This window comes from Motacilla alba, chromosome 4, assembly GCF_015832195.1.
Source record: "Motacilla alba alba isolate MOTALB_02 chromosome 4, Motacilla_alba_V1.0_pri, whole genome shotgun sequence".
Lineage (NCBI taxonomy): Eukaryota > Metazoa > Chordata > Aves > Passeriformes > Motacillidae > Motacilla > Motacilla alba.
The window spans coordinates 24848021-24908968 of record NC_052019.1 but is presented as its reverse complement, the minus strand read 5'-3'; the positions used below and the strand labels follow the sequence as shown (position 1 = coordinate 24908968).

Genomic DNA, 60948 nt, shown 5'->3' with positions numbered 1-60948 from the left:
ACAGAGCTGACATGTGAGATGTGATTTTACATTTAGGTACTTACAGTCTTTACCAAATTAAACCCATGAATTATTTTTATTTTTCCATTTGTCAGCATGTTATCACTTCCCATTTTATAACTGATATTCTACACTGTGAAGATTCAACAATATATTCACTTTTTTTTTCTATAGACTTCACCAATATGAAACTTTCATCTGCAAATTTTAGTGTTTCTTCTCTTTGAAACCATTAGTTCAGTGAGTAATCTGTTTAATACAAAAATCTCAAGAGCAGATTTGTAAGAACTCAACTTTGAATTTAACATACAAAGCTGGCAGCAGTCTCAAGCAGTTTCTGAAAGATGGCCTTGTTTTCCTACTTACCCCAGAACTATGCATCTTCTTTAACAAATTCCTGAGAGACCTAGAATGGTTTTGAAAGATGGTGAATTATGAAGCTCTGTTCTTCTATTGATAGACTCATTAAATATGACTGAAGAAGATGGAGACGTGGTTTTCCATTGCAGAAGCCACTCTGGTTTTTTCCTCCTAAGTAATAGTAGTGATGTGAATGCTACAGTTTTGCTTAACTTTGGTTAATTTGATTCTGAAATGATGTCTAGCAGGTCTGAAGAGACATGATTAACTCATTTCTTCATCTTGGTGTTTTGTTTTTTTTTAAGATGGCCTTCTTATTTCAAGCATCAGGAAATGTTTTTAACTGAGAATTTAAATACTGTTCTTAGGTTAGCTGTGCCAGTACCAAGCGGAGGAGAAGTATCTGCAGGCCTTAGTAACTAACTCACTATCTTTTAGTGGATTGTCCTGTATCAACATCTCCTCCTTCTGACACCCAGCTAGGTGATTTCCCCAGCTCTTCTTTGATATTTTCTTTTCTATTTTGCAGTTTTAAAATTAATTTATTTCTTCTTTTATTTTCCTTAGGAATACAGACAATCTGAGTTGATTTCTTTCCCTTCATGTTTTCTTCTGATGGTGAAAGATTTTTTGTTATTTTCTGTTCCCTGTTTGCTTTTCAAAACTTTTATACCTATTTCTCATCTAGTATTTTACTTAATTATGGTATAATTTCTTCTCTAGTTTTTACAGGGATGGATTTCTATTATTTACATTAAAGTACAAGAAAAATTCAGATTTGGGACTACCTGAAACCAGCTTGTCCAGATGTCATCCTTAGTTTTGTGTCATTTGAGAAATATCAGTGGCGCTGCTTTTCTTTTATTTTTTAACAGTACTTCTATATGCCTTAGTGTTCTCAACCCCAAAATCAAATGAAAAATTCTATTTTCTCACTATTCATGCTACATGTTATTTTTTTATATTAGCTGTAATCTTCCACCTCTTTCACTGTTAGCAAGCTGCTGGATCTACACAGGGGTGAAATTAAGTTTTTAAGTAGATGTTCCAAACTGCTCATGTAGAAAGAAGATGTCTTGGAATCTTGTAAGTATGTTTAAACTTCTTATGTCAAATTTTCACAGTAGTTACTTTAATTGCATATATTTCAGTGACAGAGTGGAATTTTACAGAATGGTAAAGAGCTTTAATGAGTCCACAAACATCAGAATGCAAAGGCATAAGCATTCATTGCATATTTTGCAAAATGCACTCAATTTGACAGATAAATTTATAATAAACCTAAGGACCGTGACCATTTTCAGGGAAGAGGGACTTCCCAGAGAGGAAGGGACTTGGGGGTGAGATGTGCTCATTGTCTTGCTGAGAGGGACAGCAATCCTGGTTCTTGGAGCTAGTGCCACCAGCTGCAGCAGAGGAGCTGCTTCTGCACTTACTCTGTAATAAATGCATATGCTCTGAGCTCATGCCTTTGCCATCATGCTAGGATGCTGCCTGCTGTGTTAATCCACCAGTAAAGAGACCTCAGGTCATGCAATAATATGTGCCTTTACCGTCTGCCAGTACCCCCAGGACTGGCTATTAATTTTCAAGTTGTTGAATTTTCATTTAATGTACTGCAGCTCTCTGAAGCATGGTGAGCTTCTTTAACCGTTAAAGCAGTAAGCTGTATATATAAAATAATAACCAGATGATGATGTGTAAAGAAGACATAACACTGCCTTTCATAGGAAGAACCACTGGATGGGGGATTATCTACATTTCTGTACAGTGACAACTTGGCTCAAAGGAGGATGATGATGATGGCTGTAAAACGGTTTGCTACTTCCACCGAGAACTCGGTGCACAGGTTATTCCGTAAGTGCCCTATAGAGAGCTGCCAGCAAGGGCATCGGCGGGGCCAGGGATTTGGGTTGGTGACAGCCTGAAGCCGAGAGGAGAAATATGCGTTATCTAAGCGCTGGTCCCGCCGGGACGTGCCCACTCGCCCGCACGGCCGGGCAAAGCCTGCGAGCGCGGAACCCGTGGTCTCTGCCGCGGCCGCGGTGCTTTTCTGCCTCCCGTTCGGGTGTGTTTGTGCGGGGCTGCTGGGAGGCTTGTCTGGCTACTTTCCCGCCTACATCTTCGGAGAGAGACCGGGAGGAGGGAGCAGCCGAGAGGAGACAAGAATGAAAAAAGAAGAAAACCCCCATACCCTTGCGTTTTGCATGCCCTGGCGCATCTCACAGCGCAGCACGGCGCATCGGCCGCCCCCCGCCCGTCCCCCCGGGGCGCTCCGCGGCCGCGCAGAGCCGCCTGCAGCCGCCGAGCCTGCGCCGCTCGCGGCTCCGCGGCGCGCAATTCCCGCGGCCGCCCTTGCGCGCCCGGCACGCCGCCCGCCTCCAGCACGGCCTCAGAGACTGCGGCTGGAGGGGTGTGCTCCCTCTCCTGGGCACGAACGAGGGGATGGCGGATGCCCCCTTCCCCGCGGCTAGGGCCGCCCCCCTCAAAATCTCGACCGTGCCGGACGTAGAGACGCGCAGTCCCCCCGGGTGCCCGTGCACATCCCCCGGCGCTTCCGCTCCCGGCTGCGGGTCTCCGCTAGGCAGGGAGGACCGGACCGGCTGCCTCTCGGAGAGTCGCCCTCTGAGTAGCTTCAAAATTAGAAATTTTTAAATGCATATATGTAGCTTTAAACATGTATTTAACATTTGATACATTTAGCCTATTTATATTTACATGTATATGTACATACGTAAGGTCTATTTCATTTCCCTCTTTGGAGAAAAATATCAAATCAATGCCACCCTTTTTCCCAGGCATGTTTCCCTTCTAGTAAAGGAGGCTCCACCTCTGCTAGGGATTGATTCGTCCAGCAGTTTTTAGGATAATTTATGAAGCAACCTGATGAGCCTATTGGGCGAGTTGCTCAGTCCTTGCAGAGTGGGTTTCTACCTGTTTGGGTGTTTTATTTTATTTTATTTTTTTTTCCCCTTCCCTTCCCTCCCCTCCCTCTCCCTGCCGTGTGCCGGGGGGTGGTGGGATCGGTAGGGTCGCAATTTCCCAGGCTCTCCGGAGAAAACTCGGGCAAGGGAGAGCGCCTTCACGCTCATGGATGCATGGGGGGGCCCCGCGCCCCGCTGGATCCGCCGCCGCGGGGCCCGGCTGCTGCTGCTGCTGCTGACCGTGCGCCTGGGCAGCGGGTGAGTACGGCGGGGAGCCGCACCTGCCCCGCCGCGACTCGGCACCTGCGAATCGCACCCCAGGCTGGGCTGGGGCTCCGCGCGGGGGCAGGGGCAGGGGCAGGAGCGGGAGAGGCGGCGTGTTGCGCCGCCAAACTTCAACCAGAAAAGGTGTCGATGCTGCCGCTGTGGCTCCCGCCGGCGGCTGCGGCGGGAGCCGGCACCGGCAAAGTAAAACTTCAGCCGCATCCCACTTGATCGCTGGGCGGGTTGGTAAGTCCAGGCTCGGCTCGGTGCTGGGGACAGTGCCCCCATGCCGAGGGAGGCCCGGCGCGCCCAGCTCCCCGCGTCCCCGCCGGCGGCTGCGGGGAGAGGGGCCCGGAGCGCGGCTGGCGCTGCCGCCCCTGCGGCTGCTGCTGCGGGGCACCCATCGCGGCAGCGGGACCTGTGCCGGGGCTCCCGCACGGCACCGGCTCCTGCCGCCGCAGCGCTCGGGAGAGGGATCGGGCTCACGCGTGGGATGGAGCAGGGCAGCTGCTCAAGTCCCAGAAGTTGGAAACGTGCGTTTTAAGAGAGAGTTAGAAAATTGAGCTGGAGACCTCTGGAGAAATAACAGTTTGGTACAGCTGTGTACATGTGTTATTAGTACCCATAACAACGAAAAGCAGTGTGGTAATTCAACTCCATTAATGGTGCGGAGCTAATGTGAGCCATTCCACAGGTTACACTCATAAAAATCACAAAGCAGCACTTTAGGTATAAATAAAGGGTATTTGACTGTTGCTCAGTGTGTGTTTCTTTTAAATGAAAGATGAAGTTATCATTCCAGAGGATATAAAAATGTCTCGTGTAAAGGCTGGCGCAAAAAAAAAAAAATGAAAAAAGGGAAAAAATGTATTAAAGATTTTTTTAAGTCCATCATACTCTAGACCCTTTCCCCACACTGAATGATGTGTGAGGTATGTTGATCTCATCACATCTCTCATCTTCAGAAGGCTGCTGTGTTATCCTAGTAGAAAAAACACTGATTATACTTTTCTTTACCTGTGTCTTTTAAAACCTTGATAAATTATGGAAATGTTTTCCAAAGGCATTGATGAAAATGATACCAGTGCAGCTGTGCATCTTCAGAATGTTTCTTAATGATCGTAGTGTACCTCAGGTGTGAAAGAAATTATCAAGTGGTTTGAGAGAAAAGAATATGCATGCTAATTTATCAGTTCAAAGACTTTGTTACAAAGGGGGAGAACTAGCTAAAAAAGATATTTTTTGCTTTGCTTGTCAGACTGTGGTTGGGATTATAAAACTAGGTGTAGAATACTATGGATGCATCTCATTAACATTATCATTTATAAATAAGTTGTTATGAAGTGAGAAAAAGAGGTAACTTACATGCATTGTTTTGTTCTGTGTTCCAGGACATCTCTGATAAAAGGGAACTTTTGGTATGAATATCCATGTATCTGAATCAACTGTTTTCAACCTTGACTTTTTTTTCAGAGGCTACATGGAAAAATGGTGTTTGAAAGATATCCCCCCTCTCCTTTTTTTTTCTTTTAAGTGACCTCAGATGGACATGTGTTGCAGATCATGATTCTCTGGTATGTAGTGCATTGCAATTCAAGGGTGCTTGCGGGGATCTTAGGACCTTTGGCACTCTTTAAAGTCTGCTAGATAGCAGGATGGAAATACTATTTTTCTGCTTCTTTGGATGCCTCTCTATAGTTTCAGCCCAAGATTTTCCTTGAAGCTCAGACTAAAACACAGGATAATGCTTTTTCTCAGGAGTAGACCAGGCTGCACCAGCTCTGCCAGTTTTTCTAAAACTATCTTACAGGAGCCAGTCTGCTTTTTCAACACATGTTTTTTAAAGGATGCAAATTGCATCACTTTTAGTCTGCATGTATACACAAAGTACTTTGTGCTGAGTATGAATAAAGTGGCTTCAGCTGCAACAAATGGAGCTAAAGCCTAAGCAACGGCACTGGAAGTTGAGCCCAACCAAGTATCTTTTCAGATACTCCCCCAAAAGCTGTTCCATGACATTACACCAAACTTCCCACACCAAAGTGTGGGAACTCTTTCCCATAAAACAATTGTTTACCTCCAGTTCTTCACCTTCAGAACTAACAGATCAGAATGGCCAATGCACTTGATGGAATTTCATGGGTCAGTATTTTGAAGGACTACTTTTGTCAATCGCAGATATCTCTTGTGTAGCAGAAATTGGGCCGTGAGCCTTTCTACAAGATGTGTGCAGGGAAAGAGTACTTACCCAGCAGTCACTGCCGTCCTAAATGTTTGACAAACCCATTATTCTTGTTGAATTCAAATAAACAGATAATTGATAGGCAGAGCATAAGAACTGACAATATAATTAATGTTATTTTCTTAGTTCCACCCATACAGGTACACCATAACTGTAACTTTTCTTCTAATTTGTACTTCTTTAAATGGTATGTGCTGGTCAGCATGCCTAAAAGTATATTTTAAGCTTAACTTAATTTTGGCTGTATCTTCCCTTTCATTTTGTAATCTGATGTTTTAAAAGCAATTATAAATGCTCTATTGAAATGCAACTGTCAGCAGGTAAAAATGTCAAGTGATATTTTCTTTTCAAAGTATCTGTTAGGGAAATATATAATACAGCCTACGTTTTCCTCTCATATAAATTCCTGGATCAGAGTTAAGCTTGTCATAACAATGTTGGTTTCTTAGTGCTTGATAATAGTGATTTACTGTTTCATTTGAACATCTGTGATGTTTATTCATTATTATCCTCACTCTTATGTGCTTTGTTCATGATGTGACAACAAAGAACTTGTTATTCAGCAGTCCCAGTGGTTTAAAATACAGTTTTATTTTATTGAAAGTTTGTTAATATTTTCTTCTGTTGGTATAAAGTTTAAAGAGACCTAAATATTGAGAAATACTTATATTCTTTGCACATAATCTTCTTACAGTGGTTTCAAGGAAACCTTCAAACTATGTCAATCTGTTAAATAAAGAAAAGGCTCTCAGCAAATTGAAACAAATTTTCATTTACTTTTAGCTACCTGTTTGTTAAATATGCCTAATGTTAAAAAAGACACCTTTGCTGCAAATTCAAGCCTTTTTGAGCTGGATAGAAAAGTTTACAGGTGAGCACTTGTTGAGCTTGTTCAGCTTCTTTTTCTGAATACAGAAGTCTGTCTACAGAGTAGATTACAAGGGGTTCAGGAGAATAGGTGTTTTTTCTTTGAAGCTCTAGATGAATTGTCTTAATCTGGGTCAAAGAGAACACCTAGTAGGTAGGACCACTTAAATGGACTAGGTATGTGCACTGTTTGATAGTGAGTTGCTTTGGTTTGGGCTATCATACACATATATAAACTAAAAGAGTCATATGTGTTGAATTCACAGAAAACAAAAAGTGGTCATCTCAAACCCCTTTTGTAGTACCATTTTTGATAGAAGAGAGTAGCACTTTTTGAATTACCTGCATCACTCTTTCTTGCACTGCCTCCTAAATTGATCATGTGCATGAGTAAAATAACAATATCATAACTTAGTTGGTAAAGAGCAGCAGAGACAAGTACTAATTACAAATGACTGTAACACACTGACAGGAACCTTTCAAAGGCTGGTGGATGACAATGACGCTAACTTTTATTTCCTAACAATTCCTCTGAATAGTAATAATTTTAACAGAGTGATTCAGATGTAACTGTATTAATCTGGAGATGACACAGAAGTACCAATTTGGCATTTTTACACATTCAAATATTATTTAAGACTGAAAATAGTGGGGTAAGTTTGGTGGTCTACAGGCCTATGTAAAAAATTGATTATATATAATGGAATTCTATATATTCTAAAATGGTAAATCGTGGAGCAACACTGAACTAATAGAGGTAACTAGAGAGATTAGGATGGTCATCAGGAGTTCATCAGAACAGAACTTATTTCAAAGAAGAGGGCAGTTTAAGTGATATGGATATGATGGAAATAAATAGTTTGTAAAATATGCTTTAATTGGGGATTTTCCAATCAGTAGGATCTGTTGAGATAATCTGGTCTTACATAAGAATGTATAAGAGGCTAAACAAAACTGGAGAATTTACCCTGGCGTCTCTATCAGGTTTGCTCCTTTAGTTTAACTAAGTCCCTGTGCACAGGCTTGATGAGGAGGAATCTGATGAAATATTATACAGTGTTTCTAGTCTGAGCTTTCTCTGGCTTCCAGCCAGTGGATCTTCTGTTCTCGGTGTAACCTGCTACACCTGTCTCAGCCCCTGGATTCCCATGTCCATCTCTTTGTAGACCAGTGGCTACAGCTGCTCTTCAGGAGCAGAGTGTGGTCTGCCTCCATCTGCTCTTCAACAAGATAACCAGTCATCAAAGCTCCTCCTTGTTCTGATTGCCTCTACCAAGTTTTGCCCTGACAAGAACTCAGAGCATCTCAAGTGAATCCCAAAAATTCTTAAAGGAATCAGCATTTTGGTCAGAAAACATCCTGGTGCATTTCTCTTTCCAGCCTAGTCTTTCATAATATGTTGTAGAAACTTCCTCACCTCAGGACAACAGGAAGCTCCAGTATGGTTAGATTCCAAGGAGTTGTTGCAGGATGAATGATCTAGTCCAAAATGAAAGTTTTATACAAATGTGCCATGATTGGAGACACTCTATGCAGAGTGGAAATGTTCACTGAATTGGGTTTAGCCATGCTGGAGTCATATAAACTAATCATTGAAGCACATCCCTTGTACCTGTAGTTTAAGAGACAGCTTGATAGCTGCTTACATTCTCCTCTCACATTTATAAGTTAACTGAGATACCTACATTTCTTCAAAAAATATTTAATTATTTGCTTGACCACTTTTAAGTGCTTTCCATTTTTTTTGTCTAAAGAAGAGATACACTCAGAACATTGCTTCACTGCTACTTCATACTGCTCAGATACTGTCTCACAGGATTAGCTCCAATATTGTTCAGGTGTAACTCATGTTCTTTTTGCCTTGGTTGTCAAATCCTTTTCTGTGTCACTACATTCATATCTGGTAAGGTGTGAATGGCTAATTCTGTGTTTCTAAATTTATATGCAGCAATTTTTCTTTGTTTTAAGGAAGACAGACAGAGTGGATAGGAAAAATCTGAGGTAGGACAAAAGGGATACATCCCCTTTGGATTAAATTATTTGATGTCTCAAATAGATTGTTAGTCCTTTTCTTTAATGCGGTTTTCTTCTTGTTTAAGGCAGTGTACCATGAGGGATTAAGTGTTATTATTGGTAGTAGTAATGTAGTATTTTTGTCCAATTTTTCTCTCTAAATAAAGTTTGACTGGATAGAATTTATATTAGTAAAAATTGTAGCATCAAGTGTCTCTTTAGGTGGTAAACAGTCATTGTAAATCACAATTTTTTTTAAATTTCATTGTCCAGTGTTTAATTTGCATGCAGAATAAATTATGTAGATTTTTCTTAAAATAAAGGGTCCTCAGTGTTTTCTCTGGAGGAGAGGAGTTCTTTATATCATCACCATCCAGCCATTGGATATGGATTGGGTTGTGTCAGACCTGCTGCAGGTGACTTTTGGACCTGTACCTTAGGTTCTTGCTTTGCCAGTGAGGGCCATGCAACTGGTGGCCTGTGGGTTGTGTGCAGCAGGAGACAACTCTGACTACCATAAATTTTAGTCACCATCTAACAAGAGGTGTAATTCTTCTGTTTTAAAGATATGTGTAATGTAATACACAGCATCAGAGAAGACAATTTTGTGCATAGAGAGAGACAGCAAGCTTTTGATTACATGGTTTAGGTATTTCCATTAGGCCTTACAGAATATATTCACCTTTCTATACAATTATTCATTAACTTAACTGACCTTTGGATTAGTCCATAATTGCCTAATTTTACACTAAAATTTCAGTAGAGCCTATTAATTGTATTTCTAGGGGGTACATGTTGTCATTGCTTAGTTATTGTAGTTGCATGACTTTTTCTGTAATTTCAAGCTGAATTTACTTGTGTGCTGCAATTACAGTGTGCAATTAAATGCAATTCTCTGGTTCTGTTGCTGTGTCAGTCCATGCATATTTCTTTGGCTCTTGTTGGAGGAGGATGGCACCTGCTCACATGTGTAGGAGAATTTGGAACAATTTCAAATAAGTTTGGTTTTGTGAAGGGTTGTAGTAGATTTCTTGTCACCTGAAGATTTTGTAGGAAATATGTGATGAATTGTGTGAGAGCAAATGTTCAAATGGATGTGCTGAAATACCATCAGCTTAAATGACTGGAAATGCCGTATAAAGGATTGCTCATTTGATATATTTTTTTAAATGCTGGTGATATTTTAAGGTAGAAAATTGACTTTGCAATTTGGTGAATTTTATAGTTAGTGTGGAATGGCATTTAATTAGGTTAACATCTTTTTTTTGAGGTTATGGTTCTCAGCATTCATTTATCAAAGGTTTATTTTAAGTCTAGTTTCACTGTGGAAAGTGTATCTTGGATCAAAGCGCTTAGCCCATCAACAGTGTATCTGCTCATTTTGAATTTGATGGCAATTAACCTTTCATTAGTCAAGTGTTGATAATGTGTGAACGGTGTGCTGACGTGTGACACATGGATTTATGTGTTCCTGTCTTTGTGTCTTTGTGTAATGATCAGTCTGAAACTTCCAGGAGATCTGGTACTGCCATGGTTAGTATGTGTTTCACATATCCAGAGAAGTTATCAACACTAGGTTCTTCCTTAGCAGTTTGGGGATATTTTGACCTTTATTTAATACCTGTTGTCGCTCTTCAGTTATATCTACTTAGGTTTTATAATTTACTTTGTTATCCTCTTACCTTCTGTCCAAGTCTTCATTTGTTTGCTGCTGCTTTGTCTAGATGAACAATGCACTATGGTTGTTCACATTCTGGTTATTTGATTGCATGATATGACCAAAACCCTCAAAGAAGGTAAAACTTACCAACTGAGAAAGCAAGATTGCACCTCAAGTCCTGTGTTCAGTTCTGGGCCCCTCATTATGAGAAAAAAGATTGAGGTGGTAGAGTGTGTCCAAAGAAGGGCAATGGAGCTGGTGAAAGATCTAGAGTTCAAGTCCTGTGAGGAGTAGCTGAAGAAGCTGGGGTTGTTTAGCCTGGAGAAAAGGAGGCTCAGGGGGCCCCTTATCACTGCCGGAAAGGAGGTTGTAAAATGGGGGTCAACCTCTTCTCTCAGGCAGCTAGAGACAGGACAAGAGGAAATGGCCTCAGACTGTGCCAGGGGAGGTTCAGGTTGCACATTGGGATGAATTTGTTCCCAGAAAGGGGTGTTAAGCATTGGAAGGGCTGCGCTGGGTGGTGGTAGAGTCACTCCCTGGAAGTGTTTAAGAAACAACTCTGTGGTACTTGATGCAATGGTCTAGTTGACAAGGTGATGATCGGTCAAAGGTTGGACTTGATGGTCTCAGAGGTCTTTTCCAAATGAAATGGTTCCATGATTCTGTGAAAAGACATCATACAACATGTTCTTCAAGTTTGTAGTCAGAAAGTGAAATTATTGCTGCAAGGAAAGAGAAGTGAGAACTATGTCCTATTTCCTGCTTTGTCTGGGGTGGAGCAAGAACTGCTCAGAGCATCAGGAATAATGATTTTAGCATAATGTTTCTTGAGGACATTTTTTTTCCATCTTGAAATAGTACTTTTTTACCAAGTTCATATGTTTGCAGGCAGGGCTGTTCTGAGGGAGCAGGAGAGCCTGGGGTAAGGGGTTGACAGGAACATTATAAAATCCATCAAGGATGAGTGCTAAAGTCTTGCAGCTGAATGGAAAGTCTCCCTCAGCAGGACTGGAGGTAGCTAGCTGGGGAGCAGCTCTTCCAAAAGGACCTGGACTTGCTGTTGGAGAGCATGGCACCTTGGCATCAGGGAGGACTAGCAGCCTCCTGTGCTGTGGGGTCAGGTACACATTCAGGAAGTTGAGGAAATTGACTGTCTCACTCTGCTCATCACTTGTGAACACTGCATGTAGATACTGCATCTCGTTCAGGGTTTAAACTGGAGGGAGCTCAGGAGAGGATACCAAGCTGGTCAAGCAGGAGCACCTGTCCTAAGACGCAAGGCTGATTTGACTGGAGAAAAGATGACTTTGTGTGGATTCAGCATCAGTTCCCAGCATTTACTGGGAGACAATCCAGAAAACAGGGGTAGGCACTTCCTAGTGGTTCATGGAAAGAAAATGAGAAACAATGGTGATGAATTACAACAGGGAAATCTCAACTAGATATAAAGAAAAAAATCGTTAGGAAGATAATTGAACAGCCGACCAAGATGTCCAGTGAAGGTTTGGGATGTCTTTCCATGGAATTTTATATACCAGCTGGATTAGGCAAGCACCCTGGTCTAAATTCAGAATCAGCCCTTTGACTAGAAGTAAACTTCTCAAGATCCCTTCTAAATTTTATGTGAAAACTAATAATTTGTCTGGAAAATTGCAGAAATCAGCTTATATTTTTTATTTTGTTTTGCTACTTGTGCAAATTGCTTGCTCTCTATTGTGTAGCACAAAAAGAGATTTGTAGAAACAGGTAGTTTTCTGCCTCAGGTCTACAAAACTGAGTATTTTTGTCATCACATAGGGAGATAATGACATGGTCAAAGTAAGATTGCTGTACTAATCAAGCTGAATATGTCTGAGAATCTAGCAGCTCTGAAGTGGAGCAGAGAATTACCTGTACTTGGCTAGACAGATGTGAGAAAAATTGTCAATTGATTTCTGGACTGCAGCTTGATAGGAGTAGAGGCGACAGTTACAATGGTCTGACCATATCAGGGTTTGGATGAACTTTCAAGGAGAGAAGATAAACTTTGTATTATGAGAGAAGACTGATGGATAAAGGATATCTGAGATGCTTTGAGTCTTTATGACAATTTTGTGAGATCTATAAAATCCATTTGAATTAATAGCATTTGACCAGTGTAATTTCAAACAGTATGCAGTATTATGTGAGAATTGACTTGGAGAAGAGCAATTTGTGTGGATCTCCGAACAAAATTGTTCTCCCAGATGATAGCTTTAATAGTATCTGTTGTTCTTCTTGTTAAAAATCCACCTTTCCATAAATATTCTTTGCAGTCAGATTGTGCCTTTATTCAGTGCTCAGAGTTAAGTCTGGTTTTATTGCTCAGTAATTTTGAATTAGTTTTTAATATATAAGTATCACAAAGATGTTGAAGATTTTATGAGAAATGTGATAATACTTTTAAGTGAAGGTATCACTGCAATTAAAATTAGTTGGACTGAAGTTATTGTGTGTTGGAGAAAATACCCTTCAGAGATGTGCTTTAAAGATGTAATGACTCAAAAGATCTTAATCACCCAAGACTTGTGATATATATGAAGATATCACAAGGTTTATAGTCCAAACACTCAGATACATAGGCAACACTTTGTTGCAGGCAGTGAACAACAGAGGTGCATGTTTTTATTCTGTTGTTGCTATAATTGTTCATTTTTTTGCAACAAAAATTGAATTATTTAATACCAAGTGAACTTCCCTGTGTAGCTTATACTTCTAATTTAGTGTTGAAATGTTTCTGTGTAGGAATTCCTAGTATTTTTTCCACACTTTTCCGTGATAATTAATGTCCAAGTTAATCCCTTCACTAAACACCAAGGAAGAAGAAGGGAAAGAAAAGGCAGGGCAGGAAATTATAAACAGCCAGACAAATATTAAATAAAACAAAGAGCACCAGGCACTGTGTATTCAGAAGAAGAATCAGCCTAACAGTATGTGGTCCGTGTACTGGAAAAAAGATATAAGGAATAAGTAAAACATACTTCAGTGGGAGAGAGAAATACATTTTGACACACAAAAGAATATGCCCAAGTCTGGCAAGGAAGAAAGGGAGGAAAATTGATGAAAATGTTGGAGGTGGAATGGATGGGGGAAAAGAGATTTTTGTCAAGAGAATGTCTAAACCAGTTTAGATAAGGATAAAGAGGAAGGACTGTAATATCAGTGGCTCTATATCCCACAGGATTACAAGGAGTAAGTAATGCTTTTTGGACACCCATTTTCAGTGGCTGTATTTTTTTGCTTGCAGTTACTTTTATTTTCCCAGAAAATTTCTGTGACACATAAAGCATATCAGTGAAGATGCTGGTGATGAAATGCAAGAGTTCACTTCCACAGAATTGTAACAGAACTGATGACTATGAAGTCAGCCATAAAGTCTGCAAGATAAGTCTTGAGAGATGTTTAAACCATCCACTACTGACAGCTAGCAGTGATAGTGAGCTTTCAAGAAAGTATTTTCTGGAAAAATGGAATTGAGTTCTATTTTATGAGTCATGACTATGTGGTCCTAATTATTTTTACTATTTGAGAGTTGTATTTGCATACCTGAGGGAGTGCTGGTAAATTCTCAGCTTCTGAGGATACTAAAAGTCTATCTGACATCCATGTTTTATCTTAAGAAGATTCAAGAACATATGCAAATATATAATTTAAATTTCTGACATGAGAGTAATTACTCATTCGTTCCACATTGAAGTTGCATTTTTCTCTGTATTTAAGGAACTTTTCTCTGCTTCAGGCATTTCTTAAACTTATCATCCTGCCAGAGTTCAGATTTTCATCTCCACCTGGTCCTGTGCCTTGGTCATTCCCATGACACGACTAAGTACTTGCATTTTTGTCTTCTGAACTAGAATCATCACCAGTCTCTGTACAAATGTCTGACTCTGGAGATAGGTGTGTCAGTGACCATGTTTAGCTTTTCAGCAGGGCTTTAGGTCTTTTTTCATGTGGGGAATTTGGATAGGTCAGGTGACCTCTGACCTCACATTGAAATGAAATACACTTTACCACATACAAGCATATGGTGCTTGGTGTTCTGGAGCAAGCTAGTGTCTGATTAGAAGATCTGTTGGAAAACTTGCCTGGGAACCTTACTTGTCTTGACTGACTTGTTATGAAGGCCAGTCTGGTTAAATGCACTATTTTGACAAACCTGTGAAGCAGTATTATTGCTAACAAAGTAATCTGTCATGTTTACACTTCAAGAAACATTTTTTGGTTTTTGTTGGGGTTTTTTTGGGTTTTTGTTTGTTTGTTTGTTTGGTTTTGGGTTTTTTTTAAGTAATACAAAATGAAGGTTAAATTGCATTATATTTAGACAAAGGATGTATCCCGGGAAGCACAGCCAATGAGTAACAGCTGTCTTATGGCATGTTTCATCATTTAGGTAAGTGTCACTGTGTCCTACCCCTGTGTTGGTAAAACTCCTGAAGCAACTGAAGATCCTCAGGTAGATGAAGCAGCACAACTAACCTTACTGTTTTCATTCATATGTAAGACAACAAGGAAGGAAGTGTATTTGTTTTAGCTCTGTCAGCATAGAAATGATCTGAAACACTCTGCTCCTTATTAAATAATCATCAGAGTATTTCTTGTACAGATGGATCACTATCTCCAAATAGACAAGGCCCCTATGAAGGTTGTCTCAACCTCACGGATACCAAGAGCTTGATTGAGTTGCTTGTGCACACACCTAAAGCTTCAGCAGAGATAACTCAGGTTCCTTGACAAGTCTCTTCTTTTCCAGAGGTCTACAGGTTCCCTTTAAATCAATCCATCTTGGAAGACTGGACATCCTTCCATCTGTTGGATAGGAATAGGAGCTTGGGAATGGACAACTAAATTGATGCATAGCTATATTTAAATACTCTCACTTATGCCATACATGTACTTCTGTGTGTAATACTTAGACATGCATGATGCAAATAGTGGTCAGAACACTTTCACTATATTCATTTTTCTTCCAGTTCATAACTTGACAGTTCCAGTGCATAACTTGACAGATGTTAATTGCAACACAAAGGTCACTTGACTGATTTTTCTCATATTTAAAGGAGAACAAAAACCTATGATATTAATGTCTGAAAAGAAGCATGTTGCCTGATGTTGAAAAGACTTATTTAGTCCTTAGTCACTTGTGCCCAGAGATTTATTAGTCATGGTAATGTCTCCAATTAGTTGAAGGACAGAGAGCATAATGGGGGCACTTTTTGCCTAATTGCTGGTAGCTGTGTACATGCAGTTTACTGAGTTGAGTTTATGAGGGTAGATGAAGTGTTACAACAACAAGCATCTTAAGAGGTGAGGTCTCTTTCTTATTTATAAAATCATTAAAATCAGAATTAGCACCTGCATTTATAGATGTAAAGTAGCACTATGCCATGGAACAGAAATGTTTTAATATTTGATCATGTATTTTTGCTCTAAATCATAGTCTCTCCAGACTTTCTGAAAAAGATGGTGAGTGAACTTAGCTGAAACAAATGTATTTTACAGTAAATGGAGAGATGATCAAGTATTATGTTCTGTGTACAGTGAAATAACCTTTAGATGAACTTGGAAGGGAAAAGAATTCCTCTTTAATTAAGTTTGCCTTTCTTCTTGGGGTTGTGAAAGAGACAGGATAGTGCTACCATTAAAGTGGGAGTAGAGTTAATTGACATTAATCTTCATAAGTTTCTTAGATTTATTTTAATGGCAAAGAAGTAAAGTTACCTGTCACTAAATAATTGAATGGCATACCTGAATTTAACATTTCATTTTCTGGTTTGGAATGAAGTTTGCTGTCTTCTGTTTTTCCTTCTACCCCATCCCAAACCTTGGAGAAAATGCTGGAGATACACCAAAACTTGGTAAAAGATTAACAGTTTTGACCCATGATGTTTTCTAAAGCGAATGTTTCTTTATAGACCATGGTCTGGCAAGATCGATTGACTGATAACGCCATCTCAACTGATCCTGCAGATTTTTTTACATCTGAAGGGATTTCTGTCTTTAAAATAAACTAATTCAAATCTGTTTAGCATGACAAATATTGGTAATTCAGATTCCTAGAAGTGAATATGTACACAGTGCCTGTCCTGTTGCCTTCACGTGACTAGGTGCTCTTCTGAGGGAGCTTTGTGCAACTCCCCCCAAACCAACTGGATTGACAGTTCATGTTGGCAGATGCTGTGCTCTGCTTTACTGAAGGGTGTAAAAAAGACTTTCTGTATATTCTGGTCACTTCCTTCTTCTATCCAGCATCATTCATTCTTACCACAGTCTTGTTGCTGCACGTCAGTGGCTGTGGTTTAGGAATCAGAACTTAGAACTGAGTGCCATCAGCATTTCAGAGATATTATAGTCTTTACTGCACACTTGGTGATCTTGGGCACATTTTCAAGACAAGTTTAGAAGATGGTGTTGACGTATTGAGGTATTGATGGTATTGAGGTATTCAGGTAGTGAGATGACTTAATCTCAGTCAATCACCTCTGAAAAGGCCGGCAAGATAGGAATAGAGTGAGAATAGCTGTTTTCACCATACAGAACAGCAATAATTCAGGTCTTCCATGTTTGGTTACATTATTACCTGATTCATGTCGGTTACTTTTCCGATTTAGCAAATGGGCTAGTGAGTCACAAGCTCTTGTTGGCCTCGTGTACTAGTGTAGAAGTCAATTGTGTTTCTTTTTGTGCGGTTGGCACTTTTTTCAGGGTACAGTATTTCCTAGATAAAATCAAATAGTTTCGTGCAAATAGTCAGAAATGCACATTTTAAACCAAGACTTCTCAGACACCAAGTAAAGAAATGTTGCCTCTAATAAAACTGTCTTCTTAAATGGATTTATTTACTGGTGCCTGGAAAATCGCTCAGATGTTGGGATGGAATTTTTCCCTCTCCCCCTGGAATTGCATTAATAGCTTTCTGTAAGCCGTCATTGTATACCTATTTGTGGTTCAGAGTTTTAAAATTGGAGGAGGACCAGAGATACTGCAGTTAAGTAAGATAGAAAGTAAAAAAATGAAAAGTGAAAATATGAAATCTGTTTTTATTTGCATTTTTTCTTCTTAATTTGCAGTTTATTTAAATATATTAAATCATAGAAAAGAGCCAAGTGGAAATCAGGTTGCTCAGAGAGGTTGTGCAACTTCATTTTTGGATGTCTGCAATCACCAACCTGATCAAGCCATGAGCAACCTGCTGTGACCTCAGAGCAAGCCTGCTTTGAGCAGGAGGCTGGACTAGGGAGACCTCTCATGATCTTTTTCCAATGTGATTTGTCCTGTGAATCTATAAATAAAATTAAGGACTCTTTGAAATGTCAAGATATTCAAGTGACTGTGAATTGAGGTGTTGTGGTTGTAACTCCTATTTGGTTTAGGTGGTCATGGCGTGACCTCTTGTACTTTCCATTTTGGCTGCATCTCTGCAGTTCTTAATAGCATTGTGGAAAAAACATTAAAGCAGAACAAAATAGTGTCATAATCACTTCAAATTCTCTGCAAATAACTGGGGTGACCCAGAGAATTTGGTGCCCTGTATATGTAAGGAACTCTGTTTATTTCACTATACTTTCTACTGTTGATGGGGTGGAAGAAAAAAAGAAGTTCAGGTTTGTGGTGGTTATATGTCTTTCCTTAGAGAGCTAGTTATAAATTAACTTTTAACTCCGCATCATCTTAATGCCTCTGGGAAAAAGGCTGGGATTACCTCTGCACTCTGAGCAACTGTAAGCTAATTTATAAAGTAATTAGATGCCAAAAAGTGCAAGCAGACCATAAATAGATATAATAATAATAAAAAAAGCTGTGTGGCAGCAACACATGAAAGAAATAGGTAGCTCTGAGGGAGAAAGAGTGTACATTTACAAAACTTAGCTTCCTAGTTTTAGTGCTCCCATTAGTGGGATCCTGCTAATGGGAAATGTTAAATATTTAATATCTGACATTTCTCTATGTCGTGCAGTAAAGATTAAGTATTTTATGGTGCGTTTCAATTTAAAAGAATGAAAGCACTTTTCAGGCTGTTACATGGAAGCTGTCAGTGAGCCTTGTATTTAGACTGCGTATTACTTTCTGCTATAATAGACTCTTTCAACTTGTTTGCAGCAAGCTAGGTATGAAAGCTCTGATATCTGAACAGTGCCTTTTGTTCATCCTCTGGAAACCTATTGAGCTGTGGCAAGATTTCACTTCCCAAATTAAGCAGGCATGCCAGAACTGCTGAGAGTTTCCACAGCCATGACAGTTTTGATTTTCAGTGAGACTTGCTAGTGATATCCAAGAGATGGTGCAAGGCCTTTCTGTTACAGACTGGTTTGAGGCATTCCCACAAAATGTTGCAATAAAAGTCAGGCATGCCTACTCTCACTCTGTCCTTTCCTGACCGTTTCTGTCCTTTCTTCAAATGGAATATACTGGTGGTCTTCTTTCCTGTAAAAATGAAAAATTTCCACTCTTCGAGGACAGCATATGTCTATGTAATTTAGAACCCTTAATAAAGCAGGAACATTTTATTTTTGGTGAACATTGTGAATTGGCACAAGGATAGTAATTTAATTCCTTTCTTTTACTGGAATATTGTGCTTGTGTTAACACTGGATCTGACTTACAGGGGCTGGATATTTTCCGTAATTGCTAGCTAGTGGCCATTTGTGAAGGTAGGTTGTGTGACTGTCAGTTGCGGCTGTCAGTCTCAAGCACTTTGCTTGACCTCAAGCCCATAGCATTTCCTTGAAATAAACTGGATGAGTAATATAGATTGCAGTTTTTAGCACTGAAGGAATACTGAAGTCATACTCATTTGATTGAAATGGAAAGAAAACTACTTTCAGGCATTCCTTGACCTTTTGGTGATATCTGAGTAAATTTGCAGATGCAACCAAAGTATTGCAATTTTTTTAATGATCTAGGGATTAACTATCTATTGCTGCTTATCTAATTAAAAGATAGGTAATAAATGAATGTGTAATTATTTTCCTTGTACAGTTGTTTCATCTTGATAAAATAGGCAGCTAACAAATAGTCTGAAAATGGTGTACCATTCCTTTCAGTTAACTATACCATGTAGACATACAGATACATAATTGGCATATGTCTGCAGCTTCTGCTTCTGCTAATGCTTAGTTGTAGCACATGGATGTAATGTTTGCTTGCTTAAAATGTGAATGGAGTTTACTAAGTATGCAAGTCTTTTTTTACATCATATAGCAGAGGCTACTAGGAAGGAAATTCTGTTGATGCTCTTTTAAGTAGCATACAATAGGTATGCTATTAGGAGGATTAAGTATCTCTTAGAAATATCAGCAGCACCACTTGAAAAAGAAATGCATGAAGGGAAGAGGTTTGGAATTACACTTTTGTTTTAAAACAGGAAAAGGCTGATGGTAAGATTATGCCTGCTGCTGCTTTTGTGGGTTTGACTCATGGCTTGAGTTTTTCTATATGGGTGATGTGTAAACGCCTCTATTAACACTTACCATCTCCACCATCATAAACCAAAATGTTGGTAAATTGTAAATAAGGGCCTGCTTCTTTCTTTTCGCACCAGAATGCATTTGTGTTTGCACAAACTATTCTAAATAGTGTGAAATATTTTTTATCTTTCTTCTCCAACTCTTGTGTATTCAGTTTCACTGTCTTGTGTTTTTCCCAATCTTGTTTTTTTTTTTTTTTAATCACACAACATAGGGCTGATAAAGCAGATGATGAGGATGATGAAGATCTAATGGTGAATAAAACATGGGTCCTTGCACCAAAGATTCATGGTGGTGATGTAACTCACATACTGGACTCCTTACTTCAAGGATATGACAATAAGCTTCGGCCAGATATTGGGGGTAAGCTCATAAAATGATTCAGTGTAATAGAAAATGTGAACAAGAGATGGTGTACATTTTGTCAAAGATGGCAAAACTATGCTTATTGAAATATTTAAAACTCAGTATTGCAAGCTAAATATAAGAGTAATAAAATACAGTAATTTTCTGGAACTAGTAAAAAATGTTCTTTGCAAGATAAGACCTCATGTTCTATTTATAATCTTTTTTTATTGTTTTATGGAAGGTACTGGTTTTGGGGGACAGTGAGCAATCTGTAATAAATCACTAAAAGGCAATTATAATTTGCTTTGTTTAACAAAGATCTTCTGTCAGAAAGAATTGTAGATAAAAACCAGCCATGGCCATTTCAAAAATTGATCTCAAGTCTTTAAGACTTCATTAAAGAATTATCCCTAGACATTTTATTCTTACTGTAGGAAATGCATTGTGTCTATCTTGAGCAAATATAACTCAACTCAATTGTCTTCTTCCTTTATCTAAGATTTTGAAAAAAATTTCAAGAGTCTAAAAATATAACTTAGGATCCATTTTTAAGTGGAATATAGGAAGAAAAACTGCATTGCTATAGATCAAACTTTGCAGCTATATGAAGGCAATTTTGTCTTTCAGTAGTCAAAGCATCAATTTGCATATAACTATTAAGCATAAACATTTGGAAGAATCTTGTTTTGAAAACATGTGGTACAGGAAACCTTGCCAGCACCTTGCATGCAGGATCAAATAAGAAAAACAGTGTATTTTCTCTGAGTTTGTTTCCTGAAATGTGAGGGAAGAGGTGGAAGACATAAGTATTTGTGATGTACCTGGCACTCCCTATCAAAGGAATGCCATGTAAGTCTGTGAGCTTATATGTTTGTAAGTTTTATGTCTGTAAGTTTATATGTTAAACAGCACAACAATATAGACCTGTTTCATTTATGTAGGGGAAGAAAACAACACAATCTAAAATTATGCATCTTCCTTTGAAAGCTTCTGACAAATTGTTTTCTTTCCCAAACTTCTTACTTCTGTTTTATTGGTGACTGTTATCTTAGAGATGTTGAAAGGCAATAATTCTCCCCCTGTCATAATATAATCACATATGAATCTCATAAAGTTTGATTTAAATCTTTTCCTTCATGTTAATTTAATTGAATTACTAAAAACATTTTGACAACACGAAAAGTCCTCCATCATGTTTTTCCTTAAATTCTCAATGTGTGACAAATGTATAGCTTACTGTTGGTTTTTTCCCCATTTGATGCAACAGACAGAAAAGTGAGTGTGAGGAAATAAACTGTCTTTTCTAGGATTCCTTCTAATGATTAGCTTGTAAGTGGGGATGAAAGAAAAGAGAATTATTTTTCTCTTCTCTCCCCATAAAACTTACAAGTAAATGGAACAAATACAGAGGAGGAATTTATTCTGACATATGAAATGCATTTAGATGGGATGGGAGAATTTTGATGTGATTCTTACCTTTATTTTTCTGGTTCTATTCTGAGTCTTGATAGGATGAAAACTGTCTTTTTGTGAGTAACTCAATGTACAGCTTTTTGGATTCAAAATATCAGTTCCCAAAAGAAGACACTTAGTTCTAGCTTCTCTCTCATAAATGTACCTCTTCTCAAATGTCCTGTACCAATATGACCTTTGCTATCTGGGGCCTGCATCTATCCACTATACTAGAACACAAAGTTCATGAATAATCAGCCAGACTAATGAAAAAAGGAAACATTTGGGAGTATTCACTTTGTTTTGAAGAAATGTTAAGTATGATTCTGCCACAAGGAAGAAATTTTGGACAACATAAGATGAAATTTCTGACTTCAGGTGAAGGCGCTGCATTATGTCCAGTTTTTTGGGTACTGCAGCACATATTTGACAGACAGAAAAACAAAATCGGCTATAGTTTATTCATCTTAATCTGCTTCAAATATGTGGATAAAATCTGGTGTCAGATTCCTTTCTTCAGAGTGTATGTTAGTTCTTGTACAACAAGGTTATTGAACTGGAATTTTCATTATCTTTCAAAACACTAGAATCCCACAGAACATTCTTTTGATTGAATTACAAAGCTCATTTACAATAGCAGCATTTTTTGTTTAGAACTTGGACTTTTTGGGTTTGAATCTTAGAGCAGAATTTAGTTTTCTTCCTGGTGTTGACACAGAATTTCAGCATCTCACAGTGAAATAAGAGTTTCATTGTTAAACATGCAGTTAGTTGAGAGACATGCTAAAGGAGAGCCAAATGAAAATTGGAAATTTGGAGGCAATACTGAAATTTAATAGGGGAAAACCACCCCGTCACTCACTTTCTATTTGTTTCATTCAAATATCCATAAGTTGTAGTAATTACTTGACTTCTACCCTTTGCTATGTTTAGTAATCTTATTAGCCTTTAACTCAATGTGTAGGCTTGAGGTGTTTGGAGCATAAGTGTTCTAGCATTCTTCTACTCAGTATGAAGTAATAGTAGTTATCAGATAAAGTCTCCTATCTGTGGTATAAATATGTTTAATTACAGATACAACCTTGGAGTGTTGATGTACTAATGAAGCAGTATTATTCTCACTGTAACATTACCTTCTGGGTGCATGATTTTATAACCATACTGTTTGAGCTCTAGTCCTGCATCAAAGTGGCTATTATTTTTGAACTTTCATTTTTAAAGGAAAGAATTCTGGCTTCTCATTTTTCACCTCTCTCATCCTAGGGGCGCTGGATATTATCCTATCAATGTACAGGTAATTTTTTCCAGCACTGATGTGTGTTTGTGTGAGACACAACTGTACTATCTGAAAATTTAATTAAAAATAGGAAACAGTCAGCACATATCTACAACTTTAGTGAGTGTTTTCATTAACAGCTTAAGATAACTCATCATTGATGGAAATTTTAAGAATGGTGGGAATGTAAGGATAATTGCTCAGTTATTGGATGTGTGCTCTGTATAGAAAATCATAGAAGTAAAGCAAGTGGTGGGGTAGGATTATCTGCCAAAGATGGATTTCATTAAATAGAAAGGTAAAAAGTTTAGAGAACAGGGCTCTGCCTTCATCAAAATCACTTTGAAAAAATTCTTCAGAGGTTGACCTGGAAGCCTGCTGTAGACACTTGAGGCTCAATTTTCAATATAAGTAGCCATGTAGATAGCTGATTGTGAGAATTGTATTAAAAGCTATTACAAATTGAAGGACTCTATTATTTCTGAATATGGTAGTCACTCAATTTATTTGCTGAATAACTGCTTTATCACTATAGGGGATGCTTCTTTAGGCAAGTAATGAGGACTTATACAAAACATGCTTAAAGAAAATAAGCCTGGATGAAGTTACAAAAGTGGTCTTAGTTAAAGAGCATAAAAAGTATTAATTAAAAACAAAGGTGATGTGACTTTCATTAGAAACTGAAGGAATTATGTTAAACTATCGGGTTAGTGAATTTAGATGGACTACCATGCTCTAGCTTAATGTATTGAAGTAATGGATTGGAGGAATGAAAATAGCAGAATAAAGCAATAAAAAGTGCAATGTTCTGGACTTTTACAATAATGATAATTATTTGTGTCAGGAGATAGGTGTTTATAGAACAAGAATAGCTGATAAGAAGAGCTCTTAAGTGTAGCAAGAAGAGATATATCAAATATTAAAAACTGAAACTTGAGCCTGCAAAAATATAGGCTAAAAACTGGGCACTTTAAATATCAGGGGCAATTACTAAAATAATTTATCAATGATTGAGATAGATTTTTGTCTCTTTGATTTTTCTTATCAGGAATAAACATTTTTCAAAACTTTTAAAACCAGAAGAAATTTAGTCTAGTGAAAAAAAAGTCAGAGCAAAGTCAGGAAATCAGAAAATGAGTATTTCTCTCTAGATTTGGCTTACCAAGCAGGTTCCCTGTGTGCTTCAGCTACGTTAGAAGCTGACCTTGTGGTCAGCTGCTCCTTTGTGATCTTCTTTCTCTGTCTCCCCCTTCCTCTTGAATATGCCCTCTGTTGTTTTCTCACCTTCTTGCTTTACTCTGGCCTGCATCATACTGTCTTTCAGTTTAAATATTTAGAGTGTTCAAGCCCTTTCTCCCCTTGTATAGAGCACTGCTGCTCTGCACTTCATGGAGGACATGCTAAATAGCCTTCTTCCTACTTGTGTTTTCAGGGTTGATACCAAGCTTTAAAGTAAAATAGGAAGCAGTCCAGGTCGGAAAATCTTCTCAATTTGTTCTTCTCAAAGTATCAAGAAGGTATTTTCCTCCAGCGTTTGTCATTTTTATGAAGTGTTATCACTTCCAGTTCAAGAACACAAGAAGTATTAATTAATCCTTTTAATTCAGAACTACATTTCTCTGTACCATACAGAAGAACTAAGGTAACAAAATAAGCTTCTTCCAGTCCTCTTGAATTGAATTTCTCTCTCTGGATCATTTATGTCAATTAAAATAATTTCAACAGAGGCAGATTTTTAAACTGTTCACTGGCTCTTAATACTTGTTATAATCTTACTCAGAGCAGCATGGAAAAGGCAAAATTAACTGAGTGGCTCATTACAGGGAAGCCCTTGTGGCAGATGAAGTACTGCGTGATGAAAGTTGGAATTTCTTAAAATTGGCACAGCCCCCATTAAAAACTGTGTCACTGACACAGCTTGAAATTTAGTTGTTAATAAGGGATGCCAGTGGCTGGGATATCTATGGTGTGGTCTCATAGAAAATTTTTGATCAAGAATAATGATATTTTGAGTTATTTTAGCAATTCATTTTTGTAATAAAGCTGGCAGATGACACAAAAACTGCTGAAAAGGGAGTGGCTGCATATGCTATTTAACTCCTTCAGTATAATTGGAATTGAGAGGGGTAAAAAAGGAGGTGGAGGGGAAAGAATCCTGTGAGTTGTATTTCAATGAAGTATTCAACATTACTTGAGGAATAAGGCAAGATACACTTTGATCCACCTCCTTGTGTTCTGGTCTAGCAGTGGGGCTGCTGTTACGAAAATAGATAGGATTGCAAATAAAAGGAAGAGACTATCTGTTTGCAGAATGTGATAATGTCAAAAGGATTACGTTATACATATGACTATATACACACATGATAAACTTTTGTCTTAGTCTGATATTTCAGTCTGTGTGTATGAGTTCTTGTGTGGTCTCCCTTCCTTTATAAACTCTGCAGAAATGGAAACATTTGCAGCTCAGAATGGAAGAACAACAGAATTACAGAATATTTTGAGTTGGAAGGGACCCATAAGTATCATTGCAGGAATAACTTATTTTTTCCCCTGGAAATAAATTGGTTTCCAGAATCTGTTTAAACTTTCTCTGAAGCATGCTGGGGACAGTATGGTGATCAAGTGACTCTGTGCTCTGTGGTCATATGGAAAATCCTTTGTGCAGCCTCACTAGTGTGTATTTCTGTCAGGCTTATGTTCACACCATTGACCAGATTTGGAATCAGGGCAAATTTCCTCCCAAGTGAGCTTGGCAGGGAAAAAGTATCTTGGGATATTTAGGAAATGCATCTTGCCTGTCATTGTAACTGGAAAGGATGTCAATGTTACAGTCTTGTTTTCTGTATCTCTGTTAAAGTTTTCTGAAATTAGGTTTTTTGTTAAACTCTTGGCATGACCTAGGCTTCCTCTCCTATGAAATCAAAATGCCTTTTTGTTTGCACCTTCCCACTTTTTTATCTGCAGCTTGAAAGAGATGCTTATTTTATTGTGTCATACCATTAAAGGACTAGCAGAGCTCTGTTATTATTATCCCTCTCCATTCCATTTGGTACAAGGACATTTATTCTCTTGTGTCTCCAGCACAAACCAGAAGAAGATGCTTGGTAAAATGATGAAATGAAAATGCATTCTCTCCTCTTTCATTTGTGCCCTGTTTTTTCTGTATAAACCAGTTAGGAGGAAAAAAATGAACTATGAGAGCTTCCCATACTTCAGGTGTGCCTTTTATGGACACTCTTAGACTTTGTGTCCTTCTGAAAATGCACAGAGTAGAGAGTATATTCTGTAATGGAATACATTTTTTAAAGTTCTTGGTTTTTTGTCTGCACAGTGAGAGTGTTTTTCCTGTTTTTAAAGAAAAATAAGTTTGGGAATGTTTACCTTTTAAATAGCTTCAAATGATGAGCTATCAATTTGGTGTTTTAACCAGTGTATTAATCAAGCTGGTGAAAGAGCATTAGTAATCCCTAGGTGTGCTGTAACTTTATGACTTGAAGAAACCTGCGGTGAAAAGTTATTTTTTATCTGTTACATATTCTCAGTAGAAATTGATAGAAGGCACTTCATATTGATTCCTTGCAGCTGATAAACACATTTGTCCCAGACGTCGTGGTTTGTTGTATGAAAAAAATGTTCCAAATTTGTTTTCTTTTTAGGACTGTATTTTATGCTGGAAGAGAGTTTTGGGTTTTTTTGTTTATTTGTTTTTCCTTTCTTTACCATTTTATCTATCTTATATTGATCAAAAAGCATGGGTGGAGATTGCATTATGAACTAAAAAGTTCAAGTTGATAATTCTAAAAAGTCATATGAAATAAGAGAGCCAAGTCATCTATGATCCTTCACAAAATGCACAAACCAGAAATTTAATTATTCTGAATCTAATAAAAGATTACCAGATACTATTTTTAGTTAAATAAATTAAATTGCAACAACAATGCACAGAGTTAATTAAATATGTAATTATTATGGTTACTGTTTTGTTTAGTGAGAACTACGGTCATTGAAACAGATGTCTATGTTAACAGCATCGGTCCAGTTGACCCAATCAATATGGTAAGTTCTGATTATCAACACAAAATATTGTCTCTAGGTTGCTATGGGTTAATATAATGAAATAATTCTAATTTCATTCAAAAATATTTTTTATTCCTTACTGTGTATTCCTATGCTGTTGGATTTGATTTTAGGTTTTGCACAGGTACATTTAGTCTCTCTGTTTGAAATTGTTATAGTTTTAAAAATAGTTTTTCTTTTAAAAAAGTGAGGTCACACAGAGTATATTTTATCAGGTCCTTGTTTTAGTTTATGTTGAACATTTCCACAATATTTGTGTATATCTGGTTTATCTCTGGCCTGGTTTGACTTCCTGGAGCTACTCTTCAGAGCCTAAGAAAAATAACAATTAACACAGTATTTGACCAAAACTGTTTTCAATGAAGTGATCTATTGTTTGTTTGTTTTTCTTCAAATTCACAGAAATCAAAATTTGAATTAACTCTTTTGTCTTTCTTTTTCCATTTAGTGTTCTGTGTCCTTTTCAGAGTGTGTGTGTGTATACATGACTGGTTTCCTAGAAGTTAAAAAATACATCTCACCTAGTTTATGGTACACCTGTTGAGATCTGACCTGTCTGTTTAATACCAACACTGAGGTAACAGCACTTAAGAGGAAGTTGGGGATGTGGTATTGTCTTAGTTCTCTTAGACTGTGTTTTGTATGAAATGGTGGAGGCTTTAGAAAGGCCTTTTGGCATGACTTCTGCTCAGGACTAAGAAGGGGCCTTGCCCTCAGGTGATTTTGAGTTTACCTCCTGTACTTCCTCCCTACAGAATTGCTGACAGCATTGAATTTGCATGGCAGAGAAAAGTTTTGTTCAGAGGCTAGAGCATTCCAGTGCAAAGGGCTTTTGAGAATTTCCTGAGAGTGCAGTAATTATTATTAAGGATTATCAATTCTTATTAAGGATCTTGTGGTTTAGACATATGTCATCATGCAGGGTGAAGAACAGTGACTTTCAGGTCTAGGAAGACAAGCAAGAAAATCCATCGGTACTTAGATACTGTGGGAAAAGATGCAGGTCTGTGGCAAAGGATATTCGTTCTGGCATAATGGTCTAACCAGCTTAGGGTTGGCATTGCCTGGGGCTGTGGCAGGGAAGACCATGTCTCAGGCCAGGACTGCGTGTAATAAAATCTCTGATAGAGCATGAGAGTGACTGAGTGGGGAACATTTTCCAGCTTCCATGTCCGGTGTAAGTGGTGTCTTTGTTTTGTTTTTTTTTTGTCTCTCTTCTGCAGTCTTTCTCTTTTGCTTCTCTCTGTCTAATCCTCTTCTGAATGAATTTACTGTGGAAGCAAAGTGGGAGTATGTGTAAGGAGGATCTAGCAAGTGGTAGAGACCTCTTTTTCCAGTAACCTATGTATAAACTCTTCAGCCTGTGGCCAGTAGGTATTGCACACACTGGGACTGAACATGAGCTATGCATACAGCTTCAGTTTTCTAGTTTTAGAGAGCCAGCACATGGCTGGCTTTGCAGAATATCCCTGCAATTTCTCCCATGGCATGCTCTTGTCTCTGCAGCCACTGGGCAGTCAGACTCCAGCTATGGTTCAGCTGTGAACCATGACCTCTCATGTGCCCACAGCCTCCTTCTGCTTACTCAACACGGGGCCTGGGAGCATCAGCCATGGAACTATTGCATGTCAGTTGTTTAGGGGTCTCTCCACGTCTGTTAGAGCTGTGCTAGACCAGGGTGGTGATGTCCTTGCCATGCTGCTAGTAAAATCCAGCCATGCTAGCTTATAGTGCAAGGTAAGGATTGGCATCCTACTGAAAAGGCATATTACTTCACTAGAGTGTGGGATCCTAATAGTTAATAATGGATGTTTCTTTCCAACCTTCTGATTTCTCTTTAAAGAAAAAAAATAATGAAACATGCCACCAAAGGGTAATAAGGTAAATGTTACTAAGACATAGAACTTTAAAAACTGTTCTATGCTTTTAAAAATGGACAGAGAGCTACTTAGCAATTTAAATTACAGTCTAAAACTACTGTGGCCCTCATAAAAGGGCAATTGCTTTCACTGGGTTTGCACTTCAAGAACATGGCTTGTATGAGCACCTTACCTCAGTACAGAGATCAAACCTTTGCAAAAATAAGTAAAACAATATGCTTGAAAAGAATTTGATTAAGATTTCCCCAAAAAAAGTTTTTATTCTGGGAAACAACAGTCTCAGCAAAATAAATAACAACAAATTTTACCCTATAAGCTCCTTTATGTGAACTGTTGATTCCATTAGGAAGGCACTTTCCCTGGAGTCAATATTGTTTGAGATTTTTAACCAATAATCCAAAATTTGCTTCTATTTCAAGGGCTGTCCTTAGCCCCTAATTTGATCACTTACTAAGAGAATACATTTTCTGCGATTTTCAATCCCCATTGGATTACTCATTTGCCAGATATGTTAATTCACTCTGGCAAATGATGTTCTTTACCTATCAAGTTTGGATACAATATGGCATGATATAGAGGGTATTTTTTATGACAGTGATGCTGAAGCAGCATATCTGGGGGTATGTTTGTCTGAAAGCTTTAGAGAACATATATGAGTACTGAACATATGTGAATACTATGAGAAGAAACAGATTTGGTTTTTTTTAATTGTCTATTTTCCTGTTGATATTTGATAAACTTCCACTTTCATAACTGAGGTCTACACGTGACATGCATTGGAGTTTCTTTTTGAAGGCTGTTGTATTTTGGCTTTTACTATTTAGCAAGATCTACACACCATTTTAGATTCTATAGTCACCCCCTAATTAAGATACATTTTCCTAGAGCTTGTGATCTCTTCAGGCATCTTCATCCCGAGTAAACACTTTAAACAAGTGTCTGGATCACTAAACTATTTAGGCTTGTAATACTAAGCCTAAAGATTTTTGAATCTGTCTTTGAGAGCTAGTCTGTGCTATGTGTTGTGCAACAACCATTTAAAATGCAGCTAAATTACATGCCACATTCAGGACTAGCAGGGTATCAACCCAGCCAACATGGACTTGTGAAAGTAAGGTCCAGGTTGACCAACCAAATCTCCTTCTATGACAAACTGACCAGCTTAGTAGATGAGGGAAAGGCTGTGTTCTATCTAGACTTCAGTAAAATATTTGACACCATCTCCCACAGCATCCTCCTGGGAAAACTGGCAGCTTCCTGAATAAAAGGAAGATCATGAAGGATGCACTTTGGCCATACTTGAGAATTTATGAGGTTTCCTAAAGGTTGTGTGGATTCAGTGTGCAAGCAATGGCAATTTTTGAAAAGTCAAGTATATGCATTTTATGCAAATTGGTTTAATTCTCTTTAAAAGGGCAGGAATTCTGTGATCAGTTTGTTCAAGAAGGACAAAAGTACCAATGGGTGTTTGAATATTACCTGTTTCTTATTGTACAGGATCTTCTTTGAAAGAAGTTAGAATTATATTATTTTTCCCAATGTACATTTTTATTTCAGTTAGGGGAGATAGATTCCAATCATTGTGGTGCCTGTCAGCTCTGTAAGTGATCATGGCTAATTGGCTTACTCAGATGACTGTTTGAGATTGATGGATGCTGTTTATGTACAGCAGCTGAGAAAATGTTTTTTTTCAGTAACCTTGAGCATTGTGGGGTTTTTTTGAAATATACTTAAAAGTCAAACCAAATATTTCTGCTAGCATTTCTTATGTTACCATCTCTAGAAATTGAATAATACTTCACAAATACAATTTAATGATTGTTCTCTCTTTTTTTATTCCTCAAAAAGATTAGTTTTAATTGATTAATCTGGTTCTTGCAGTTTGATTACTGCACTTGGAAAACACCTCTAAGATTTTCAAGTTCAGGGAGAATTGGCCAAAGGCATGCAGTATTCTGCTCATACTGGGACAGCATAGCAGTTCCTTTTCAGCAGCTGGTCCCAATCCCTGTGATCAATTTGAAGGGAATGGTGAGGGGTGAGGGAAAATGCAGTTACTGTACTGAAAAATGTACGGAACAGTTATTGTGCAGAAAATACAGTTACAGTACTGTACTGTACTGACAAATGTTGCTGTAGCCTTCTGAAAACAAAGCAGAGAACAGATATCTTTTCAGTCCTGTCTTTAAACAGCATTCAGTATTTTTCCTGTTTTCAGCTGCAGTTTATCAATTGTCCCTTAATAAGTGTGAAGCCAGGAGAGGTACTGAAGGTTCCACACAAGTCACTAGGAAAATCTATGCTTTTTGCTGTAAGATATGGCCTAATTTCTATGTGCCATGTAATGGCATTGCTATGTAAGGCTGCAGTCTTCTTGTGCTGTGGTTGGTTTTTAAATCTTAGATTAGTTCATGCTTTAGGAAATACTGGTTTTGTGTTGTACCACTGCATCACTTAAGCCGCAGCTGGCATGGTTGCAGTGATGATAATAATCAATATAGTAGTAGTACTACTATTACTGCAACTACTGTTTATTTGTACTTCACACCCCTGATTTCAGCAGAGTATGCCCGCACACTGTTTGGAAATCCTGTTTGTTTTGTCTCAGATTCATAGCATTCACAGCCAGAACAATAGCCAAACTGCCTCTGAAGTACCTGAGATTTCAGACATAAGTACTCTATAGTTGCACAGGGCTAATCTGTGATTCTGTAACTTGTTAAAGAAATGGCAGGAGTGCTGAGCTGTGGATGTGGATAGGGCCAGACAACAATTCTGAAAAAGCTTCCTTTTTATCTGTGGTCTGTCTATGTGTTGTGATAAAGTCTCTTAGTTTCTTGTGTTCATAACACTTGATCCATTTAAGTGTTGATGTGAATGTATTTCTTAAAGCTCTTCCTTTGTTGCTTCTGCACAGTATGTCTTCCACCATCACCTTTTCTTCTCCTGTGCTCAGTTCCTTCTTGGAAGTTTCATGCTCAAATTTAGACACCTTTCTTTGTCAATAGCCTGCTAATCTGTGTCTCCTTTTGTCCTAAGGAGTTTGAATTCTGTTTCTGTCACTCATATTTGTTCGCAGTTGTTTTCTTAGCTCAGTATGGCTGAATCACAGCTTTAAAGCTTACAAATTTTCACCTCTTATACACTCTCAGTTACTGTGAATAATCATTAATTTATGCCATTGAGGACTGAAATCTAAAAATTTTCTATGATGTGATGAGTCTTAGAACCAGGAGTAGAGTCTCCTCAATTTTAGTCTTGCAAATTCTGAATACAAAAGGATTTTATATTTCTTTATTTTTTAACCCATCACATGAAAACTCTTGTCCAAATCCCCACTGTTATGCTAACGTATTTCTGTAACCTTTCCAGTTTCTGCTTGGCTCCACTCATATCATCTAGAGATGTCCTACAGGTAGAATTTTCCACTTTTTCTACTGACTTATCTCTTGCTCAGGTTCTTCTTTTGTCTTCTCTTTCATTGGATTTCACACATAAACTGTTTCCTTTCACTTTCAAGGTACTTCAAAACCTGTCCTCAGTGATTTCTAGTTGTTTTTTTTTTCCTCAAGAGGCCATTTCCTGCCTCAGATCTTGCTAGCTTCTGCTCCCATACTTTCAACTTTTTATATCAATTTCTCCCAAGCTGCCCTTTATGCTTGAAAGAAACTTGCTGTAAAAGTCTGCAAAGCCACTTCATTGTTTCTCATTTTGTTTCTGTTTAAACTTACTTTTCCTTTTGCTCGTTTTCCTTTTTTTCCCCCCTGTGAAGGTTACAAAATATTACAAAGAATTAAGCTCCTGTTGAGCTAAACTTGCTATCTGTAATTATGCCCCTGTTGGCTTTCCAAATCTTGCCTTTTATGTTAAATTATAGTTCCTTGCAGAAGTTGTGTATCCTGTATAAGCAATATTGAGCGCCTGCATAGTTCAGTTGTGATCTGAGATGATCTAAACCAAGAGTGATGTTAATGTGTTATATAGCACTTCATTGAGAAGGTAGAGGTATTGACTAGTGTTAAAGCTAACCTAAACAGCGCTTTACTCCTTCTTTTTACCCCAAAGCTACACAGACTGCTTGTCTGCTCTGATGTATATTTTATCAATACATCTTGTACCCTAATATCTTCTCCAAATACTTTGTCTTCTTCAGCTGCGTTGTGTCCCTTGTGTCTGCAGCTGAGATAACATCCATTTAATTTTTGTCTGTACCTCTTATATCTGTGTCAGCTATAAGATAAATATTTTGAAGAGCATTACACACCTGTTCTTTAATTCCTTATCTGTCTGTCTATATGGACATATGTTGTGCTGCATTCCAGTTGTGTGAATAATTCTGCTGGCCTAGGTTTGAGCTGGGTTTTGGAGAAGAGAGGCAGAGAGTGTGCTTTGATTGTTGCAGTAGGTTTTAACAGCTTGTTGGGTAGGGGCTGACCTCAGCAGTGGCTCTTATCACAGGGGTTTTCGTGGCTGCCTCTGCGGCTGTGCACCAGCGAAAGCTGCTCTAATTCACTGGCCCCTACAAGGGCTGCTGGCAGCATTGGTGCTGACACCACAGAACCTCCTTTTCTCTAAAAGCCAGGCAGCTACAGCTGAGTTTTTCTCCTCATGGCGTGTGCTACAGGAAGTTCAGTTTACTGACAGGAGAACGCTCTGGAAGCCCTGTCCTGCAGCAGCACCTCCAAACTGTTTACTAAGAAAGTGACCCTCCCCCTGGAAAGAGTGTTGCCTTGCTCCCTTGGCAGCAGGGCTGACTGCACTGACCAAGTAGCTATTAAGAAATGGAATATGCTTTTGCTGATAAGTGAATGCAGCTTCACTGCCTGTTGATCTTGGCTTCCATTTTTTTTTGGTTTTGCATGATTTTCAATTTCACTGAGTCTTTCACATCTGGGTGCTTGTTTAGGCCACCATGGGGAATGCATATTTAAAACATTTTTTCTTGGGCTATGTTGAAGTGTGTCATTCACAAGCATACAGTAAATGCTGATTGAGATGTTACCTTTTTGAATAACAGTGTCTCAAATGTAGATTTTTGTCCCCACAACAGGTTATGTTCTAGAGACCAGTAAGATGAGTAAGTAAGTAGAGGCTCCTCTTAGGAAGTTCTTGATGGCTATACATGCTCTTATATATTATTTATCTTGTATAGTGTAGCAGATTGGTGTTTGAAGCTGATTTCTGCCCCATCAAGTAGAAAACCAAATAGGTATACTGTATTTTGTGTGGGATCATTTTTAGGGAACCAAGCAGAGTACGAACCAAGCCACAGATAAGTCTGTTTGCAATCAGTGTTGGGATTTTTAACCGTGGCAGGAAAACCATGTACATTAAAGACCAAACAGTAAGTGTGCAGTTAGTCTTGCTTTGAAAACAGTTGCACCATACTGAATGGTGAAGTATTCCCTTTGCTTATAAAAGGAAACTACAAAACCGTGTATGCTTGAGTAATGTAAGGCTTTGCTGTTAAAGTTGCCTGTGAGTCCAGTTTTGGCTAGAGTATCTCTAATTACAGCAAGGTAAATGTAGCTGCTTACTTTAGAAAGTACAGTCAATGGAGCAGATAAATCACTATTGACAATCTCTAAGCCAAATCCTTAATCCATTTATTAATGTGTTTTTTTAATATATATGTATTTGCACATTTTTGGTGGTTGGTTTGTTTCTATTTTTGTGGGGTTTTTTTTGGTTGGGTTTTTTGGTTGTTGTTGTGGGGTTTTGTTTTGTTCTGAGCTCTCTTCTCTAGCTCTTTATTGAGTTTAGTGTTTGTTCATGAGAGCTACTAGCTGAAATATTAAATTTTCTGTTGAAAAATAAATCAAAAATTTTTATATAATTTTTGCCATGGGAATGTATTAGATTATGTATATAACTTATCTACTTCCTCCCCTTATGCTCCCTTCAAATGACCAAAATCTAAGCTGATGAAATAAAAGTGTAGATTTTGCTGAAGTGCTTTAGTTACTTTTCTAGCTAATCTTTTCACTGTTGGCAAGATTTTAATGATAATTCATAATCTACAAAACATTGAAATAAGTCTTGCCTTTGTTGTTTGCATCTGTCAATTTGCATGTTCAAAATAAGGACTAGATTAGCACAGATGCCAAATTATGATGTGAAGAGTGAGATTTTTTCCTGAATTGTGACTGTGTAGGTCTCGCTGTACTCCCTCACCTTCTGTAGCTATGATTTGCCATATTTCCGCTTAGCCTGTGCATATGTTCTCATAGCATCCTCCAGCGTGATTATCTGTACAATCATAGCAATCTGACTGATGAAAAGACTCTGGAAGCAGACACTATGCACTTCTGTTCACTGCATTTCCTGCAGCCTTCACCTCTTGCATGGCTGCAGTATCGTTAATGTAATGTTACAGGTATGTGTCAGAAGCACGGTGGTTTGTTTGATCTATTAGGTTTCACCCTATGGTCAGTAAGTTCAGATTGCTTTAGAGACCAAACTAAAATCGTTTGCTGAACCAAAATATTTTACTTTTGCTTTGGTCTCAGCCATGGAGACTAAGTTCTGAAGCCATTGCTGGCCCTGAAGCAGTTCAAAAAAATCTCTTTAAAAGGCTTTTAAAGTAACCTACTAGGGAGAGTAGCCACATTTTCAACATTTTGTTAAGAGAGGTTATACATCAAGGATAGGTTAAGTATTTTAATAAATTACTTTATAGCCCCTTACTGATGTCCAAAGAAATTTGGATGAAGGAAAAGGTAAAGGGTATGACTGTTTATTGGCACCACCCTGGGAAGATGAAAATAAATTGGCTAAAGCTTGATGCTTTATTTTGTGCTTACCTCTTGGGAAAGCATGTGGTTACTGGTTTTGTCTATGACTTTTTTTTTGTTTTTAAATTTTTTTCATCAGAATACTAAATTGGTATTTTGTATTAAATCACATCTTCTATTGTGAAAACATATAGGCTGGTAGAATGCTTTCTTTAGTTTCCCCTTTTTTTTTTTTTCCTGAAAAATTCCCTGCCTCACTGAAATTGAATTCCAGTTTAAGAAACTAGAATGCTGAACAGAATGATAAAATAACTGACTAAAGGCATATCAACTTGTTAGTTGAACTGCTTTGAGGGGCCCCATATGAAACAGATTTCAGAATGTGCCATTACAGGATCACTGAGATGCCCTTCACACAAAATTTTGAATCTGGAAGAAAAGCTGGGGTGGGTTTCTCAGCAAAGACGAAATTGTAGGAATATGTTTTTACTTATTTTTCTATAAAATTCACTAGTCATTAGCTGCAGTTTTTTAGTTCTGAGTTTGGTTTTGGGACTCTTCCTTGATTTTATGTTTCAGAAAACAGAACTAGGCCACTTTCTTCTGTTCTCAGACAAAATGTGTTGCATTTAACATAATCCAGCCAACAACTTAGCTACTTGTTACTTGTCTTCTCCACATTTTTTTTTATTGTGGAATATCAAATCAGTTGTTGAACTGTCACAAAAAAATCCAATAATTCTTTTTTTCTTTTTGCTATATTTTTTCCTATCATTTTTGATATTATATTGAAATTTGTGTGATGCAGTTTATAAAGAGAAACAAATTTATTAGATGATATCTGCCTCTCTTTCTTTCACAGCTTTCCAGTAAATAAAAAAAGCAATCCACTGACCTGTTTTGAAGTCTGACTTTAATTGAACTGCTCATGACAATGAAACATATTGAGGATTTTATTTATTCCTCTTCAGTAGCTGTTCCTGCTTTGGTTGAAGTAATTGTTTTTATATATGAAATGACTTCCACTCAGGCTATGAATCTGTTTGTCAGTAGTCACAGTTTCTGCCCTGCCTGGCCCTTTAATAGTAATCTCTGATTAATCACACTGTTCCCAGCCTTGGGAGTTTGCTATGATCTTTTAGAGAGGAATGAGATGGAGTAGGATTGAAGTTATCTGTAAATAATTAGGCAGGTGGGCACTTCATGCCAGCTGTGAAAAAAAAGTACTCAGTGATTTAATCAAATGCCAAATACGAGCCTATATGTGCCATTGTTCTTGAACCCTGTGAGGCTAAATATGAATAAGCATGCTGTGGCTGTGACTGAGAGAGCCATAGATGGATTCCACTTTATTCTGCACGGGTATTTTGCCATTAGTTTAATTTGAAAGAGAGGGTAGTAAACTAATTTTTATGGTTGCACAGTGGCATTAAACGGTGAGTTTCAGGAAAGACTAGTAGAAGTGATAGGAGTGTTAATTTTAAATTTTGTAAGAAAACAAGGAAAGCAAGATAGTTGGCTAGAAAGATTTGTTGCACGAAAAGAATATTGTATAAATCTTGTTGCTGTTGTGCTTGCTTATGCAGTAGATAGGGCTTTTATTCATCTTGTTTCAGAGATAAAATACTCTCAGAAAAGACAGTATTGTGATTTTTCTACCTAATTTTTAATAAATTTTAGGGACCCAGATTTCCTCTTCTTAAAAGGAAGTAGAAAATATTTTGGGCTAAAAATGTGATTACATGTGTGGTGCATTTTGTGAAGAACATGTGCTGCCTCAAGATGTGTTATGTACCCTCAAAGACAGAGAGGTCGTAGGGAGGCATAGATATGCTGAATAAGTAGGTACTAATGTCACCAAGGCAGGTGGTAGAAGTGGAATAAATGTTGGGTGAAATCAGAGTGCCGTCTCTAGGTCCCTGCTGAAGAGCAGGGTGAGCTGCTGCTGCTACCCACCATGAGGCCGCAAGTCCATGTCTTCCAGGTGGGATGAATGGTAGGATTATGCCTGTAGTTGGCTGATTCCAGAGGGAGAGGGAGAAGGATTTGTCTAAATGTGGAAGTGTGAGCTTATACATGGAGGACAAGTCTCTTCAGGTGTGTGACAAGATGCTGGCACTTGGATCTCATTTGACATTCAGCAAGATACTTGGAAACAAGACGTTACTAATTTTCTGATGTTAAATTATTTTGTACTGGGTTATTTTTTGAACAGTTATAAATGTATCATGAGGAATTGTTCTTGGTGGTTTTTTTTGTAGTTTTTTTTTTTTTCCAAAAGTTTTCTAAACAGCTTCTCTAATACATGCTGGTTTAATCTGAGATAGAACTATTTTTCTACTTAGTAGCTGGCACAGTGCTGCTGTTTGGAGTTAACAGGATTAAACTTGCACATTTTATACTGAAAGGCAAAAGAATACAAGCATCTGAGTCCGCTAAGGCAATTCCCTTTTTCCTTGTGCTCAAAATAATTTTCCTTTTTTATTCTAATTTATTAGGGTGGTTGGTATTCTATGACAGGCTGTGTTTTCTTTCTTGGGTGGATTTGACTATAATGACTCTGAAATTTTTTTTTCTCAAACCAGGCATTGCTACTGTGAAGTGGCTGCTAAGAGTAGCCCCTTCAAACTCAGATGGTCTTCGCTTTTCGTATATTTCATCATGTCTGTTGATTCTTCTCACTTCTTTGTTTCTTTTTCCTATTTGTATTGTAAAGGCAATGTGTAAATCTTTGTTCATTCTGTCCCATTAAAGCCCATTAAAACACTTCTCTGGTGCACTGCCTTGGGCTCTCCTTTATACTACAGCAAGGCAAATTTCATTGTCAGTTGTAACTACAAATGAGCACAGAAAGCTGAATTTTAAGGTTTAATAGTTCCAGGTTTTTCACAGTTATCTGGAATTCTGTTTACAGAAAAAGAAACAGGTCAAGGACTTGTTTTGACCTTCAGAATCTTCCTCTGATGGCAGTGAGTCTCAAGAGATATGCGAGGTTTTAGAACAAAGTCACACTAAAACTGCATTTTTATAGTATTTTTGTTCTCTCTGTCTCTCCACTGTTTGCCTCATGCATTAGTTGTTCATAACCTTTGGGAAATACTGAATTGCCAGGTGGTAATTCATCTACCGTACATCATAGAGCAAGAGGAAACCTCCCTATAGCATATCTGTTTCCTGAACTTGTACTTCTCCCATCTGGAGAGGTGGGAAAATTAAGAGAGATTAAGATAGTTCTGGAATATCTGCCTTGGTGCTTTTCAAGGATGAAGCGCCAATGTCTCAAACTTTCCTAAGAGATGGGTGGTATCAGTTGCTAAAACCAGTGAGGAATCTGTAACTTATACGGTTGGCTGCTGTGATTGCTTAAAAGGAAAATGAACCAAAAAAAATCCCCTCCTATCAATGAAGCCTTCAGCTTTTATATAAAAACAGAATTGATTAAATGCACTATGCAGTTTACCAAGTAAACCAGTACTAGCCCCTTTGGTTCAAGCAAGAGTGTGAACTGTGTCTCTTCCTTGCTTTTGCCTGTCCATCCAACCCATAACTGAGAGGTGAACAGCCAACACCAAGTGTTTCAGCTTGGTCTCCAGCTTGGACTCTCCCTGCAGGGGAGCTGCTCAGCTGCTCATTGAAGCCCTCATGGGGGCAGCTGTGCAGGAAAGATCACATCTGCCATTGGGATGTTGCCATTAAGATCAGAGCATGGTCTAGAGCTCTGACCACACGGAGAGCTGCTGATTCACCCTTTGTCTGAAGTGCAGAAACAACTGCCTGGATTCTTCAAAAAGAATTCTTTTATGCATCTGTATTGATATTCCTCTCCAGTTTTACTGTGTCAAGAATTATTTCATAAGATGAGGTTACCTTTTATCTGCTTATTTTGTTTTTCACCTTTCTTTTCTGGCCATAAGTCTACAGAGGAATTTGATTTTCTATTACAGAAGGAGCTTCCTTGAGGCTTTTACAAGTAAAATGGAATTTCTTTAGGGAAATTTTCTTCTTGATTATGATTATGTATACATTTGTGGGTATCTTGGTAGGTATACAAGGCAGATGGTAACAGATAGTTCTGCAAACTGCCATGTTTAATTTCCACATATTCATGAATTCATCATAATCTGAAATTTCTTGAAAAATGTTAAATCATGTGTTGAAAAGTTTGGGGGAAAACATAGAAAGCTTGCTTTATTTGGTTCTTAAAAATATAGAACATCTGTCTTAACATAGTCTAACCCTGAAGTACTAAGGTTGCCCTTAAATTTCTGTCCAGGGCCCCCAGAGGTGATTGCACTGTGCGGGAACCTCCAAGTTACACTCCCATCACATATCTTCTTCCTGAAGTAATCAGTGTGTGTCAGGGGAGAGGAGGTAGCGACAGAAGGCTGTGTTCATCTTTTGTCTCTCATTCTGGGTTCACTGGCTGCTGTCTGCTATGCAAATGGTAATACAAAAGAGAATAGAGAAAGTGGCTTCGGATTTATATATGAGTCAAAAACCAGTTGGCTTGCAGACGTTGGTAAACGTAAACATAGATATGGTTGTTTCTCTGTTTTTAGGAATACACTATAGATATAATTTTTGCCCAGACTTGGTATGACAGTCGTCTAAAATTTAACAGCTCAATGAAGGTGCTTATGCTTAATAGCAACATGGTTGGAAAAATCTGGATTCCAGACACTTTCTTCCGGAACTCAAGGAAATCTGATGCTCACTGGATTACAACTCCAAATCGTTTGCTTCGAATCTGGAGTGATGGAAGAGTACTGTACACTCTAAGGTGGGTTTTTATTATTTGGGTAGAAAAATAACCAAAACCCTGGTATGACCAAAAATATGAAAATAATGAATATTAATCAAATTCCTGGCATCTCTTTTGTTATGGACCATAGGAATTTGCAAGGAATTGATTAAATAAGAGAATAAAAAAGATAATTCAATTATGAAAAAGATTAAAATTTGTAGTATTGAAATATAATGCAGAGATGATTGCCTAAGGACAACTGAAGGCGATAGCAAATTTTGGTCTCATTTAGGTCCAGGCAAGATTTAATAAAAGGATGCTATATAGTATATAGCATCGTGGTGGTCTGTCACTAATATATTGCAGATAAATTATTTTTGGTCAAAATACTTCATAATCTAATTTCCACCAAATTATATTCTGTAAGTAAAACATTAAATGCTTCAAATAATAAAAACTGTAAGAAGTTTGATTAAAGCTAAGGCCCCAGTTCTGCATGTACTTCTTAACATATTTAAACTTGTAAGCTATTAAAATCAACAGATCTGTTCATCCAAAATAGGCATAAACAAACATGTTGGTGATAATTCTCCTTGGCAAATGGGAGATGGCGTGTGCTGCTTTTAAGCTTAAGGCTATCTGTAGTGATTTTTGAGTCACTTTTCAAACAGTTCTTGAAAGGCTGTAGTCTACAGAAAGTATTTTAGGGTCATGTCTGTCATATTTTCTAAATATGCTGAACAAATCGTGTAATAAGTCAGGAGCTGATCAAGAAGTAGTCCATGCAGACGATGCCATAAACATGATTTTGCTTTTAAGAGTTTATTTATTTGTTTATTTATTTATTTATTTAAAACAAAAAGTGGCACTTTTACTTACTTTCTTCTCAATCATTTATGCTGTGTTCAAATGCAGTATATGTTGTATGAACGATGGATAAATTTCTCATGTAACAAATTTAAGAAGAATTAAAGTGCTTTACAAGGATTCTCTTCACTGAATTTTTTTCTTAGTATGCATCATTTGAGAGCATACAGACATCTCTGAAGAGCACTTTTTAAATGGTTTATTATGCCAGTTGGTGTTTGTAAAAGTCTCTAGAGAGCCCCTTCCATAGACAGGCTAACTTTTTGTTCTTTTTCTAATTAGCAATTGTAGAGTCATACTTGGACTTTACCCTTCCATTGTCCATTCATTTTCAATGAAAAAATTCTTCTAAAGAGATTCAAAGTAACAGAAGGAAATAAATATGAGCAAAAAATCATGTGAGCCCTTACAGAGCAATAGGTTAGAATTACTGTGTCAGAGTATGAGAAATGAAGTGCAGTGAGCTGGTAACAGAACAGCAGAACAGGTTTCCAGCCTGCACTGCAACACACAGACATCTGTTTGGGTGAAAATATGGCCTGAATTTGACCTAAGGTAAAATAACATTTGAGAGGTTCATATCTGGCTTATTGAAGGAACAATAATATGATCTGACAGTGTTCCTGGTTCGTGGGCTCTCCTGTGTCACCACTTTCTCCTTGTTGGTAATTCAGGGGCAGACATGGTGAAAATGTTAACCAGCCTTACTGAATCTCCTGTTGGGTGGTCCATGGTCTGTCCATTGCACCATCAGTGATTCCAGATCAAGTTGTGGTGCTTTTAACATAAGGCTCATTTTCTTTTTCTTTGAGTGTTTAACTATCCAAAAATTGAAAACGGAAAGTAAAGACAATAAATGCATAGATCATAGTTGACAAATTTGAAAAGCATCTCCATAGTGATGCAAGTATTCTGCTTGAAAGTCTGGGGAAGGGTCTTTCTTCCTCTCTCCCACAGTGTATGCTAAGAAATGCACTTTTCCTTATGAACCTTTGGTCAGGTCACAGTGGCAGTTTGTGTAGAATAAATACTTTGTTCAGAGACTTACAAAACTATCTGTCTGCATCTCTCAGAGTCTTTTCCTATCTCTTGTCTAATATATAAGCATTGCACACAGTCAAGTATGCGACCATCATGGCAATTTTTAAAGTTGATTTTAGAAGAATTCCGCCTTTCTATACAGTGTTGCCAACAAAGGAGGAGGTATTTTAAATGCAAAGAAGTCAGTTTGAAGTCTAGCCCCTTACTTTGGCTTACTAGTAAAAGGTAGCAGAACTGGATTTTGCACTTATTGCTTGAAGTCCTGTGGAAATCTGTGATAGCATTTTCAAGAGCAGAGAGTGATCTAGTTCAGACAATTATGAGTCCTAAACCAGTTCTAAAATGTTTGTAAGTTGTGAATTATTTGAATGCCTTAGACTTTAAATAGGTAGAAACATAGTTTGCTTTTTCCTATCCAAATACTGTTTTCACCAGAACTGCTTCCATAAGTGTAGAGCAAGTCCAGTGTGCCCCATGCTTTTTCTCTTAAGTAAAGCCACCAGATACAATGATGCAATTTGACTGGATAAATGTGTTCTACAGAAACTTCCTTTTTGTGCTCTCATGACCTCCTTTCCTTCCCCTGTCTTCAGACCCTAATTTTTATTCCCTATTTCTGGTAGAGCTGAGAGATGCCCCCGAATCAATTGAAATTTTGGAAATGGCTTGAAATACCAATTGAAACAACACAGATCCTCAAGTTGCATACAATAATAATTCCTCTTTTATTCTTTGATGCTAATGCTGGATGTTTTTTTTCTGATTCACAGGAGGCTAATCGTAATATCCATTAATTGGCAAAATTTTTTTCTGTGCATGTTCTTTACTATGTAGTATGAAGTGCCTGAATTCTTGAATATAACCTATTTTCTTTTTCCCCTTCCTTTTCTAATTAGGTTGACAATTAATGCTGAGTGTTATCTTCAGCTTCATAATTTTCCTATGGATGAGCACTCCTGTCCTCTGGAGTTTTCAAGCTGTACGTGGTAAAAACATCTTTTTGTCCTCTTTACATTCAGGCTTTAAATTTACTTAAATTTTGGCATTGGGAGAGCAAATGTTTACTTTTTAAAGCCTTGCGGCAAAAGAAAGAACTTACCATTCATGTTTTGACTAGATTTAGTGCATTATTTAATACACTAATGAATGATTTGAATCACAAGTAATTTTTGCAACTTTAAAAATAGTCATTTTGCTTACGGGTCTAATACAGTGCCTATTCCAGATAATGGAAATGAACTGTCCTGGAAAAAACCTTTGTTTTCTTATGCCTGCAAGACTTGACAGCTTTGAATTAGTTCCATATGGTATATTTAAAAGGAAGAATATATCTTCTTCAACTTGCTCCTGTAAATGCTGAATCAGTAGAAGAAGTAGTTTTCCTTTCAGTGGGACTTAGTTTATATGAGCAAAACCACAACCTTCAGGCTCTTTTTTGATGCAAACTATGTTAAAAAAAAAAAAAAAAAAAAAGAAAATCCTAGGGAATTGTGCTGTTGTAATCATACAATCATTGAGGCTGGAGAAAAACTCCTATCATCAAGTCCAACCTATGGCTGAACACCAACTTCTCAACTAAACCACAGCATGAAGTGCCATGTCCAGTCGTTTATTGAGCGCCTCCAGGGATGGTGACTCCACCATCTCCCTGGGCAGCCCATTCCAATGCTTCTCAACCTTTCAGTGAAGAAATTCTTCTTGATATCCAGCCTGAGCCTCCCATGATTCAGACATGAGGCCATGTCCTCTCACCCTGTTTCTGGCTGCATGGGAGAAGAGGCCAGCTCCCATCTTGCTACAGCCTGCTTTCAGGCGGTTTTCAAATCATGTACTAAGAAGTGTACTTTTAAGCACTTTCTGATCATTTAATGATAATGTAATGACTTTTATATTTTAATAGTGATGGTTCTGAGCCAGTTTTTATTACTGGAGTTTGAGAATACTGTGTAGATATTTTCTAAACATTTGTATTTGCACATTTTTTGATTGATTGTACATTTACCTAGGCTTAAAATTGAGGCCATTTATTTTGTAGTTAAATTTTAAGTGTAGCAAAAGGACTATAGATGGTCTCAGATCCACTTTATATACAGCCCTGGTTTAGTTCATAAGTAACTTCAGAGATCAGAAAACATGCTTTGTTACATTCTATGGCTAAATGTTTGATTTTTTTTGTTTGATTCTAGATGGCTATCCCAGAAATGAAATTGAATACAAATGGAAGAAAACCTCTGTTGAAGTGGCAGATCCAAAATACTGGAGATTGTATCAGTTTGCATTTGTAGGGTTACGAAATACAACTGAAATTTCTCATACCTTGTCTGGTAAGGCAAAGTGTTGAGTTTTATTTTGTGCAATATCTATTTAGATCAAGACTAATATATGAAGATACAACCGAAAACCATATTATAGTTCATGTAAATATTTTTATTATTTTTTATTTTTAGGTGATTATATTATTATGACAATATTCTTTGATCTCAGCAGACGTATGGGATATTTTACTATTCAGACATACATTCCTTGTATACTCACAGTTGTTCTTTCATGGGTGTCATTTTGGATCAATAAGGATGCAGTTCCTGCAAGGACTTCTCTGGGTAAGAATGCCTTTTTTTAGCCTTGAAGGATCTGGTACTCCCAAATAAAACAAATGGGCAGCAGGGAGTAAATTAACCACAATTTATTCCCCTTCAGCTTATGACCATTGGTCATTCTCTCTTTTGAACTGCAACATTGGGAGTAGGAGAATCCTGCTGTAGTTGCATGGCAGAGTTTAAGGAAGCAAAGCTGAGCATGGAAATCCTGATCCAAGTTTGTTGGTCTGCTGTTGTTCACATAAATATGTTTTTTCTTCTTTATGTTTTTTTTATCATCTCCAGGGACTGTCATGTGGCAATTATTAGTCTGACACTTAGCATCATGGAACAAATGAAGTCATTACTACATGACCAAAAATGGAGAAAATCTGGTTTAGTTTTTTGTTGGGTTTTTTGTGTTGTTGGCATTGGTTTTTTGGTTGGTTTTTGTTTGTTTGTTTTGGGGAGTTGTTTGGTTTTATTTGTTTGGGTTTTTTAATAGAATGATTCAATTATTCTTTTAGACCCAGGATAGGACAGAAAATTTGCAACCAAAGTTGCACTTCAAGAAGTTAAGCCTGTAATTCACAAAACCTCCTGCTTTTACTACATACAGTTCTGAAGTGTGTTGCAAGTTCTAATATAAAGATAATTGTCTTTTAGTGTCATCTTGGTTGACTGTTTAGCACATCATCGTCTGCTAAGTTTGACTGGTTAGGACTCCTGTGCTGCCTTGGAGAAAAGTTGTAGTCCCCACATAAAGCCTGATAAGCAGGTACACAGAGTGCACAGGACACAGCTTCGAGCTTAGCAGGGACAGATGCTTATAGTAGAACTAGTGACAGCAGTCTGACCTGTTCTGGGGGAAAGGTCAAGAGCTGAGAGTTGTATCTGAGGAAGTTATAGCTGTGAGTTAATTTTCCTCATCAGCTGTACTGCTGTGAACACACCATTCTCACCCTACAAGATCATTTGCTGCCAGAAGCATGAGCCCACACTTTAATTCCCTGCCTTTCCCACTGAAACTGGACCACCAGCAAGCCTGCTAGGTTAATGAGTCAAGAGGGAAAGTAAGCAAGAAGAAGCATGAATCAGTAGCCTGATGAAAAGGTAAGGGAAGAAAATCTCAGTCTTGGACCCTGACTTTATGTTATTTGAAAGTGCTGCAAAATTTAGTGAAGAGACTCTAAAGTCTCAAGTAAGTAAGTGAACATTACTTTGGATAGTTTCAGACCTTGATGTAGAAATCTCATCAGATTTCTTTGTCTGACTAATCATTGAACATCATTGTGGTTCTGCCTAGTTACATTACAATAGTTATAACGGGAAGAAGAGGTTCTATTGGTATACTTCTAGTTCTGTATATCCTTTTTTATTTTTTTTACAAAGTACTTTTTATATGCCATGAACCTGGAACTCTGTCCTTGATGTCACGGTTAAGCTGAAGTTTTCAAGCTCTCACTTCAGCAGTACTAGTCTTCATCTACTCGAGGTGGAATACAAACTTTTGTAATATCTTATTTACAGCTCCCTGCAGGTAACTCTGAACTCTTTTCTTGTAAACATGCAAAAGCCATCACTTGACAGCTTGTAGGATGACTTTTCTTAAATGCAAATGTTCTTTAGAAGGAGAAAGAGAGTACCTGTCAGACAGACACACTTTTATGGAAAGAAAAATTAATGCAAGAAAGCCAAAACTAAGCAAGGTTTATTATGGCATGTAGATGTTTTGTTGTTGAAGGTTTGCTCCCTGTGACAGCCCCCTATGCCTTTCACATAGCAGACAAGGCTGGAAAGATTCATGTCTCTTTTTGTCCTCTCTGGACAGAAGTGAGTACACGGAATGGTGGGTGCCATTTGCCACCTGGAGGATGTGCTGAGGTTTGGTACCCTGAAAAGGCTGGAAATTTTTCTCTCATATCTATTGGAAGATCCTGGAAGTTTGGGGTTTCCCAGAGTGAAAGATTTGGGATGATTACAGATATTTAGATATTTAGTTATACAGAGAAATGCCAAATTGATTTGCAAAAGTATCTGGTGGGAGTGAAGCACTTTTGAAGAATACTGGTTATCTGTTTGCCCCTTTAGGCATGTAATTTCACTGGGAAATCTCTTGGAAAAACACTACTGCCTTCCTGCTTCAGGAACAGTCCATAATGATCAGTGATTCCATACTTTGATTTGTGAGCCATAGAGAGTTTTAGCCTGGTGTAATGCTTTTTGCTTGTTTATTTGTTTTGTTTTGGTTGTTCTGTTTTAGTTTTTAATAATCTTATGCATGTAAATAACAAATTATTTGTGTGTTCAAGTATTGCTTTTCAAAGGAAAGGTCACACTTAATTTTGGACTACTGTGTAAATGGATTTGCATCTCCCTGAAGCATCAAATAGAAGAAGAAAGTGTTAAAACTTTATAAATGCTAAACTAATGAGGAGTTGTGTAGTTGAGATTTTGAACACATAGCTATTAAGGCAAATTTGTTCTTTTAATTAGCTTGTATGTAAGTGAATCAAGGGAAACATTTTCTATTACTTAAGACACAGTGTTGAAAGCATATCTGGTAACTTAAACAATGAGACCGGAAAGCCATGAATGTCATCAAATTTGATCTTCTATGTCTTCTTCAGAAGGAGAAAATTGGAAACATTATAAGTTTTTCTTCTGATTACCAAAAGCTTTAAATCATTGATAAATAATACACCTTTTATTTCTGAATGCATTCTTTTTAACATTTTAATCATTTGAGCAAAGGGACTTCCCTGTGATTATAAAATTTGTGTGCTTATTTGTACCCATTTTTATGCTGTATTTATGTGTACATTTCATGTCAGATTTATGAAATTTCACAAACCTAGTGTCATAGTTTGTTCAGTGTGTTTTGAAAATAGGAGGGATTTAAAGCGAAGGGGAAATGTGCTGCTTTCTCTATGGTCCCATGGAGGATGCTGCATCCATAGGGATGGATTCTTGCTGCAGCACCAATGTACATGACTGTAATCAGTAGTGAACCCACTGATCCCTCCTGTGGGTCACTCCTCATATGAATCATCAATTAATTAAGAGCTAATATGATTATTTTTTTTGGTGACAATATGATTTGATTACTGATACATTTCCCTCTTTCTTTCTTTTTTTCTTTCTTTACAGGGATCACAACAGTGCTGACCATGACAACACTGAGTACGATTGCTAGGAAGTCACTCCCAAAGGTTTCCTATGTGACAGCAATGGACCTTTTTGTTTCAGTTTGCTTTATTTTTGTGTTTGCTGCCTTGATGGAATATGGCACCTTACATTACTTTACCAGCAACAGAAAAGGGGTCAAAGGAAAAGAAAAGAAGGCAAAATCTAAGCCATCAGTAAGTTTAGTCAAACAAGAAAAAAAAAAAAAAAGAAATACAGAATGGTTTTAATTGTAGCGTTCATTTTGAATGACTGCTTCTTAAGTAGAAAAACTGATGTTCAAAGATAATTAACACTAATATTTATTTTTTCATTTTTTTGCAGTTGGGGGCTTGTACTAATTTTATGTAAATACAACTAGTGAGCAAAGGGTTTAGATGATTTCACATATGTGAATGAGGACACGAGAGCCTAAGGTGGAGAGTGGTTTGATATAATATTCCATGTCCTTGGTGCTTCTAGAACTGCCCATGAAGTGTGTGCCCATGGAGATGGTTCTGTAGGGGCACAGTGCTTCTGAAAACAGCACCTGGCAGACCACAGCTAAAACTGTAGCAGTAAAGATTATGTGCATGGACTGAAGGTATGAGGAATTCTTTGGATCTGCATCACGTAACTTAAGTCTTACAAAGCTTTGCAAAGGAAAAAAATGCTTATTATTGGCCAGTGTTCTGAATCCCACTACAGAAATTCTATCTTAACTCTTTTCTGAATTGGCTTCCGTGTTTCTTTCTGGTCAAATTAACCTTTTGCTTTTACAAGTTGATGTTTTTTTGCAAACCTCTACACATCTCAAGATCAAGTATTATTCAATTTTAAGAGCCTTTCTGTTTGTGTAGTAAGAATATTGTAATTTCCAAAGAAGTTATTGTTGGAAGTCAGTACAAATATTTAAAGGTAGTCTTTAAAGTAAGAAAACATTGGAGAGAATAAGAGAAAGGAAAATGTTATAAAGCCCCTTTCCAAATCATCTCATCAAAAGATGCAGGAGCATACCCGAGCCATAATACCAGTTGCTTTGTCTGGATGAAGGCTGAATACCAGCTCTGTATGAGGTGAAACAGAAATTGGTAAGAAATTACAGAAGTAATTGCAGATATGGAAGTGCAGAAATCCTGTTATGAACCATATCCATTCTGCAGCTCACGTCAGCAAGAACTGGTGCACCCATTCTGAGCAGCACTGCTGTGAGTCTCTCTTATGGGGACACTGCGAGGCTGTTGGGGCTTGATTCCAGGGAAATGAGAGCCCTTAGGCTTCATTTGGTAAGCTGTTCCAAGGGGATCAGCTGTGTATTTAGGACAAGGCTAGTGGTGAAGTGTTAATACTTCCCTGTACTGCCTTGGTCAGACATCACTATGATCGTCAAGGAATCCTGCACAGTCAGGAAAACTGGAAAATGAAGACCCCAAACCTGCTCCTGTTAGTGGTAGAAGCACATGTGGGAACAACAGAAGGAGCAGAACACAGGCTCTGGCAAGGGCACAGCTGAGTTAAGAGGGTAAAAGGTAACAGAGGATGTGGGGGCATCCCTGTGTCAGCACAGCAGATTCAATTTCAGGTTGCTGCTGCAAGGAGCTCTCAACAACGCTTGGTGAGCAGGGAGCTGAGTAGGTCTGCTCTTGACATGCACAACACAGAGAAGGTGGAGCTATCATGATGTACTGCTGTGTTCAAACCAGGCAGATATTAAAGATCAGCTGCTGACAAATCAAAAGACACTGAAGCAGTTTGCAAGTATGCTCTATTGAATGAAATAATGCCACTTTGCAGAATCTGTTCACACATCACCCATGTGTGCAATAGTCTGCCAAGTGCTTTGAGATTTTCAGTGCATATGAAAATTTTAAATGCAGAATAATGATGAGATAGAAACTATGAAACTGACTGAATAAATAGCTGGAATTTGCACTAAGATTAAAATTAGCAAAATAATACTAAAATACTGTTCAATCATGTTTTACTGGGTTCTTAAATGATGGTCTTTATTTCTAAGAAGTTGAAAAAAGAAATCTTTTTGCACAGAATTTTTTAAACATGTAATGACTAGAAGACCATACAAAATAAAGAGATTACACAAAAAAAGAGAGAATTAAATTTAATATACTTAGATGCAAGGATTCTAATTTGGTAAAAGGTTTTTCTCGTGATATCTTGTAAAAAGCTGTGACTTTTCTTGCTCCAAATAAATAAAGGCATCTAATTAGTTAATAAGTCATACCATTACAAATCCTTTTCTTTTTATTATTTTTTTCCTTTTCTTTTCCCCCCTTTATTTTTGTCAAAGACTTCTATTAATTTTTTTTTGTCTTGTAGCTATGGATATGTAACTCAAAAAAAACCCAAACCATTGAGTTTTAAAGTCACCTTAATTCCTTCTGAAAACTCATTTACAAGAGATTTTTCCTTGGGAAACCTGCCTTGGATAGATCTTCTATTTCTACTGCAAAATGCAATAAAATGGTTACTATTCCAGGAACTGATGCCAGTAAGCCACAATAAATGATCTTGTGAAAAAAATTGCAAGATTTTGCAAATGATTACAGCAGTTTTGTCTTAGAAGATACGTGCTGGCATCATTCAAGAAAGGTGGCATGAATTGGCTTATGCAAATCCACATTAGTAAGGATAATGAGTTTGGGCAGGAAAGATTAAACTTAATTAGTTAGGGATCTTGTTCTGATCATCATTTCACCTGAAATGAATGTATCACCTGTGCCATGTTTTCCACAGACAATGACTTTCTTTTGTACTTGTATTAGTGTTATTGCAGAATAATTGGGGTTTGATCCTATCAGACTGTATTATAAATGATCTCACAATACATGCTGCTTTACCTACAATTTCAGTAGGCATATCCATAAAAAGTCTGCATATACTTCTATATCTACATGTTGTGGGTTTTTTGTTGTTTTGGGGTTTTTTTTTGTTTTTTTTTTGTTTTTTTTCAGTTTCTTCCAATTTATATAAAGGCATTTTCTTGTTAGGTGTTGGTCTTTTTTCCTCTTTTCCCTCTCATTGCCTCTTACACATATTTTATGTATTTCCTGTAGGTAGCTAAACCTACATGATGACTGTGTCTGCCTTTCTCAAGCCACCTCTTCAAACTTGTAATTCAGTAGTCACCTCCAGTGTGTGCTGGTGATATGAACAGTGGAGAGCAGTACTGTAATTTTTTCCTTCTCCCATCATGTTTCTGTGTTGAGGATTCCTGTTTACCCCACTAGTAGAAACAACTCATGCCATAAATCTTACATGGGCAAAACCAACAGGGAGCAGAGCAGAGTAGGTGTGAATCAGAAATAGGCATCTTTCCCTGTTATTCTTCCCCAGAATAAAGACTTTTTCTTAATTAAAAAAAAATGGAACCTATTCTTCATGTTTTGTAAAAATAACCCCTCTTTGCAATGGCTCAAATTAGGATAGAAGCATGTAACTCCTGTTTCTTAGTATGGTCAGTATTTTATCATAACTGAAAAGAATAATGAGGTCCGTCAGAATGATAATTAGCTCCCTAGGTCATCATGTATAATCAGTTTTGAAACAGCAGTCTGTGGGAAACTTTCTCTGGTAGAGACACTTATTAAATAAAGCTATTTGAAAACATGATGGATACTGCACTGCATTAGCACCATCCCTTGGGATATTGGGTAAAATGCCCCTGAAGCCCCTTAACAGTGTATAGAAGTCTGTGTACTGGCCAAAGTAATTCCTAGGAAGTCGGGTCTTTAAAGCATAACAAGAAACTAAGTGATGGCTTCCCATTTTCCATATTTTTTTTCATGTGCTTTCATTGTCGATTATGTGTAATTGGTTAATAATATCCAGTTAGATTTTCTCACTGCTTCCTTTCCTGCTGTTTTATGTCCTTACATGACAAAATGTGAAGTATGTGGAAAACAGAGAACAAAATATAAGGGTAGTGTTAATGTAATCCTTCTCTTTGGTCTGAAGATTTTAGAAGAAATGCCAAATGTGGGGTGGGGTAAGTTCAAAGAGGATTATGGAATAGTTTAAAACAGGCATGAGATTTAGAAGGAGAAGATAAAGGATAGATGAAAAAAGAGAATATATTTTGAAACAATCAGGAAAACAAGGATGATGTATATAAAACTGCATAGAAACGAAGAAATAAAAGGGGAAAAGTTGGGTTGTGTTAGTGTAAGTAAAAGGAAGGTGGAAAGGTCAAAAGTCACAAGTAAGGGAATAGCAAACACTATATGTACTAGGCAATAAGCCACCCGGACTTTTTTCGACGAGAATTATAACATTTTACACTGAGTTTTTATCAGATACAAGAAGGTTGTTATGACCACAGGAAGTAAAAGTAAGAATTAAAAACTGAATTAATTGGTGACTTGAGTGGCATTCTCTTAAGGAGTCATGTCTTGGATCCTAAAGGGGAGCTGTATTGTTTAGGGATTTAACATTTGAGGGTTAGATGGCACAGCCTGGCCTTAAATGTCTCAGTCTGTTAAACTTCCCCAGCAATGCTGTGTTAAACCCAGTAGCTTTTTTGTTTCTGTGAAAATGTAGCTTCCAGAAACACATCTGGTCTCCTAAGGACTCCAAAAGATGGGAGGACCATCATTCCTTTGTTAGTGGTGATTATAGCCTGCTTGTGGACTTGGTTGTGACCCAGTTGTCAAGAAGTGACCGACTTCAAAATGTTTGTCTGTGTTGTGTAGATGGGATCAGCTAACCCTGTCTGTGTAACTAATTATCTACTATTCCCAAATCCCAGCACAACCCAATTTTCACTGTGGCAGGTGAAAGTAGTTCATGATCTTTTGCCTGCATGCACTAATTACATATAGCAGTTCATAATTTTCTAAGCTCCCCAAACTGTTTTCTTTAATGTAAGAATTTCTGTATATTGTACTGAAGGTGCTTATATTACCAGGGAAAGCCTATGGAATTATTTAATGTGAGGATAAAAGCACACAAAACTATATTTCCCTTTTTTTTTTTTCCCCCTTAAGAAACCACCTGCAATTGCTGTTCGACCTGGATCAACACTAATTCCAATGAATAACATTAATCATCTCCCTGAACGTGATGATGATTATGGATATGAGTGCCTAGAAGGAAAAGACTGTGCTAGTTTCTTTTGTTGTTTTGAAGACTGCCGCACAGGATCTTGGCGAGAAGGAAGAATACACATCCGTATAGCAAAAATTGACTCCTATTCTCGAATCTTCTTTCCAACTGCCTTTGCATTGTTCAACCTTGTTTACTGGATTGGATATCTTTATCTGTAAATTTCAGAGGTTTGACAAACTCAGAAAAAAATACTAATTGAATAGTCATTAATACTTTTAACTGAGCAAAGATTAGAGCTGGTCCAAAATGACTCAAATTGTTTGTATGCATTAAAAATTTGAAACAATGAGAGGAAATATGATGATGTAGTCTCCCTCTTGTGATCAACTGTAGAACTGATACTGGTACTTTGAAGAGAACATTCTAAAATAAATATCCCTAAGATTTTTCTTTCCTTAACACACCTACATGTTTTTTTTTTCCAGTTCTAAGAAAATGCAGAATCACAGGCAATGCTATTTAACTGAACCAACCTACATAAGCTCTCAATTTTAATCCTAAATGACAATGCAGAAGGATTTTGTAGCATTTCTTACACCTTTGCAAAGAAAGCCTTAATTAAATAGGATTAGTTACTCTCATCCATTTAATCCATCAGGTGATGGTTTTATTAATCCCTAATTTTAAAAAGTTGAAATGTAACATTTCTCTTTTCAATCAGCCATTTGTTCTCTCCAGTATGTTAAAAAGTGTGATTAGATGATAATTAATCAATTCAGATTTATACAGAATGCAGATATAAGAGCAGCAAGCAATGGATGTATCAAAACACCCAAGGATAATTCTGAGCTTGTCTTATCCTGATCATGGATAGAGACTTTTGGCTTTCAACTTCAGATTACGTTTATATCTGTGCTCCATTTCCTGTTACTTCATTGTCGTGAGTTCCCCAAAGTTGTCTGAGAGGTCTACAGCTTTCAGAAATTCTTATCCAGCTGCCATTGCCTCCTCATTTCATGGAAAGCAGACTGGTGTTGGCCCAGATTCTGGTCATTAAGCATAATGATCTTCACATACTCAGTGTTGAAGAAAAAGTCATAACCCTACAATTGGAAGAATTTGTATCAGCAGGATTTGGAAGGCCTGTAACAGTGCTGTAGTCATTGTACTCAAAGTCACTGTTAAATCCCCAGTCCTGAGTGCAGTGTGTGATCTAGTCCCCTTTGCACACAGTGTGGTTTTGTAGATCTGTTTTGTTACTGCACATGCTGCTCACTGAGCCAAAGCCGAGTGGTGTTAATGTATTGAATGTGTGGCATGGATTGCTGGGTAATTACCTTCTTGATATTTGTTTGTTTCTAATGGAAAAGATGTGTTATGGAGGGAGGGTTAAAATAGTCCTTATGCACTGCTGAATCTTCTCCAAGATGGGATACATTCCCCCAAAATCACAGGACCAGTTGCCCATCCTTTCTGTGGTGAGACCTTTGGTAGAAATCCTTCAGTTGTAGTCTTTCTGGACTGACCTCTTGGTGTTGACTATTGCTGCCTGGCAGCATTTGGTATCTAATTTCTATTTCTAAATCCATTGCCTTCATTATGGAAAAGTGCAGTCTTTCCTCCTTTCTTAAAGACAAATTGGTCTCAAGTGAGCTTGAAAAAAATCACTGTAAAATTAAGATATGCATTAAGTAAAAGTCAGCATTACACAGAAGACCTTACAGATCTTTAAAGAGGATTAATGGGATTAGTATTTGGCTGTAGGTAAGGATGTTCAGTACTAAAGATAAAGACATGATTAATAGCTAAGAATAGAAAATGTTACATTAAGGGCTCCCCCAATTCCCCCCAATATTTCTGTTGAATATGCTCCCTCCTCTGAATTTCTCAGAAAGGATTATTGTATTTATAGTCTAGCTGGTACCAGGCATAGTAAAATATGATATACAATACACATTTCAGAGGAAATGTTATTCCAGTGTTCAGCCCCAAAGTTTAATAGAGAGTCCAAGATTATGTGCAGTTTTTGTGAAAGGAGGTGTGACAAAAGATCCAATTTTAATGAAAACTTTATTTCAGTATTTAGCTGATGAATAATAGGAGTGGTTGAGAGACTCTGAAAGCCCTGCTGATGAGGTTGGCTGGCATTCTTTGTGGTGTGACCTTTCTGAGTACCAGCTCTTCTGACTGTTGGACTGAGTGTAGAAGTGAGGTATCATTAACAACACTGATCTGCTATAATTTATTGGTTTTTTAGAGTCTCATTTTCATAAAATGTTCAGTCAAAAAGAAACATGTCAGTTTTTATTCCATAATGTAGGTTGATACTTTTTGACAGCATGCTGAACACTTTCCTCTGTAGGAGGGATGAAGGTGGCTTCAGCAGTATGTTGGATGTGTGCTTGAAAAGCAGTCAGCTTGCTGTACCATGCAAGGCCCAGATTTAGTGAGTTCCTGAAGTTCATTAATTCACCTTTAAACAAAGGAAACTTAAAAGAATTTGGCACTTCACAAGAGGAAATACAAATTTCACAGCCTGCTCTCCTCTGGCTCATCTAGTTAGCTTTTTCTATTCATGTGGTTGTCAGTTGCCAATCAGCCTCCACTGACTGAATTGGAGAACTGAAAACATTCAGAATTGGCAAGGGAAGGGTAAGAAGTCTTTCATCTCTAGTTTCTATGAAACAATGTAATGGAGTATTAAACCTATTGAGTGTTACGGCTGTTTGGCTTATGAATACACTTGCTGCTGTCTGTTGACAAACTTTTCTGTGTACTTCATTTGTTTCTGATGAAATAATTTTAGTTTTCATAGTACTGTGAGTGCAAATAGGAATGAGAATGCAGTGAACATGGCATGTAATAAATGTGTTATTTTAGTCCTATGCATTTTCTTTCTTATCTGCATGTAAACACTTGATTCCAAGAAATCTAAGTGATACTTTAAAAAAATGGCAAGAAACAGACAGTATAATTAATTGAAGTTAGATGCTGCAATCATTTTTCAAACTTACCTGGATAGAAAGTTTGTTTACCCTTAGCTGGGATCATATTTTTTGGGAGTTATATTTTTCTGACCATCACTGCATAAGCACACACTTAAACATATTCCTAATTAGTACTGTTATTAGACCAGAATTCAGAAAAGGGTGTTCTTATGTACTGTCATAAAGAGTGATGCTATCATGAATTGATGCCATTAACACATGCTTAATTTGCACTAATTTCAATAATGAGTGTTCAGTAGCTCAAATAATTGAACATTAAGGATGTGAACCAGAGCCTTTTCAGTAAGAGATTTTTCTCATTGAAAGAGAGGGACATAAGAGGAGAAATTACTGTAAAGGCAGAGAGGGGAAAAATTCTGGGAACACTGTTTTATACTGCACCTATCTTTGGCATATCTTGAAATGTATTTTTCAAAAAAGAGACTTTTCCTTGATGTTTCTGTATTAGTGTTTACCAGTTGTCTGTTTTAGTAGTGAGTACAGATCAGTGTGTTATTTTTTGGTAAGATTCTGTCTAGGATTGTACCTCACTGAGCTTTAGTGCATGTCTCCTGCGTCTGAATAAATCTGTTTTATGTAGTGGCAGTGCAACCAAAGCATGAACCCTGGGTAATGTATTTTGTATTCACATGTTGATGTGCTTCAAAGACTTTAACCTTATCCAGTTTTCTGGCATTCAGAGATATAGGATTGTGTTAGACTTTGAAGGAGAATCACCTCCAACAGTATTTTTATAACTTTCTGTTCTTTATTTGGGTATGGTAGTAAAACATTTGTTTAAAATTGATTATATGAACTGTGCTTTGTAATTTGTGAACACTTTACAATCAAAAGAGAAGGGGAGGAGTCTGGATTTAAATATCTATCTGCCTAAAGTAAGATATGTTTCATTTAATTGTATCAGTCATAATTTCTGTCTACTGTTTCCAAATAGCTGAGAACTAGTGCAAATATATTTTTCTGTTACTATAATTATTTTTGTAGAATTCATTGTAGTTTCTCTCAGTTATACCTTAAATATGATCTTTCATGCTTATGAAATAATACTGTATTTTTGTCATTATAATAGATACAGAACATAGAAACTGATGTACAATTCCACAGCTGAAAAATACAAAGCCAGGAAGCAGAATTACTGTGCTTCTGTTCCTAAAAAAGCTCGGTGGATGTCCCCATGCCTCATGAATGTGCTGTAGGGGGAGTCTGACTCACAGGGAGTGGAAGAATAGTCTCCAGACTGTAGAAAAGGCTTTTGCATTGGTTCATGCCATGAATTTGCTACAATAGTGGTTCAAATGGAGGAAAGGAATAGATCTGTCCTCCTTTTTTCAGTGATCTCTTATTTCTGCTTCATTTCAGTCACCACCAGCAGTTCTAATGCTCTGTTTGTCGCCGGATGAAACAAAACCAGAAAAAATTATCTTTATTTTACTCTTAGTTGGTTAATATTTCACACAGATGGGTGGGATCAGCTGACTGAACACACAAGATTATGACCAAGTTTTTCTCCAAGACAGGAGGTGGGAGTTTGCAGCTGGAGGCTGAAGGTTGGCTTGTTCTGATGGGCATTTTTCATTCACTTGGGAATCTGCACTGAAAACTGGTGGGAAGAAAGGAAACAATGGTGTGAGGGAAAGATTGATGGTGGCAGTGATCCCAGAATCAAGTTACATGGATCTGAGAGACTTATATTTAGTTCATAGGTTTTTCACTTCACTGGTATTTGTGATAATGCCCTTGATTTTTCTGCAACATAATTAAATATTTCTAATGTTTTAAAGAAAAAAGGAAAATATTGTGTATTTCCTATACATTAACTACAGACTGAATGAGCAATAGAAAGTTATCTTGAGTGAACATTCTGGTGAAATGTTGAACAGAAAACAGAGATCAGGTTAAATGAGAAAAAGCTTTTTTAAATCTCCATTTATTATTAGAGATTAAACAATTTTTTAAATTACTGAGTATTAATTAGTGCAGTAGGCACTGGGAAGGGCCTAGTACCAAGTCTAAACTGCTGTTAGTCCCCTCAAGGTTTAAACTATTTGGGAATAGAAACCTGACCCAGACTGCGCTCAGTTATCATCCCCTATTTCCATCAGGAAGTGAGAAAGATGAATTGTGATTATGCCAGACATGAACTAGGATAGCTGGGGTGCTCCAGGGAGGTTGGTTTCTGGTTAAAAAGGAAGGATGATTTCTTCCTGAGACTGTAATTTGAAACATCCTTCCCTCAGAAGATGGATCTGTGCTGTGGCTTCCACGATGATGGAAAAGCATGCCTGCATTTAATGTTTATCTTTGCACAAGGGCAGTTTCACTGTATTGACTGTCTTGCTATGAGGCACTGAGATATTCCCTGTGTGCTATAGAAGAGTTTTGGTGCCACTCCTGGGCAAAATGTTTAAATCTTGTCACAGGGATCAGTCACAGTTGTCTTTTGGATGTTATGATGCCTGTGAAAAGGCAGTGAATAAACTTTTGATTTTACTTACTAGTAAACCTCACTGAGAAAGCCAGAGGGGTAATAAAGGCTTCAGCAGAAGTCTCAGATGGCCCTTGGAGACAGGAGGTTGGCAGAAACTGAAGCAGACCAAATAACACAGCCCTTTTTACCATTGTCCTGCTCACTAGTAATATGTTGATTCTGAAAAAAAAAAACTGTGAAAGCCTAATGGTTTTTTAAGGGGGAAAAAATCTGTAAAATTCTTCTCAGTGACTAATCTTGCTCTGCCTGCAGATTGTGCTTATGGTACATCAACCTCACTTAAGCTGTGTGAGGAGAGCCATGGGGGATGTAAGACAGAAGACCTGTAAACTGTTCTACCTTGTTCTTTCTCAGTTCCTTTTCTTAGTCAAGGAAGGAGGTTCAGAAGGGTAGGCGTATGGCATGTGCAAATGAGGACAATTTTTCTACTGACAGCAGGGCCTGAGTCCCACTGACAGGATGAAGAGGGATGAGACTCTGCTCACAGTAATAAGGCTTGTCTTTTTTAATTCTTGTAATAGCTACTTCTCCATACATCACTGCAGGCCTACCTGAGATTCAAAATATTTTTCAGGTTGGAAGTAATTATTTTGTGTATTTCTGGCTCCATGCAATGTCTTTATCATCAGGGTTTGAGCATTGCTGAATTCAAAAGGAAAGATTTCCTTTTGAAGTTTCCTTGTCCAGGCATTGCAGGTAGGAAATGTCTTCCTGCCAAACATTAGAAAAGTGATTTTCAGTTGATCCTGCTCAGGAGACAGACTGGCTCTCGGGGGTGGCATTAGGATTCCTACGGCTGTCCAAAGCAATGACCAGTACTGCCTCCACAGAGGATGTATTACTTTTGCCAATTTGATATTTAAAAACAAAATCCAAAACTGTTACCGTGGGTGGGAAATGAGGATGAGTCATCATTTTACTACAGATATATATTTCCCTTTGAATTGTTTTTCTTCCTTAGGAAGATGGTGTATAGGAGTCTTTTGGCTTGTGAAATATTCAGAAAAAAAGTGATGGTCTCTTTAAACAGTAAAGTCATATTAGTCCTTCTGCCCAATGATGGCCTAAGAGCAGTAGAATTGAAAGCACTTGTCCTATAGTTCAAATTTTCCAAGAAGGATAAATATGGAAATTTTCATATTCATAGGCCCAGTATTAATATATAATCTATGTTCACACTTTAGTCACTGAAAAAACTCTTAATGGTTTGTGCATCTTCACAGTATCTTTTCTAATTCCCACTGTTGGCCCCTACAAACACTTGGACTCTTTGTCTGAACATGAAGAGTTGTGTTAAGATACCTTTAATTACAGTTTAAATTGCTATAGAATATACTTAAGAATCCGGTAATCTCGTAGTGATTCCTATATTTAAAAAATTGAATATTTTTACTTAATTTACTTAAGCATAATACTGCTATAATTTATATTTCCCTACATTAAAGTTTTATAAACAATTGCAATTTATGGTCTGAACACTAAATTTACAGAAATACCTTTGAAAAATAACACTTGTTGATTTATGATATGTCTCAGTATTTATTATATTGAGGCTCCAGTATTCAAATGCACTCTTAATACAAATCTCTGTCTGGCATCTGTAGTTCACATAATGTTTCAGTTACTCAGTCTTCACTCCTTACTAGTACATCCTTGTTTTTATTCCATGTTAAAAAAATGCTGATATTTTTAACTACCTAAGGGAATATTTATACTATGCATTTAATTTGATAGAGTTTTGGCACCAATGGGCAATGTTGCAATATTATGCATCAGTGTTCCTTTTAAAGGTATTTATTAATGCCCTTGTGGATAACATACTGTAAGAAATATGGAATATAAGATAAATGTTGTAACTCTCTGTGCTGCTTCTAAGGTTTATATATAAAGTACATGATATTGAAGCAAATTTATTCTTCCATTTCAGTTTTCCTTCCAAAAACATCCTCAGTTGGGGTATTATTTTTATTTTTATTATCATGACTATTATTACTATTATTATTATGCTGATATTTACAGTTTCGCTCAGTTATTTGGTACTTTTCCAATAGTCTTGGAATGTGTTCATCCATTATTAAATTCAATTACCTGGAGCATCAAGGTATCCTCACAGTCTTTCAGTGTGATTAAGCCATGACTTCTTCAGCCTCTCTTAAACTTCCATAATCTTTTCTGTGCAATACCAAAACTAAAGAATTTTCAGGTATTAAATTGAGTTTTACTTGCTTCTCAATTTTGAAAAAGTCTGTCTCCTGGGTTATAATGAAACACTGGTAACATCATTTTTATATTTGACAACATTATTATATGATCATGGCTGAACCAGAAGACTTCAGAGTTGATAAACAAATTATGCTCTTGGCTAAATTCCACGTACAGCTAAAATGGACATTATAGAAATTATAATGGCAATGGA

General features: G+C 37.5%; 1 protein-coding gene across 4 annotated transcripts; it reads left to right on the top strand.

Annotated features, from left to right (window-relative positions):
• The first annotated feature begins 1938 nt into the window (after positions 1-1938).
• GABRG1 (gamma-aminobutyric acid type A receptor subunit gamma1) lies at positions 1939-56831 on the top strand. 4 transcript variants are annotated; one of them, XM_038134865.1, is made up of 10 exons: positions 1939-3542; positions 20027-20175; positions 22876-22906; positions 26877-26944; positions 40139-40359; positions 43128-43210; positions 44418-44555; positions 44679-44831; positions 47958-48169; positions 52976-56831. In XM_038134865.1, exons 2-10 carry the CDS (start codon positions 20146-20148, stop codon positions 53252-53254), a joined length of 1215 nt encoding a protein of 404 aa, XP_037990793.1. In that variant the 5' UTR covers positions 1939-3542; positions 20027-20145; the 3' UTR covers positions 53255-56831. The 4 variants fall into 4 exon arrangements, with proteins under 4 accessions (XP_037990793.1, XP_037990792.1, XP_037990796.1 ...); XM_038134864.1 differs by lacking the exon at positions 22876-22906 and having other exon boundaries at positions 1943-3542; XM_038134868.1 differs by lacking the exons at positions 1939-3542; positions 22876-22906 and adding an exon at positions 39853-40023 and having other exon boundaries at positions 20111-20175.
• The last annotated feature ends 4117 nt before the right edge of the window (positions 56832-60948 follow it).

What these genes read in the sequence shown, in the direction of transcription:
- GABRG1 (XM_038134864.1), top strand. Translation starts at nt 3,451, where the DNA reads ATGGATGCATGGGGGGGCCCCGCGCCCCGCTGGATCCGCCGCCGCGGG. An exon ending in ACCGTGCGCCTGGGCAGCGG is followed by an intron (nt 3,543 to 20,026) that starts GTGAGTACGGCG and finishes CACACAACATAG; the next exon opens with GGCTGATAAAGCAGATGATG. An exon ending in CAGTTGACCCAATCAATATG is followed by an intron (nt 26,945 to 40,138) that starts GTAAGTTCTGAT and finishes CTCTGTTTTTAG; the next exon opens with GAATACACTATAGATATAAT.